The 60,072-nt window shown below is 43.4% G+C and overlaps 2 protein-coding genes across 18 annotated transcripts; one reads left to right on the top strand and one right to left on the bottom strand.

Moving 5' to 3' along the window:
• Positions 1 to 14,403: 14,403 nt before the first annotated feature.
• TMEM183A (transmembrane protein 183A) lies at positions 14,404 to 27,994 on the bottom strand. Of its 4 annotated transcripts, none has more exons than XM_042976379.1 (8): positions 27,785 to 27,994; positions 27,497 to 27,586; positions 26,470 to 26,637; positions 21,755 to 21,911; positions 20,629 to 20,809; positions 18,093 to 18,173; positions 16,351 to 16,506; positions 14,404 to 15,107 (listed from the first exon to the last, which is right to left on the bottom strand). In XM_042976379.1, the coding sequence occupies exons 1-8, from the start codon at positions 27,891 to 27,893 to the stop codon at positions 14,922 to 14,924; spliced, it is 1,128 nt and encodes a 375-aa protein (XP_042832313.1). In that variant the 5' UTR covers positions 27,894 to 27,994; the 3' UTR covers positions 14,404 to 14,921. The 4 variants fall into 4 exon arrangements, with proteins under 4 accessions (XP_042832313.1, XP_042832312.1, XP_042832314.1 ...); XM_042976378.1 differs by having other exon boundaries at positions 21,755 to 21,914; positions 27,785 to 27,993; XM_042976380.1 differs by lacking the exon at positions 26,470 to 26,637 and having other exon boundaries at positions 21,755 to 21,914; positions 27,785 to 27,992.
• Positions 27,995 to 28,085: 91 nt separating this feature from the next.
• LOC102952546 (alpha-1,3-mannosyl-glycoprotein 4-beta-N-acetylglucosaminyltransferase-like protein MGAT4E) lies at positions 28,086 to 59,358 on the top strand. 14 transcript variants are annotated; one of them, XM_042976584.1, is made up of 7 exons: positions 28,086 to 28,175; positions 28,612 to 28,680; positions 55,109 to 55,173; positions 55,519 to 55,571; positions 55,815 to 55,944; positions 56,911 to 57,070; positions 58,119 to 59,358. In XM_042976584.1, the coding sequence occupies exons 5-7, from the start codon at positions 55,837 to 55,839 to the stop codon at positions 59,321 to 59,323; spliced, it is 1,473 nt and encodes a 490-aa protein (XP_042832518.1). In that variant the 5' UTR covers positions 28,086 to 28,175; positions 28,612 to 28,680; positions 55,109 to 55,173; positions 55,519 to 55,571; positions 55,815 to 55,836; the 3' UTR covers positions 59,324 to 59,358. The 14 variants fall into 14 exon arrangements, with proteins under 14 accessions (XP_042832518.1, XP_042832517.1, XP_042832526.1 ...); XM_042976583.1 differs by having other exon boundaries at positions 28,086 to 28,237; XM_042976592.1 differs by having other exon boundaries at positions 28,086 to 28,302; positions 56,914 to 57,070.
• The last annotated feature ends 714 nt before the right edge of the window (positions 59,359 to 60,072 follow it).

The raw sequence follows: 60,072 nt of genomic DNA, 5'->3' as shown, positions 1-60,072 counted from the left end.
ACTGCCAACAGGCTGGTTTCCCTGCTGGGGAACGTGTGCCCAGCCTAGCCTCGAGAACACCTTGAGCCCGGTGCGGGGAAGCCCAGTGGTCAGAGCAAAGAATGGTGTGCCAAGGAAGGCAGGGTGCAGCTGGGGATTCCTCTGCCTGCCACTGCCTTCCAACCCCCCTGCCCACTGCCAGGAGGCCACTACTTTAATCCGTTTCGGAAGAGCTCTTGCTGCATGAGAAATAGGATGTGAGGCAGTCAGCACGGTAATGGGCACACACAGGAGATGCTCTCTAAACGATGCTTTCCTTCCTTTCCCTCCTCTTACCATCTGGGGGACACAGGGACTGCGTCTTGTCCACCCCTCGCCCCGGGTGGCAGACTGGGCAACAGGCAGACTGGGACGGTCAGGGGAAAGGCAGGAGGTATGAGGACCCGATGCGAGGAAAGAAGTTGGACGTTGGGCAGCCCCCAGCCTGTGGCAGGGCTGAACCCAGCAGGGAAACCAGAGAAGGACCAAGCCTCTTCTACCTGAACCCATCTATCATCCCCCGCTTGCCCCCCCCCCCCACAAAGTACTCATGATCCGGGCAGAAATGGGAGCAGCCAGAGGGAGGCTGGGGAGGAATGTGGGCCTAGATCAGACACAAGCTAGAGCACCAGCTTGAGAACTCCTGAGCTCACCCCCACAGTCCTTCCCAGGGGGCCCAGGGGTTCAGGCAGGCATGTGGGTACGCCCACACACACGCACGCGTGCACGCACACATGCATACAAGCAGACGCGGAACCATGGGGACCTAGGACGTACACGTGTGGCCACACACATGCTCCCAGACCCAAACTGGACACAGACTCTGATCCAGGGGATCCTTTCCCCAAGCTGGAAGCCACCGTGGAGGGCTGGGTCCCTAGCAGCTACAGAGGTCAAAAGTAGCACCCTGGTCTGCACCCTCCCAGCCCAACGTCCCTGCCCCACAGAGCAGATGGGAGTAGACAGGAGGGGCTGCTACCCCAGTCTTGCCAGAAGTGCCAACTCACTAATGCCAATAATAGCGATTCCTCCAATTCTCCCTCCCACTGTGCCCACGACCCTCACCCCGAATGCTCTAATCTGTGAGGCTGAAAGACCACAACCTCTCCAAACTCACCAGCTGCCAGGCCCTCGTCCCTTCCCACTCCCCCATCCCACTCCAAGAAGAAATGAGAGAGAAGTGAGGGTCCGGCTGGGGAAGAGGCTCCTTGTGACAGAACCTGTCCTCGGAAGAAGAGTGTAGTGCACTCAGGAGCTCAGGGTCCTGGGAACAGCCTCAGTCCAACAGATCCCCAGGCATCCTGCAGTGTAGTAAGAGAGGAAGGAGCCCAGAGCCGGGACTCTGGACACCTCGGGTGCAGTTCTGCCACAGACCAGCCGGATGACCTTGGGCTTGTCGCCACCTACTGAGAGCTCTGCTGTAAGATGGAACCCACGACCCTTGCTCTGCCCACCTTCGAGGGATGAGATCACAGATAACACAGAGCTGGGAAAAGCAGAAAGCACCCCATGATTGCAGGGGCGTGTGAATTACCTTAGTAGAGGGCAAAGGCAGGCCTGTGGGAGGGCTTGTCCCAGCTCCTACGGAAAAAGGGCTGGGAGGTTCTCAGGAAGGAAGAACAGACCTCAGGCTGCCCGCCGGGATGTGCTGGCTATTTGGTCCAGCTTGGCCTCCCCCAATCCTCCTGGTCTTTCTGGCAACTGAGAAGCTGGCTGCCCCCAGCCTTTCCCAGCCTCCCTCCCAACCAGGTGCCAGGTAACCACTCCACTTCCGCTAGTGAAATGGCATCACGTAGAGCAGGTTGAGGATGAGCCCAGAGGGCGATGCCAGGCAGATGCCCCGAGATGGCTGGCCAGGACCCCCCTACCCTGCCCCCACTTGTGCAGCACGGTGAACAACAGCCAGGAGCTCTAGGGCAACCGGGTCGGGACACCTGGCTCCTTCTGGCTCCAGGGCCGGCTTTAAATAGCGCAATTATCATCTCAGCCTAACAGAAGCCTCTTCAACTCCTGCACAATTTCTAAGTAACACTCACAGGTCCTGATTCAGAGGCGACAGCTACCAGCCCCCAAAGTGAGCATTTGAGGGGCTTTGCCAGTGAGGAGTACGGGCAGGCTGTGACACCGAGGAAGAGGGCTCCAGAGAGAGCAGGCATGAGTGTGAGTGCAAGTGTGTGAGTGTGTATGGAGGGGTCGGACCCACACCAGGTGTCTGGACTCATAAACACAGAAGAGGCAAATCTGAGGCCTCTCTGGCTTTCCAAGAGTCACCCCCCGCCCCCATCTCTTCCCAACAAACAGAAGGGCTGTGCACTTGACTTGGGTCTGATGCTCTGGCTGGACACACACACACACACACACACACACACACACACACACGGGCCGGCTCCCTACTGCCCTACCAGATGGCAGGCCCCACCATGGTGAGGGAGCTCATCGAGGGCAAAGCTGGTGGCCCTGTAGAGGCCAAAGGGTTAGGGCAAAGCTGGCTGGAGCTGTGCCCAAATGTGAGTGGGCCACGAGCTTGGCCAAGAGGGGGCCTCAGGGTGAAGCCCCTCAGAGCAAGGAGGCAAAAGAGGAGGGCCGTGCTCCCTTCCTTCCCATGCTCCCACTCAACTGGAGGAAGGGGAGGGAGGTGGTCCTCTAGGAAAATAACACTGATTATGATAGCAGCTCTGACGTGCTCGATACCAGGCACTGGGCTGTCGGTTAACATCTATTAACTTATTTCCATCCTCACAATTCCTCACGAGGAAGACCCAATTCTTCCAATGCTTCCCAGTGAGAACTGGGTCTCAGAGTCATGTAACGAAGTCTACGCAGCTGGTAAGAGGAAGAACTAGGATTCGATCCCGGTCTGTCTGACTCCAAGGAGGAGGGGAAGGCAGTTGAGAAAGGGAAGACAGGCCATGACTCCTTTGCCATTTCTCGCCCTTGTCCAGGGACAAGGCAGCCTAGGGACATATCGCCTTGGCTTCCCCCACCCCCGTGCCCCCTGGGGAAGGCCTCTGCACAGCAGCCACCATGGTCACTTGCCCATTGGAAGTGACTCATTTCCAAGGCCTCATCCACCACCCACCTGAAGCCCTCCCCCGACCCCAGATGCCCTAAGGACTCCAAACTGAGCTGTCAACAGTCCCCTGAGCCCCGCACCCCACACCACACTCCCGCAAGAACTTCAGAAACAGCCCTCAGCTCCCCTCACCCTGCGGGGTTTTCAGATACAATCCTCTGAATGAAGTCCAGCTGCCCACCTCTCCTTCCCTCTAACCCAGAAGCTTCTCCTCCCTCCCCCCCTCCCTGTTCAGCCCACCACCCCCAAAAGCCTCACCCTCACTCTTCCTCTCCCCCAAGAGCCCAGTGAGTCTCCTCCCCTGCTACTCCCTACCCTGGGGTCATGCTCCCAGACCCACCATGTTGCTCACCAGCTTCTAGCATCTCACCCAGCCTGCCTCAGTGGCCCCTTCCATGTCAGTCTAAGGCACTTCCGCTCACCCTTCCAAGCCCATCTCAAACACTATTTCCTCCACGGAGCCCTTTCTGATTCTCCTACAGGTAAGACTGGCCCTTCGACGGACCCGGCACGGCCCTTTCTTTATACCTGTCTCTGTGACACATCATCGCATCTGAATACTCTGGGGTGAGAACCATTTCCTACTTGTCTTTGGATGCTCCAGCCAGGGGCCTAACATACATGGAACTGAACAGATACGTGTGGCAGAGTCATTTCTGGGCAGACCATCGCTGACCAAGTTCAAAGAAGAGGAACTCCAAAAGAGTGAACACTGGCCCAAGGCCTGGGAGCAGGTTCCTTTCTCTTGCCCTCTGAAAAGTAAAGCTTCTTGAGAGCAAGACAGGCGCCCCTCCTCCCTTGCAAGGCTCTGGAGCAGGCTGATGGGCCTGATTGCCGGCTCCCCCACTGACCACACATGCGACTCTGGAAAGAGACTTCATCTGTCTGAGCCTCGGTTCCTCATCTGTGAAGTGGGGAGGATAGCCAGGCCCGCCTCGGACAGCCCAGCTGATATGTAGATCACTGGCGTTAATGCACCCAGAGCGCTGAGGTCATTGTCCAACACATAGTCAGTGTTAACTCTTAGCACCCCAGGCCGCTAAAGCACCTCAAGGCAGGGCTCACTCTAAGCACAGTAAGAAAACTAAAAATCCAGGAAGCCATTCCCAGAGAAAAACCCTTAGAAAAGCTCTCCTGACAGTTTCTCACTGCTGGGTGGCTACATGTCCCTTCAGAAGTATCCAGTTCTCCGGGCCCCCCGAAAAGACCGGCAGTGAGACTATCTCTCTGGGCTTCCAGTTTCCAAATCTGGAAAATGAAGGCCAGAACACAATACACTCTACTGATCTTATAGGTTGTCATGAGGGTCCAAGGAGATAAGAGACAGAAACTGTTACGAGGAATAAAAAACCCTACCCAAGTGTCAGTTATCACCCACTGCCAGACCCAGGCACTCTCCTTCCTAATGCTGGGTGCACTCAGATAGACACAGGGAGCAATGTCTCTATCCGGCAGGTTCCCCAAGCCTGTATCTGTGAAGCCCATCTCCCCAGCGGCTCCCCAGCAGTCAGGTATGGGCCACCTTCTTCCCAAGACACGGCCTATCGCTTAGGTGAACATACAACTTACCGTCCAAACCAGGACTTTCTTTCTTTTTTTATTATTTTTTTTAACATTTATTTATTTTTGAGAGAGAGAGAGAGAGAGAGAGAGAGAGAGAGAGAGAGAGGCAGAGAGACAGAGAATGAGTGAGAGGAGGGGCAGAGAGAGAAGGAGACAGAATCCGAAGCGGGCTCCAGGCTCTGAGCTGTCAGCACAGAGCCCAACGTGGGGCCCGAACCCACAAACTGCAAGATTGTGACCTGAGCTGAAGTCGGATGCTTAACCGACTGAGCCACCCAGGCGCCCCAAACCAGGACCTTCTTGAGAATGGATGGAGGCGCTGCTAACAATCACACCAGGACATGGGTGTGAACCAGGCTACCCTGGACATACCTGGCCGCATGGTCACCCTCACTGTCACCACCCCAGGAAGACTAACGTCAAAGGCTAGTGGGGAAAGAAAGACTGTGAGTCTCCTCTTCTAAATACTTCCTCTTCTAAAATACCCAAAAGTATAGCCATCACAACTACCTCTTTAAACGAAGGCAGGATTTAGAGACTATGAGAGAGTACCTTTAGGGGCAGCCCAGGAGGAAAAAGGGCACAGAGGTGGGGCACCCGGGTGGCTCAGTCATTTAAGCGTCCGACCTCAGTTCAGGTCATGATCTGGCAGTTTGTGAGTTCAAGCCCCACATTGGGCTCTGTGCTGACAGCTCAGAGCCTGGAGCCTGCTTCGGATTCTGTCTCCTTCTCTCTCTGTCCCTCCCCACTTGTGCTCTGTCTCTCTGTCTCTCAAAAATAAAATGAATGTAAAAAAATGTAAATGTAAAAAAAAAAATGTTTCTAAAAGCATGAGCAGGGAAGGGGCAGAGAGAGGGAGAAAAAGAATCCCAAGCAGGCTCCTCGCTGTTAGCGCAAAGCCCCACATAGGGCTCGATCTCGTGAACCCTGAGATCATGACCTGAGCTGAAATCAAGAGTGAGGTCTGATGGAGCCACTCAGGCGCCCCCGAGCTCCCTTTTCTTCATTTAATCTCGTCCGCTCCAAATCTGTCACTGTGGCCGACCACCTGATTAAGGTTTCGTGTGCATAAGAGGGTTCCAAGTCTAAAAAGAGGTTAGAAAAACCCCGGGCTAAGCACTGTCTACAGGAGACCCCTGCCAAAATAAACACATGTTCCCTCAGAGAGTCAGCACGTCAATGGCACACAGCAGTAAAGCTGAGAAGGCTACCCAGGTGGCACTGGGGGCCCACCAACTCTTTCCCACATTCTGAATGTCTCACAGATCATACGCTTGCATTAACCAAAACGTAAGGCTGGGCCACTGCACACAGCACATACGTGGCTTTGGCTGAACCTCCATCATCAGGTTCGGTAACCCGGGCCAAGTTCTGCTAAGCAGAGCCAGGGTCTAACACTCACAGATGTCCTTAAATAAGGTTTGCAGAAGAAGAAACAAAGTAGTAAGTGTGGCATATCTGGGGAATAAGAAATCTTTCAGAACTAGGGTCCCTGTAGGACAAATGGGGTTCTGCTGGTGTTGAAAAAAAACAAAAATGCTCAGAAGACTCTGTATTGGTAGATCAGCCCATCAGATTAGGGAGCTGTCACACCACAGAAAACAGAACTTCCCAGGCGGGGGGGGATCAGGGACACAAGATGGAAGTGCTGTCAGGCACCAGGGCACGAAAGGCCCAGAGCACTCAGAACTGCATCGTAAAGTGCGCGTGTGTGCGTGGACACAAAAGGGTGTGAGAGGTTATGAGACAGAGGACGTGTGTGGGGACCCGTGTATCTGTGCAATGCTGTGTAACAGTCATGAGAACGTGTGCTGTGTATGTATGGCCATGAGAGAGTGCCCACGTGTAAGAGCACGGTCGTGAGGACAGGGTCCTGCGAGCACGTGCGCGAGACAGTGCATAGGTATGTGTAATGGTGAGACAGATTGTGTGTGGTCATACGCCAAGGGCTCATGACACACAAGACTATGAGTCTGATCATCACAATGTGTTGTGAGCGTGTGTATAGTCATGGGAGTGAAGGTGTGTGGGGTTATATAAGCCCGGGCATCTGGGAGTCAAGAAATCACGTGTGCCCCTAAGAGCATGCGGGCGCCACGAGAGCCTGTGCATGGCTGTGTGTGTCTGATCATGAAAGCATACGTCGCTGGTCATGACAGACTGTAAGTGCATGAAGGGCATGCATGGCCTTGAACCCGTGTGAGAGGAAGAAGAGGGAGGGATGGGGATGACAGTGAAAGAATGAAAACTCCATTTGTTCCAGGCACTCTGCCCCAAACAAAAGCCAAACATTTTGGGGGTGCTCCACAGTTACTCTAGTGTGAGCGGAGTTCAAGGAACTGGGTCCGGCCCACCCTTCTATACTGCCACCCATCAGAGCTGCCCTGCAGGTCTCCCAGGCCCAGGGCTCCAGGTGCATCAGAGATGGCAGTGGACACCCCCTGGATCTCCCAGAACGTCGTTCCTCATAAAACAGCCCAGGCCGAGGTCCTAGCCTGGCCCCCACCCCCCAAGCCTTCCACTCTCAGCATCCTCCTCCAAGCTAAAGGAGAGTCCTCTTCTGTGGCATGTGCCAAGGACCCCTGCCATCCACTGCCCACCCTACCCTGTCCCTTACCTAGAACTGCACATTCCTACTTGGAAGGGTTCTCCGAGGTCACGTAGGCCAACCTCCCACACAAGGCGGGAGTTCCTTCTACACATCCCTGACAGCTCAGTCTTCATTTGATTATCCTTCGGGAATGGGTGCTCACCGCTAAATGAGGTAGGCCTCGTTGTCCTAAGGAAACTTTTTCTTGCACCGAATGCAAGCCTGTCTCCCCTCTGAAATGACAGTCATCCATCTGAAGACAGTGGCCATGAAGTCACATCAGCCACATATTTTACTTACGAGACTTCAACTCCATTGGCCAAGCAAAATATGCAATAAAAGCCTCTAATGCAAAGCAGCTACTTCATCTGACACTTAACCACTAAATTATACTGTACATACTCTCTTAAAAATCACTGCACATATTATACAATTAATATACCATAAATACTATTAATATAATGTATATGTTGATCTACAGTAACGCTACTGTTCAGCATTAGAGACATAAACCCATACACCATGCTTCATGGGAGATCTGGGGATTTTCACTTTACCTACTGCCTATAGAATCTAATTCTCCCACTGAGATGTAAGACCACACTGTGGTAAGCCCCAGGGGCTTCTCTGCTCTAGGTTAAATATTTCTAGTTGCAAGGCAGCCCTGCTTCTTTGAACCCAGGCAATCAGGAGACAGACCTCTTTGATTCAATCCAACAACTACATATTGAGCTGATTTCCATGAATCCAATACCGGATTCTAAGAGTTGTTATAGATTCAAAAGGCGTGTGAGATATGCCGTCAACCCTCAAGAAGTTCATAGTCTACTTGAGAGGACAGAGATAGAGTGGTTCCCCCCTGCCCCTTCGTCGATCCACAGTCTCATTTTCTGGGATCTCAGCTACCTGTGGTCAACCACAGAGGATCCTCCTTCTGATGTATCATCAGAAGGTCAACAGCAGCCTAAGGCGACATCACAGTGCCTACGTCATTCATCTCGCTTCATCTCATCTTGTGGCCCTTTGTCATTTCACGTCGTCACAAGAACAAAGGTGAGTTCAGTAAGATGTTTAGGGAGAGAGACCACATTCACACGTAACTTTCATTACAGTCTGTTGTTACAATTGTTCTATTTTATTACCAGTTATTGTTGCCGATCTCTCACTGTGCCTAACTTATAGATTAAACTATCATAGGTGTGTAGCATAAGAAAAAAAATACACCATACATAGGATTTGGTACTATCCACGGTTTCAGGCATCCACGGAGGGTGCTGGAATGCCGTGGGTCCCCCTGCAACAAGGGGGACTACCGTATACAAGAAATGGCTCGAAAGCAACAGAGAGTAGCACGTGACCAAACAACCCGTCTCTGACACAGCCTTGGGGTCAGCCCCGAGCACCACCTGGAGTATGTCCAGTTGAATTAACCAGTGGCAGTTTCTCCTCCCAGCTCTCTCAGAATGAAGCAGCCCTAGCCAAGCCCTCTCAGCCCGACAGGCAAGAAGCTGTTCCGTGCTGGAGCTGGCCTCGCCTGGCGGAACAGAAGACACCTGACGGGAGAGGGGTCTGTAGGACCCAAGGCTCTCTGAGACCAGAGCAATGCACTGGGCAGCAATGTTTCCTGTGGGATTGGAGGGCCATTGCCAAGGAGAAGAGGGCAGTCCTCAAGCCCCGCCCAGCCCTGGAGTTTCACACCATCCAAGCTCAGAGCTCCTTCTCCCCACGGCTACTTCCCCCCACCGGCCCTGCCCCATGGCATTCTCAGTTCCCACAGGCCCCTCCCTGCACAGCAAAGACTGAGGGTCCCCTAGAAGCTGCCCCTCTCAGATTTGGCCAAGCACCACGGTCCATCAGAGTACTTTTTACCCCACTAGCCATCCACAGTGCCACGCTCCTGTGAGCCAGCACCGTATGCCCTCCAGAGCTAATTATAGGTCAGTGAGCTAGCAGGCCAGAGGGGGGACAGATGGTGACTTCATGTGGCTGCAATACACACCACCCCTCCCTGTGACCTCCCCTCCATTCCTCCTGATTCCATACCTGGGACCTAGACTCTGAGGCAGCTTTTACTCTTGTGGTCCTCTCTGCTCCTTACCACCTCCTCTCCAGGACACACATGCCACGCACAACCCCATGCCAATCAGAAGCCACACCTTTGCTCCTACCGCAACCCATCCAAGGGCCTAAGGCCCCAGGGGAGAGTCCCCCGGCATAAAAAGGCCTGCTGAGATTATGTCTCCATATCCTAAAGCCCCCTTGGTCTCCGGCTCCCTGGCCCTACCGAGCCTTCAAATTTGACTCCTCCTCCCCTCCCCAGCTCTCACCCTGCTAGCCTCATAGGCTCTGAAAGATCCACTGAAATCCCTGACAACTCTTGGCAACTCTAGGATTCCAGCAGTCAACTCAGAGAAGAGACCTAGGAGCCTGGTTCCCTGCCCTGCCCTGCCCTGCCCCTCCAATCCCTCCTTATCACCCAACTGCCAGACCTCATATACTCCACGGTTCTGACATCATGACATGCTCATCGGCACACGCCCAGGTACCACTAAATGAGATTTCTCACACCCCCTTCCCCACACTCTTCTATCTTCCACAAGAGGGCATCTCCCACTGTGCCGAGTGTCTCGTGCATTCTTGGCCTCTGATAATCATTGTGCGATTCATCATCTCATTATTTGGAGATGCTATTTATCTCAGGCAGCCTCCTCGGGCCTCAGGACAAAGTCCTAGAAAATAGCTAAGAAAAATCGTTCAAACTGTCCCTTTTGCTAAGGCAGGTTCTCTTGGGACTACCTGTCCAGTTAATAGTGGTAGTGGGTGGATGGGTTGGAATCCAGTTCAGACAGCTGTTTGAAAACATGTAGACAGGGCTCTGCTTTTTCCTAATCCAACAGCAGTGCAACAAAATGGGAGCGGGGGAGTTGTTAACAGAGTGTGTACCTTTCAGCTGCTCCATAGCAGTAAATTGCCTTCAAAAGACCCAGCACATAGCATCGTGCTTGGCACACAGTAGGTACCAAATAAATGTTTGCTGGGTGTTGAACAAGACTACTAGGTATCAGTTCCAACAGCTCTGGAAAGACAGGGAAGTCCCTGAAACCTGGCTACTGGAGGGGCCTGTTCAGCTCCCACCAGGAGGGGATCTCCATGCTAACTAAGCAAAGCCTCTTCCTTAACCACTCGCTCACCACATAGAACAGCAGAAGAGCAGCCCCAACAAACATATCCCTCTAAATGGATACTGCCAGCAGACCCCTCTCCTCAAAGGTGACATCAGCTCCTAGTGGCACCTGGTCCTGGATCCCTCCTCCTTCTCAAAGAAAACCACCCACACCACATTTCCAAGTCCTCCAACCTGACCTCTCTCTTCTCACCCACCATCAAAACCTGCAGGATCTATACTGGAAAACACTCCTACTGCGTGGTTCAAAGTCAACTCCCCACTCCCATCCTCCCAGTTCAGGAATCTATTCCAGCCCTCTTTTCCGGTTGCGCCCACTCTCACCCCCACCCCCACCAGACCTCGGGTTGGCCGCTCCTTCCATCCCAGCCCCGGCACTGCGGAGATGGGGGCATTTCTGGCACAGCCTGAGACCGGCAGTTCAAGGAACGGAGAGCCAGCGATATTAAGAAGGGGTGTTAGTAGCAACGCGGGAAGGATTAAGACCCCCCGGCAGGCTCGAAGACCTCAGTACCTCCTGTGCCCAAAGCAGCGGAGCCGGCCCAAGAGCTAAGAGGTGCTTTTTCTCTGACTCTCCTGGATGGGAAATGGGGGCGCAGTCCATCTAGCTCCCACCGGGAGACTTGCCAACTCAGCCCCCCTCCTCCGAGGATGGTGGAGATGAGGGAGAACTCCACGCCCTCCCGCAAACCGGGCATCGCCCCCCATTCTCACCCCCAAGGGCACAGGGCATTGCAAAAGCCGGCGAGGGGCGGCGGAGAGAGCAATATCTATGCCAGCCGGGGACGACACATCCGGAGTAAAACGGGGCTGTTTTCCAAGGCGCGCTAGACAGAGACCCCTCCCCAAACTGGAGGGGAGCTGGAGGTGGGAAGAAGAGGCATCCTTTTCCCAGCCCGGGTTCTGGGCGCTCACCTGCCTGCAGTCGTCGAGAGCCAGGCAGCTCAGCTCCGAGGCGGAAGGGAGCCGCCCCCGACTCGGGGGAGCCAGACACGTCCTAGGGAGCGGAGCGAGCGCGGAGGTAGCTGCAGCCTCCGCCAGCGCCTAAGCGCCTCGCCTCTAGGCCCCGCCCCTCCCTCCCCTAAAGGCCCCTGGCCCCGCCCCGAAAGGCGGGGCCTAGCCGGCTCCCCCGAGGCCACGCCCCTGCCCCAGCACGTGACGAGAGCCGCTATGCTACTGCGCGCCATCTTGGCTTGGCCCGGAGAGCCCTTCTGAGGAGGTGGAGAATCAGGGTTTTACCCAACAGCACTGAAGTGTCGGGGTCCAGCAGTCCCCTGCCTCCTTCCCAGGAGCACACGTCCTGCCCCTCCATTTGTACTCTGCCCTTACTCCTAATCTAACCACCAGCTCCCTAAATTGGCCTGTCCTGGCCTTTGAATGGTTGCCAATGGTTTGTCACCTTTCACACCTGCTCTCATACCACTTTATTACTTTTCTTTTGGTTGCATCTATTTCCTAAGCGGGGAACCTTGAAATCCGAATACATTTCCGAATACACTTCCGATACTTCAATGAACTGTATGGCTAGCCTGAATTCAGGCACCCGTCCGTGCTAACACTGTTACTAGAATATGAAATGTCTGTTACATACACATAGTATGAAGACAGTCTCCATGCCAGATTCCTGACTGACAAGTTTTACTTAAATCTCTCCATTTTCCTGAATTGCTCCATACCGTGTCCCGTGTGGCTATTAATTGCATCTTTCCCATCTGGTTTGTGAAGTCTCATCACAGTGCCTACTCAATTCTTTAGGATACCCAGTGCGCACTGCTACAAGTGTGAAGAATTTTTATATACATGCAATGTGTACATATTTATAGATTTACACACAACATGTTCCGGATCTTCTGCAACTAATGCTGTATGTAGTTGAAATCAGAACGACACATAATACCGTTCTTTTTTTTTCTTTCTTTCTCCCAGTATATTCACCAATTGGCTTAGTTTCCTTAGATCTTCGGTGGAAGACAGGAAAATCTGAGTAATTCTGATTATGGGGGTGAGAAACACAGCTAAATTTGTGTAATTTTGTTTGTCTGACCCTGAGAGCAAAATCAAGAGATATACTTTTAAGAAGTGAAAATTACAAAGCAGTTTTTACAAAAGTAGTCCAGAAAGTTCCAACTCTTCTCCAGGTGGCTTGGGGTTCTTCAAAAGGAAATCCCTGGGACACTTCACACATCCTTTCACTAAAAGAGGAATCATCCTAGAAAAGGCAACTTGGCCAATGCAGAAGGAAGGCTGAAACCGTAACCAAGTGTTTGTCAATATCATGCTAAGAAAACAGCTGAGGAGGTATCTAATATTGTATCAATCATCACCACAAAGTTTAATACCAAAACTTAGAAGTTGAGTCAGAAGACAATTATTAAGCCAAATTAGTTTCACTCCCCTTTTAAAGGTACCTCCTAAATGGCGTATACACGATCCATCAGAATAATTCCCTGCTGCTTCATGGCATCGTTAGTCCAGGGAACCAGAGCTCTGTGCTTCTTCCCTTCTGCCTCAAAAAAGCAACTTTTGATTGTAGACCTTTGCAAGGTGTTATTGTCCTTGGAGGGGGGCGGGGGTTGTTTATTTTTATCATTCACATACTCAAATTCTGATTTTCACTGACCCAGGCTCACTTTCCATGTGAACAGCTTTTAGTACCACCCTCAGTGTGGGGTAAGGTTTAGCTATTAGCAGCAGTCTTAAACAGATGCTTCCTAAGAATATTCTTTAAATAGTAGGGGTTAGGGAGGATAGTTAAGGAAAAAAACCACACGCTAATTTAACAGTTTGGTTTGTGGTAATAATTACCCCCATAAGATTTACATGGCTTGAGACTGTTATCTGAATCTCATGGCACCATCCAGCTCACACCGGCTAATTTGGGGGTCTGGGGAGGGAGGACAAGTAGCAAGGTTATCTTGTTAGGAAAGACAAAATAAAACCAAAAATCCCACCCACGAACCTCTTCTCAGAGTACACCAGCTACACCAAGTCCTCTAACAGGACATTAGCATTTCTGCAGGGATGTAAGGCCAGTCTCCTGTAGGCACACAGAATGATAGGCAGCATAGGGCAGGCCAGGGCAGAGGCAGATCACGAAGTGCTTATAGTTCAGGAGGCTGGTTTCAACACAGAATGCATTTTTTTTTAAATGACCTTCAGCATAATAAATGCCTAACAATTCAATGAAAATATCATTATTCTTCTGCCTTTCTTGGTCTGTTTTGCAATTTACTTAGAAACACATATTCGAGGGGCGCCTGGGTGGCTCAGTCGGTTGAGCGTCCGACTTCGGCTCAGGTCACGATTTCACAGTCCGTGAGTTCGAGCCCCGCGTCAGGCTCTGTGCTGACAGCTCAGAGCCTGGAGCCTGCTTCGGATTCTGTGTCTCCCTCTCTCTCTGCCCCTTCCCCGCTCATGCTCTGTCTCTGTCTCTCAAAAATGAATAAACATTAAAAAAAGAAAAGAAAAGAAAAGAAAAGAAAAGAAAAGAAAAGAAAAGAAAAGAAAAGAAAAGAAAAGAAACACATATTCCAAAGACTCTTTCATATATACCTTTTAGGCTGATTACGGATAAGGTATACCACAATCAAATTTTTACTTATCCTCTTACTTTCTTATCTATGTACAATCTGCCTCCTCCCTTTTGCCACCATCTACCAGAGGGAATGAAACGAACTTTTTAACTGTGGGACAGCAAAAAGACCTGGGTCAGAATCCTCCACCATTTATTGGCTGCATGGCCTTGGGTAAGTCACGGATTCAGTTTTCTCAACCACAGAATGGGACCAGTATCACCTACCTTGCAGGATCATGAGAATTAGTGTTATCGTGTAAAGTTCCTAGTAGAGTACCAAGGGCACAAAGTCATCATCACCACCACTATCAAGCCTCGTGCAAAAATCCACATTGGCAAAAAAAATATTTATGCAAATATCCAAAAGTGATTTTTAAAGAAAGATACACAAGTCAGTCTTCTAAGATTCTGAAAACCCTGTCACCTGCTTTATTTCTGGAGGAGGGTAAAGGGAGAAGAGAAAATATTCACTTGAATTTGAGGGGGAGCTTAATGGGAAGCAATAGTAGCAACAATTTTAGGCCTCTAAGGCTCCTCTCTGATCACAAGGGAAGGCTGAAACTTCCTTGTTTGGAGATTCAAGAGTTTAATTTTTCCCTAGAGCAAGATCATCCATTTTTGCTGGGATAAAAGAATAAAGAACAACAAACTCAATAGCACCAAATGGGGTTTAACACAGAAAATGGGGCCAGGTTTCTCCTTTCAAATGCACATTTTTTACATTAAAATATGTTTATAAATCATAGTTGTTTTTCCTCTCGATTCAATCCTTCTCCTTCCCCTACCAGGAGCCCGGGGAACTGGAAGAGCACGTGCGTTACTGACCAGATATACAATCCGGACGCCCCTTCCAAACCGGAATCTGATTACTAATGGACTGGCCCAGCTCAGGGCTGCCCTCAGCGACGAGAAGCAGTAACTATGCTCTCAGGGAGAATGGGTACTGAGGATGCCACCAGTCAAAGAGTCGAACGCTGTGCACTGGGTCCAGGATGATTTGCACGCCCTGTTCGCTGCGCAGTTTCCGGCCGCCACGGACAGGAGAGTCCTGGAACACCAGTCTCACGCGATGATGCCGCATGTCCGTGCTCACATTGATAGTAAACTAGCAGAGAAAAAGCAAATTCAGTCCCCAAATCCAACAACCTTGTTTTCCTACGGCTTACTCTGAAATAAGACAGTCTAGACAAAATTTACACTGGCTGGGCCACAAAATGAAATTTCTTCATATTTAAACTCTGCTAAAGAAAGCCTCTCAAATAGCTGAGTAAACCAGGATACACACACACAGACTACCACTGAAGTCAATTTTTAAAAGCTGGGTGGGAGCTATACGAAATGACTTGAAGGCATCCTGATGAGATATTTTGAGCAAGTCAAACAAGATGCATGAAACATACATCTGATCACATGTTTGGTAAAATGAACCACACAATCTCTAAATATGTTTATGTATATGTTGGTCTGTACAGAACTGTAGGAGCATGAAGTACAGGGAATCTGAATATATAACTAGGTCATTAATGTGACTTAACCTTGAGGGAGGGGAGAGGTGCCTAACAACCAACACAGCATGTATGATAGAATCTCAATTATACAAAATTATTTAAGAGAGTGGACGTATGCATGTACATAATAATGGACACAATAAAGAACAACTCCCAAAAAGTTAATAGTTATAGGACAGTCAACGTCTAGGTCACCTTTCCTTTCTCGATGTATTTATGTATTATTTAAGTTCTTTCCATGAAGTATGCATTATTTATTTTACCATTAAAAAAAGAATAAAACTATTTTCAGTGTGGAGGTTGGAACCCCACGCAGCTCTGAACATAAGCCTAAAGGACGGCAAAGATAAATCACATGAACTCTCAAGTTCCCAATCCAGTCAAAATTTTTAAAAACTTGGAAAATAGGCCAGAGACATATTTGTTGTTTACTAATCTAATTCTTGGCTAAGGCTTGAATAGTCACCATCACACAGGGGACCGAGTGGTCACCCTACATTTTAGTATTCCATTTATGACACCACAAGCACGCCTCAAGGTCCTGACATACAGTGCTCATATATAAGCCTCCATATTATCCCTGAAAGGATGATGTTTCTCCAATATTAACGATAACTATACAAAGATGCAAAAAAGACATGAGATAAGATATTCTCAGATATGATTAACTCCTCCATAAATCTGTTCCTAATATATAAATCTGCTTTCAGAATTTAAAAAAAAAAAAAATTATTCTTCAAAGATTTCTTCCTCGATGATTAAATTTATAAATTTCTGTCCAGCCCTCCGTATAGTGAGAGTATGTAAAAGAGCTAAAAATGACACGCTGTCCCCACTTACCAGGGTAAATATCATTCCCATGACAATTGGAATAAAGATGAAGTTGAGGGTAGTGACCTGTAGTAGGCAGCAGTCCTGGTCTGGGTTGGTATGAACATCTTCGTACTGAATGGGAGGCTGCAACCCTCCCATACACTTGCTCTTTAATCTAGGGGACTGAAGAGAACTGAGAATTACTCTCATAGCTTAGAGGAAATGTTCATGGCTCTAAGACTCCACCCGTGAAAGTCCTATGGCTCAACAAAAGGATAAGATCCCTCTTCTGTCACCTCCTCTCTTTATAGACATATTGGTTTCTATACAGATCAAGGAAAACCTGCCTTTTGAAAGAAGAGGAAACACCTTAGGATAAGCAATGTGGCAATGGGTATATGCTTCATTTAGGCGGGATTTCCGGCCTTCTGGCAAGAAATAGAAACTTATAGCTCTATCAGAAGCTCTCCAATGTTTGAAAGATTGCAAACTCCTTGTGACTTGTTGGACTCCAAAGAACATCCGCTGCACAAATGGGACAGAAGCAGAAGTGGCCGTCTAATTCCAGTCACCATAAATAAAAGAGTCGTGAGTCTCAGAACTAAAGGAAATCTCAGCATTCATCTTTCTGCAGTTAATTCCGGTCTCAGCTGGAACACTGCTGAGACTGCCCTGCAGCTCCTTCCCAGAAAGATCCCATGGTGGACCTTCTATCAACATCTAATGGGTATCACAGATTGAGGACCTCTTATTAACATCAAATGATTAGAGCCAAAATTCTTCCCTAAAACCACGTTTAAAAAAAAAAAAAATCAAATGGAAAAATATGATTTACTTTCATTATAAACCTATCTGTAACTCACCTACCATCAAGTGCAGGATAACTAATCGCATTTATAATGCATCTCCTCATAAGATACTAAGTAGGGGAGACAGAAGGAAGAAATGAGCCTGCTGAGGACAAGAAGTAAAGACAAGCAAAGCAGACCCTCACAGAGGCCAAGATCTCAGGTACAGTCCAAGCAAAAGGCAGAGACAGAGTAGAATACTATCTCCTCTTCTTATACATAGCCTCTTGGCAGCCCCTTTCCTCAGGGCCTCCCCACACGGCCTCAGGTGTAAAACCATACAAATCACTGTTGTTTGCAAATACATTTGCTTTGAAAAACAAAAAGTGATAGGCAAACAACCCCAGTACATTGTTATAACAAGTTTTCCCCTTTTTCCCATGTTTAGAAAGTCATCAACTATACAGAAAAGGTAATAAAAGAGGGCAATAAACTCCTGTATACCCTCTATCATTAGATATTCCATTTTCTCTCCTCCCACCTCTCTCTCATGTTATATATACACACATATACAAATCACACGCACGTTGGGGGCAGAAGGGGCAAAGCCATCTGAAAGCAGCACTGATGCACCACCTTATTCAGCATGGATGAAGACACATATAACCAGAGTGTCACCGTCATACCTAAGAAATTAACAACAATTTCCTATCATCTCATATTCACAGCATCCTCAAATTTCTTGAATTGTCCCCATGTGTCTTTTATAGCTCTTTGTTCCCCGATTCAGTGCCCACTTTGCATTACACTATTGTACCACGGGGTCTCTTTCGTATGGGGTAATTCGTCCTTCCTTTTCTTCTCATGGCATTTCTGTAAGTTTTGATGTGTACTATTTGATTTTAATAAGGCAATTTTATGCCTAGTGAAATTTATTAGAACAGCATAGTGCCTGAAAAACAAGAAGATACGACTACATACCTGTTTTTTGAACTTAAAGTTGAATTCCCACATTGGTTCCTGTCTGTTCCCAACAATCTTTCTGCACCAGAAAAGTAAGCACTGTAAGAAAAAGAAAAATAAAGTAAACCAAAAATAAATAAATATAAGACAGAAAAGGAAAAAAATCAAAATAAGGTCACAAAAAATAACCAGCAAAAACCTGTTTGACAGCTCTAAAGCCAGCCACAGTCCCAATGCTGAGATTTTACTTTGGCACAGATAGAGACCCCTCCCCGCCAATTTGACACTGGTGCAACATGAAAAGACACAGTCCCAGGGTTATTCAGTAAAGAGAAGAGGGACCAATATAAGTCAACCTCAGATGCTGTTGAGGTCAACCCCCACTGTTCTCATCTTTAAAGACAGAAACATGGTCTCTAGAGACTGGGACATTCTCTGATTCAGCAAGCCACTCCTCTATATGAAAATATAAGGGCAGCCAGTAGCCACCAGGCAAGATGATAACAAAGCCATAAGGCAGGCAGAGATGGCCGGTCCTGTAACAGGAGCAAGCCACTCAGGACCTTCTGGGAGCAGACAGCCGATGTGAAAACTACAGAGCTGGGCTGAATTCAGTCTCAAGTAAGCCCCTCAGTGAAAGTCAGGCTACAGCTAGGGTTAACACAAGAAGTTAAGTACCTCCCAGGGGATAAGGGGTGGGTCGTCCGCCGTGCCAGCTGTCCTGCCCTTCAGACATGCCCTGTACGTCCTGCTGTTCCATCAAAAATAATGGGCTTGGCTTTAAGGGGCAGACACTTCTGCTGCCATCACAACGGCTCCAGTGTCCCATACAAGCTATGCTATTGAAAAGAGAGAGAGGGAGAATCAAATACGAAAAGCTGGAGTCCAGGAACGTGGGACAACTTCCTTTAGGCATGCTGCCAACTCCCTGAATGCCATGCGATTGTGGTTATACAAGTGGCAAGGCCATGCATGGGACACCTGCCACTGCAGGTCCCACATCCTCTTAAGAGATCTCTAACAACAAGGCACGAAAGAAGCAGCCAAGAGGCCTGGGCTTACTATCTGGAATAAGACCTTAGGTTTCACCACCTTGGCTTTTTATAATCTACTTTTAAAAAATTAACATAAGTGATAAGACTATGAAGCCAGAGGTATTTTCGATTTAGGCAGTAGCACTTGCATTGTGCACTGGAGCCGCTAGGATGTGTCAGGCATGAGGAGTTCGCCCAGTGCTGCTCTACTCCCAGCAAATGACTCACACCTGGCATGATGTGTAGCTTTGGGATGATCCCCACCTCCACATACTTGGGCTGATACTATCAAATGTTTCTGGGGGAGGCAAACTGCAAGTGTGAGATGATATACCGTCCACTCATATTACTAGCGGAAGCAGCTGCTGGGTGAAATTCTACTCGCCCCGCATTCTACACTTGCCCTAAAGCCACCAGCGAGTGTGGTATTAAATTGAGCTCAGCCCATAACCCTGATCATCTCAGTCTGCAATCCTGGAAGGAACCTCGATAATCCTGAAACCAACAGTACCCTTTCAACCAACATGTAGCAGGTAGAATAGTATCACACTGGAGCTAAACTAGGCGAGAAGAATCAGAACACCCAAAGCGCAGCAACAAAATAGAAGAGAACGGAAAGTGCTACAGAACACCAGAGCTGGGGTAGGAACAGAGTAATAAAATTTACCCACAACTCATAAGAGACAGAATGTAGACAACGGTATTAGTTGAAGGAGAAACAGGCTGAGGCATCAACTTGCCTAAGTGATCGTGTCTGTTGTACTGGTCTAGCTCGGCAAAAGTGGGTTCGCTGGATATTTCAATATGGCGAAAAGGAGAGAAAGGACCAAAGGCTAATAGACCTATTTACAAATCAGAAGAATGCCAGATACTTGAGTACAATGTATGAATAAAAACTACTGGGGAAATCCCAAGATATAAGAAATAGCCTAGGACACAGCAAGAATTTGAGAGAGCTAAAATCTACGAGCACGAGTACCTTATACTCTCTGAAATGACCTAGCCCAGAGCTTGGCAACAGTGGGCACTTAGCATAGGCTAAAGTCTGTACCAAAACCTTTTAACGAGGTCAACAAGAAACAAGAAGCCTAGACATCAAGGTCACATTCAGAAAAGAAAATTACTAAGGTGTTCGTGTTATATCTTTGCATCGTGATTTAAAGCACCTTGTAAGAATTACAGTTTACATCTACCGTTTGAGTTGTGCTCTTCCTAACCCAAACCATCAAAACCATCTCAAGTGATCCAATGTACAATGCATGAGAATAAAGTAAAGAGAATAAAGAATATGCTAGAAGCACAAGAAAGCTTTAAGGTAAAGGTAAGAAAAGCCAGCCCAGCAGAGCAGGAATGTCTTAGAGAAGTGAAACCCTTGAGTCCTGAAAGCTTCCATTAGTCCCCTAGCAGCCTGGAACCTACAGCCCTAGCCCTCCCCATCAGGAAAGCTGGAGATAAGCCATATTAATAGGCCCACCATACAAGAGTCCACTAGTTAGGCGCCAACAATAATTCTCACTTACTTTGGAATTCTTTAATGTGCTGGGAGTGCTTTCTGGAATGGCTGGATTCTTGGAGATTCGAGCAGCAAATGGCTCATACATATGGTACAGAGATCGGATCACACATGCCCGGAGACAGCGCAGCTTCTCCATGGACTCTGGTCGCAGGCGCAAAGGCAGAGAGGCATCCAGCGTGTAGTGCCTGAAACATGACACATTACTCCTACCAATATGTGACCTATCTCTCCTGCTCTGGGTCCCCTAGGATTCCTACTCTCCATATGAACCTAACTGTATGATTCTACTGGCCAGTAGTTAGCTTGTCCCCAGTGTTCTCCCATGCACACACGTGTACACACACACACACACCACCACCACCACCACCACTTCATTTCTTAGCTATTTTTACTTCTTTGCTATGCAAAAACCAATTCACACAATCTTGTAATCCCGCAGTCCACTCATGTGTTTCATGTCTCAACAAGTTCTCTACATACTTCCACCTCAACATCTCTCCCCATAACATCCTTACTGAGAGTCTATAATCTTCGTTACATTTCTGCATCTGGTAGCAAAAGCTAGCCGTCTTACTAATTATATCATTCACTTGCTCCTCACTCTCACCTCTACAACTATACACCGGGCAACATGAGTACAAAAACTCTACGATACTTCATGATAATTAGCAAACTAAGAAACAATGAACCCAGTTAGAAAGGTAAGCAGATAGACATCTGTAGCTTTTGAAAATTCTAGTTAAAATAAACTTATGAAGAAAAGTCAAAGACCACTCTTTGTGAGACCCGAAGCAAGACTTTTTGTCGAAAGTGGATACTGGATGGGGGAGGGGGCAACCATAGGGAAGACAATTACCTGGATGAATTAATAACACCAATTTTAAATTAAAGAGGGGCTCAATTTGGGATGAGCACTGGGTGTTGTATGCAAACCAATTTGACAATAAATTTCATATTAAAAAAAAAAAAAAAAAAAAAAAAAAGAGGGGTTCAAGGAGTCCAAAGCTAGGCTCATGCCCGGCATGGAGCAGAGAAAGTGAAAACAGTCACCAGCCAGGGAGTAGCTCCAAATCATAATCAGCAATGAAATCAGCTACAAAGACAATAGAGTGAGCTCCCTGTGGTCGCACCTTCGGTACAACCTGGTCCAAAAGGCAGCAGTGCAAGTGACAGTCCAGGCATTCTTACAAATCAGGGAAAAATTCACAATGTCCTCAGGACGGATATAGGAGGCCAGCAATAGCCAAATATCCATGGGATACTCTTCTCCTCCAGCCCCGTCCAGGTCTTCTGAAACAGAAAAGAGAATATAACCTTTGACCTTCTATTACACACATACCTAAAGATCCCCAATGATTTCAATTCTCCCAGGGCTTGCACTGTTAAAAAAACAGTTTTAAACAGGTCCAAGAAAGCCTGTCAGGCTCATCATTTCCTGCTTATTCTAGCTGCTAGAAACTTGCTTCCTGTTGCCCAAGTGACTAGGTCATATTCTTAAAAGGCTTTTATTTAACAACTATTCAAACACTATTTTGAAGTTTGCCAAAGTACTTCTGCATACATTATACCATTCCACTCCAATAATTCTTCAACAGAAATAAGGAAAATATTACTGTGCCCATTTTATTAGTAATAAGACACAACCTTGGCACTAGGTTAAGGTAAACAGAACCCAGGTTTTACTCCAAATTCTAGCTTTGCACCACGAACTCTGCCTCTGGGTGGCTCAGTCGGTTGAGAATCAGATTCTTGATCTCAGGGGTGCCTGAGTGGCTCAGTCGGTTGAGCATCCAACTTCGGCTCAGGTCATGATCTCACAGTTCCCAAGTTCAAGTCCCGCATCAGGCTCTGTGCTGACAGCCTAGAGCTTGTTTCGGATTCTGTCTCCCTCTCTCTCTGCCCCTCTCCTGCTCATGTCCTCTCTCTCTCTCTCTCGTTCTCTCTCTCTCTCTCAAAAATAAACTTTAAAAAAATGTTATTAAAAAAAAAAAGATTCTTGATCTCAGCTCGGGTCTTGATATCAGGGTAATGAGTTCAGGCCTCATGTTGGGCTCCACCACTAGGCATGAAGCCTACTTAAAAAAACAAAACAAAATATTCTGCCCTTGATTTCCCTCACAGTCCCCATCCACTAAACATTTTCTTCAATTCAGTCATTCTAAAAAAAAAAAAAAACTGATTTTAAAATGGTATGATGAAGCCTCAAAGTGCAAACTAAATAAAACAGCAGGTAAGTTACAGCATATCTTCATCACTCAATAAATGCCTGTAGACATGTTTCTTTCCTTCCAGTTCCTCGTTTCATTGCCAGTTTGACCTATGATCCTGGCCAGGAGCATTCAGTATTCAAAGATGCCCTGTGACAATGTATCCCCACCTCCTCCTCCTTCAGACCTCATCAGGGTTCATTCTCTTAACTCTGAGGTCCATCAGATGTCTCAAGTTCAAACAAAAACTCACACTCTATAAAGATATCTGCACCTGGACAAACCCTAACCCTAACCTGTAATTCAGACCTAGTCACACAACTATCCAAAGAGAACTTTTCTTCTTTCTCTTTCGTGGGCAAAAGGACCCTACACTACCTCCCCAAAGCTGCCTCTACTTTTTTAGCTAACAGCTTCCTGCAGCTATATGACTCAATCAGGTTGTTGCATTAGATTCTTCGTTACACGGACCAATGCCTCCAAAACAACATCCTCTTCTCTGGTTGCAATTCTTCCTTATAATTTCTGGTAACCATTTAAGGTTAAGTGTGCCATGTTTGGGCCTCACCTTCTCCCACATTAAATCTCTCCCTAAAGAAGAATGAAAAGGACTATCAGAATTTCTCCCACTGAGTCCCATAAGGAGCTTTACAAAGCAGAGTGCTGTTTAAAAATGTTCATCTTTAGGGACAAAACTTGGTAACTACTGAAGAACTGTCAGTGTTTGAAACATCATTATTAAGAAATTTCAAGATGCAGGAAATGGAATCAGTAAAAGAAAGCCTCTTGGAGATAAGCCATGAAGGACATAAAGAACTTTGATAGATATAGCTTAAGAGAAAAGTATTCCAAGTGAAATAAACAGTAAACATAAAGCCCAGAGACCTAGAAAAACAAAACACATGTGACAGCAATAAAGAGACAAGCCTAACAAGATTCTGATACTATTAAGAAATTACTATTAACCTTTTTAGACAGGATTAATTTTGTTGTTGTTGTTAAAGAGTATTTGTCTTTTGGAGGGAACTACCAAAATATTTACAGATAATAACAGGATGCCCGGAAATTGTTTCAGAATAATCCAGTGTGTGTGTTGAGGTGGGGGAGTAGTGGTTGAAACAAAAATGGCCATAAGTTGATAAGCGTTAATGCTGGGTAACAGCTATATGGGACTCATTATACTATTTTCTCTTCTTCCGTATTTGTTTCATTAAAAAGAAGCTAAAAAGAGAAGGTAAAAAAAAAAAAAAAAAAAGACCAGTCTGACTAGAATGAAGGAACCTAATGAAAGTAAAGCAGAGCAGAGAACTAAAAGATGAATTATAGTTAAACCTGAAAGCCACAAATTATGTATCTGGTAAGTGACTTGTATCCTGAATACACAAAGAATTCTCACAACTCAGTAATAAAAAGATAACCCAACTTAAAAATGGGCAAAGGATGGGGTGCCTGGGTGGCTGTTGGTTAAGCATCCACCTTCGGTTCAGGTCATGATCTCATGGTCTGTGAGTTCGAGCCCCACATCAGGCTCTGTGATGACAGCTCAGAGCCTGGAGCCTGCTTCGGATTCTGTGTCTCCCTTTCTCTCTGCCCCACCCCCACTTGCGTTCTGTCTCTGTCTCAAAAATGAATAAATGTTAAAAAAAATTTTTTTTAAATGGGCAAAGGATTTGAGTAGACATTTCTCTAAAGAAGACATACAAATGGGCAATAAGCACACATGAAAAGATGCTCAACATCATTAGCCATCAGAGAAACACAAATCTAAACCATGACATACACCTGACATCCACTATGATGGCTTTAATTTAAAAAGTCAGACAGTAACAAGTGTTGGTGAGAATGTAGAGAAACTGGAACTCTTTACATTACTGGTGGGAATGTAAAATGGAAACTACAAAAAACACACTGGCAATTACTCAAAAAGTTAAACCAGAGTTACCATGTGATTCAGCACTTTCACTCCTACCCAACAGAAATGAAAATATACGTCCATACAAAAACTTGTACAAGAGCATTCACAGCAGCATTATTCAAAATAGCCAATAGGGGCGCCTGGGTGGCTCAGTTGGTTAAGCATCCGCGACTTCAGCTCAGGTCACGATCTTGCATTCCATGGGTTCAAGCCCTGCGTCAGGCTCTGTGCTAACAGCTCAAAGCCTGGAGCCTGCCTCAGGTTCTGTGTTTCCCTCTCTCTCTACCCCTACCCTGCTCACACTCTGTGTGTCTCTCTCTCAAAAATAAACACTAAAAAAAAAAAAAAAAAACTTTTTTAATGTTTTTTTAAAAAATAGCCAAATAAACTGAAGTACTGTTATATCCCACAAAATGGATGAACTTGAAAACATGCTAAATGAAAACAGCTAGACACAAAAGACCACATATTGTATGATTCCATTTATATGAAATGTCCAGAACAGGCAAATCTATAGAGACAGAAGGTAAATCAGTGGTTGCGGGTAGGCTAGGGGGACCAGGAGGATTAGGAGGAAATGAGGAATAATGCTAAGAGGTTTGGGGTGATAGAAATGTTCTCAACTCAGATCATGTTCATGGCTGCACAACTCTGTAAACATACTAAAGCCATTGAATTGTACACATTAAAGGAGTGAATTTTATGTCATTAAAGAGATTTTAAAAGTCTGTAAGCTGTTCTCTGGAGTGTGCCCAGAAACAAAGCAAAGCAAGATAAACCTCTAAAAGCATGGTGATGATGAGTAGGGATTTCAAGCAAAAAATTAAGGAACAAAGAAATGTGAGGAATGTCAGTATTAACTTTGGCCTTCTGGAAAACAGTGGTATCACTGACAATAACTGGCATAATTGCAAAGCGATGTCAGTCCACTAATTATTGATTGTTCCAATATATTTTAATAAATACAAATATCTGTTATCTGACTCTCAAGTACAGATCAAAGTTCTGGCACATCTGACACCAAAAACACATATCATTTATACATTAGCTTCCCCTAACTCTAGCTGATCACTGGAACCACTTTAGCTTTAGGAATAGCTATTCTGGGTGCTACCCCAGAATGTCTGATTCATTAAGTCTAGAGCAAACCACCGCACGACAGTCTGGCACATTATATACTGTTAGTTTATTTTTCTTTGTTTCATTTGTGTGAGTTTTATTGGCACTAAAGTATAAAATCACATAATTTTCTATTTCCCACAGTATCTATTAGACATAAGCAGACATTAACAATTGCAGAGCACTTAAAAGTCCATAGTAATATCTAACCTCAGCTGAAATGAAACTGGTTATATACAATCCACATATTTAGGAAAACGTTTTTGGTCACATCTTTGCTTCCTCACCTGTTCAGAAATCCAGAAATGCAAAGGCTTTTTGTGTTCATGTCACCATACGGGTTTTTACCTACCAATGACATGTTCTCAATGAATGGCTAGTACAGTCGAATTTACAACTCCAGATTGTAAGATTGACTCTTACCAATCTCCTTTCCTCTCAAATTTAGACAAAAGTAGAAAGCGCTAGTATATTAAACCTGTCCCACTACTAAGATCCAAACCCTGGTTCTCCACTGGCTTCACCTCTTGTGCTACTGAGAAAGCGAACAGCTTCAAGTGATCATGACAGACAGGACTAAACCAAAAGGGAACAAGCCCTATACCTTTGTGCCTCTTGCTCTTTTTTTTTCTGGAGACGGTTCTCTCATGGATGCTCTCCTCCTGAGCATCCATCTCATCACTGCTGTCAATGATGTCACAGGGCTCACCAACCCCAGAAAGAGCTTCCACTGCAGGAACCTGGGAGGCTTCCAAGCCACAAAGAGATTTTACTAGAAGAAAATAAGGGGAGAATGAGATGGCAGAGTCCCATCCAGAAATACAAATGACACGACTTAGGCAGGATATCAGCATCCAAGAGGAAAAGAAAAAGGGGGGAGGGGGGAGCAATAGTGTGAGAGAGCCTGCTGAAGAAAGCTGAGAACCAACAAGAAAGAAATTTTAGCATTTAAATACAAAAAAACTGGAAAGCAAATGAGCAAACTGACTCCAAAGTTGCAGAGATTGACTCCTTAAAAGTGTCAACTTCAGACCTGAAGAAAAAGGGAGTGCATTATTATTCTTCCACTATAAACCCTGTAGGATAAAAACAAAAGGTTAATGCTATTCTCGTTTGCATAAATTCTAAGAAGCAATGAGAGAAAATGAATCCAATTTAACCCTGTTACTAAGCTAGAGTCAGTGGGTGCCAGAAAAGCACAAGTCGCAGGGACCTGTGAGTTAAAGGCTTGTAAGAGAAGCATGAGAAAAGGAAAAGCACACTTCAAGGTTATCACACAAAGAAGCCAACTGCAGAATAACTGAGAGTACATATGAACCACAGGAAAAAGACGAATAACCAAGAAGGAGGCAGTGAAAATTACAGAAAAGTACACAAAGATATATATTTTTTTTTTTTTTGGATGCAAAAACAGAAATAAAATATTTCTGCTACAGAAACTGCTACTGCTCTTGGCTAATCCTCCCTTTCCCCTCCTCCGAATACATAAATGACTACTCAGGACGGCAAACACGTTTATGGGAACATGCCCAAAGGATTGCAAGAAAAACACTGAGGCAGGATCCCAGGAAAATGAAACACCTAGTTTTGTCTTCACGGCCTGAGTCTGAAAAGACTTGTCGGCAGCCTACCTTCCTGCTGAACAGCATTGGCGACGGCTTTCTTGACCCGTCCAGACCTCACGACCGCCGGATCCGAGTTGGCATAATCCGCCACGGTCACTGAAATACAGCATCAACCCTCAAAGGAGGAGGCCTTCTCTCGTCAGCGTCCTCCCCGCCTAGACCTCCTGCTCACTGCAGGTCCCCGGCCCCAGCCGCTCTCCCATTACAGGCAAGCGAGCGCTCGCCCCGGCGCCGTCCAGCCCCCCTCCCTGCCGCCAGCAATGAGCCTTTCAACGCCCCCACCCCCTCGCCCACCTCGTCCAGAGCAGGCGTCGTGGGCCCGGAACTTGAGGCGCTTCCCTCTCTTGGGCATGGCGACCGTATCGGGGCGAGGCCGGCCTAGCGGGCCGGGACCCCGGGCCATGCCTCGGGCCGGAGAGCCGGCTCCGGGAGCCGCGAGCCAGCTCCGCCCGGCTCAGCGGCCATCCCGCACCGGAGTCCGCCGCTCTCGCGAGGACTTAGGCCAGGGCTCCGCGTCGCGTTGGCGGTCGACGCCCCATTCGGAAACCAATCACGGCCTGGTCTGCGGAGTACGTCATCATCCAGCGCCCACGGATCACCTGCGTCTGGGTTCCGTACCGAATCGACCTGAGTCTGGGTTGCCGTTGTTCTGGGCTGTGTGGGGTTTCGCCGCACCTCTTGAGAGGTAATTGGTGTCGCAGACCTGGAACCCACGCCGGCGTGGACTAGAACTGCGTTTACACCCTGGTATCCACGATTTTTCTGCTACCGCCTGTGTCCACACTCCAGGCTCACTTCAGACCCAAATATCCGTACGTGGTCAGCTTTGTGCTTGCTAGTCCAACCTGGGTCTTTAAGAGTCTTCACTCTGATTGCTTATCCAAAAGTTATAAAGTTCTGAACTCTCAAAATGGAGAAGGAGGTTCTTAAAAGTTTTTCAATGTACCACCGTCCCCCAAACAAAATACTAGAAGGATCGATGAGGAGAGAAAATTGTCTTTGTATTGATAGAGAAAAAAGTCACCGAGTGAAGGTTACAGCAGGACCCTGGACTAAGCGCTAGTACGAACAAGAAGTTAGTGTTCTGAGTTATGTTCTTTGTCCTTCTGGCTTCCTTGCAGCTCCCAAAAGATGCTGGTACTGGTCTTGACATCCAAACTGCAGGACCCACTAGCGAATGCCACCTTAAGGTATTTAGGAGACTCCGGTTTTTAATGTGATTACGTAATACATAAAAGTTCATTAGGAGCAAACCACTGGCCTTTTATTAACATTGTGCTAATAGGCTTGAATCAATTAGAAGTTATAATTGAAGCTGAATATACTTGATTATAATTGAGCTATTCAAATTTAATTTATCTAAAGTATAACATAAAACAAGGGTCTAATAGACTGTTACGTAAAAGAGGATTGTTCCAAATTTTTACATGTGTTCACAATTCATGTTTGTCGTCAAGTTCAAAATGCAGCCAGCAGAGTGTAATCATAAAAAAAATTAACAAGACCAACGTTCATGTTGATTTCTAATGATGTGACACTTTGTTGAAAACACTTGGGCATTGGGATTCTGGAGGAAATCAAAGGTGCAAAAAAATAAGGTTTTAACTGAGGTGTTCTCATTTTCAACAGTATGATTACTCCTCTAATGCTTCGGAATGAAAGAAGTCTAATCCCGAAACTGTTTATTTCATCTTTTGAAATTTCAAGAGTAGAAGTAAGGCCAGTCAGACTGTTAAGTCCTATGGCCACTTTAGTGGAACAAAACACCTATAGATCTTTTATTCCACTTTCTATTAAAAAGCAACAATTTTTAATTAATGGCACTCTTAGCTTCCAGATCCAAAGACACAGGTTCTTTCTAGAAAGACAAGTTGTAAAAGTTACTAAAAGAGTTGTTGTATCTAAATGCAAGCAGCATGTAGCTATTAACCTGGTATTAAGAAGGAAGGAGAATATTGTCCTAAAATCTTTGTTCTCACCAAAGTGGAAGTTCTAGGTTATATCTATCCTACTTTTTTGGTATTAAATCATCCTTTATTTTAAGCTAATAGTAAATGATAGTGGTAGTGGTTTGTTTTGTTTTGTTTTGAGGTCCTTTCTTGTCAAAACTTAAATGTGGCAAATGTATGCTGTTTATCAGAATCTTTAAAATTTTAATAGCATGTGAAACCCTAAAGCCTAGTAACCATTGCTTTGGAGACATTGGAAAATTATTCCTTCTAATTTGAAGAAATACATAACAGTAAAATTTTCTGTTGGAGACAGTATAAAGCAAAAGAGAAAAGTAATAAAGAGTATGGATTCTGAAGTCAGACTTACCTGGGTTCAAAAAAATATCTCTGCCACTTATTATCCACGTGACCTTGGAAAAGTTATTTAATCTCCCTGGACTTCAGTTTCCTGTCTATAAAGATAATGATAATACCTGCTTAATAGGGTTATTGAAATAATAAAATTAATTCATGGAAAGTATTTAATCACAATGGAATATTACTCAGCCATCAAAAAGAATGAAATCTTGCCATTTACAATGATGTGGATGGAACTAGAGTGTATTATGCTAAGTGAAATAAGTCAGAAAAAGATAAGATACCATATGATTTCACTCATATGTGGAATTTAAGAAAAAAAACCGATAAAGGAGAAGGGAAGGGAAAATAAAATAAGACAGAAACAGAGAGGGAGGCAAACCATAAGAGGCTCTTAACTAGAGAGAACGAACTGAGGGTTGCTGGATTGACTAGATGGGTGATGGGCATTAAGGAGGACACTTGTTATAATGAGCGCTGGGTGTTGTACGTAAGTGATGAATCACTGAATTCTACTCCTGAAGCTAATATTGCACTGTATATTAACTAACTTGAATTTAAAGAAAATTTTGGAAAAAATAATAAATAATACATAGTAATCACTCAGTAAAGGTCAGCTACTATTATGGTGATGATAGTTAAAATTGTGGTGGTGGTGGTGGTGGTGGTTATTTAAAGGGACCTAAGATGACTAAGGTCCTTTTTGCTTCTGCATGAGGAGAGAAAACATGGGGAAATTGAACCAAGGCATACATTCTAGTTGATTGAATAGACTAGCTGATGTTTACTGAGTACTTACCATGCAGTGACAAGTGCCAGAATTCAGACTGAGGACTGTCTTCAAAGCTCATATGTAAAACCGCTGCACTATACTACCTCTAAAATGAAGAAAATCATATGAAAACTTTGGCTTTGAATAATATTAATAGCCTAAACAGACGTGGAGTCAAACTGTGGCTAAAAGGGGGAAAATCTATAAGAGAGAAAACAAACCAAAATGTACTTCATGAATTTCTATCATGTGCCCAAGCTGTAGACAAGGTGTGTGAAGAACCTGATTCAAAGTAAGATTCAGTAGCACTCAAAAAAGTACATTAATTAAATCTGGAGAAAAGTGCCTATGACTAACTTTTTATATGCCTTATTTAAAATATAGTGTACGGTAGGGGCCCCTACCTGACTCAATATAAGCTCAAGTCATGATCTCACAGTTCCCGAGTTCAAACCCTAAGTTGGGCTCTGTGCTGACAGTGTGGAGCCTGCTTGTGATCCTCTCTCTCCCTCTCTTTCTGTCTCTCTCTCTCTCTCTCTCTCTCTCTCAAAATAAATAAACATTTAAAAATAAAATAAGTGTATGGTAAAAATAGTTATGTTAAGATGGAGTCTCAGTTAAAAATAATAATATAAAAAGTAGCTTAGTAAGGGGGAGCTCCGTTTCTAGAAGCAGATATCTGGGTTTAAATCCCTTTTCCTCCACTTAATAGCTACCTGACCTTGGAGGTGAAGAAAAACACTTTTCTTCTGCCATCTTATATTCTGTTGCTGGAGTCTTGCAAATTAAACTGACAAAAGACAAATGAACAGGAGGGGGAAAAACACTTTATTTACATGTGCCGCATGCACACACGTGGGAGACGTCAGTGATAACTCAAAGAAGATAGGATTTCCTATCTGTATACCACCTTACTAGGTAAAGGAGAGGAAGAGAAAGGCACTAACAGGAAAACAAATGACTTTTTGGAAAGAAATTATTTTCAGGAGAACAAACAGGAAATTAAAAGTTTGTGATAATGCTTCTCTATCTTGGTATGAGTGGTGTTTTCATGTTCTTCAGGGCCATAACATTTCCCTAAATAAGGGATTTGAGGTAGATTTTATTCTCATTCTTCCTTCTGGGAGTAGATCTGCCCTCGGGGAGAATTTATGGTAGTCTTATTTCCCAGAAGTTGTTACTTTTAGTCAGAAAATGAAAGCTCTAAGCTTTTTTTTTTTTTTTTTTTTTTTTTGCATCTGTTGAATCTCAGATGCTCTCAGCTTAATCTTTATGCCAAAGTGGCATATCTGGCGGTGCCATATTCTGATCCCCTCAACCTTGAGCAAATTACTTAAAGTTTTAGTGGAACATGGTCACACCTGTTGGTTTATGTATTATCTGTGGTTACTTTCCCTCAAAACTAAAATAGTTACTGTTTACAGCAAGTTTGTCAATTCCTAGTTTAGAATGAAGTTGCTGGGCAGCCTACACCACATGGGGGCAATAGAGCTTCATTACAGGATCACCATTTTACGGACAACAAAACTCGAAAACTAATTCTGCTAAACTAAACATATCAGCAATTATAGAAATGAATATATTTTTCCTATCTATAAGCTCCTTTCTCCAAGGTTCCAATCACGCACGAGTCTTTTCTGTCTTGAAAACATCTAAGCCAGGGTATCCAGCTGGCTTAGCCAGTACAACGTATGAGTCTTGATCTCCGGGTTTTGAGTTTGAGCCCTATGTTGGGTGTGGAGATTACTTAAAAATAGGATGTTTTTCAAAAACATATATGCCAAACACATATCCCCATATCCCTCCCAATAGAGCTTTTACCCGTGACCTTTGTTTCTTCAGCACCTGGTCATTTCTGGTGTCTTTGAACTCTGGCTTCAAAACTCATTTGTTTATTGAAAGGTTGCTCTCTAGGGTCACCAATGACCTCCTAACTGCATTTTCTGAATTCTCATTCTAGTATTTCTATTGAGATCCTATCCTCCTTGAAACCCTCTATTCCATGACACGTCACATACTTAGTTCTCTCGCTATCTGGCCGCTTTCAATGAAAAAGCTGTTTGTTCTTCTCCTTTAACCAGTATTCTCTTAATATGCTCTGTTTAGGATGGGTATCAGTCCAAGTAGGTGCACTGATTTGCTTTTGTAAATTGTTACTAGCCCTACAAAGTTTGGGAATCAGGTTGTTAACTGACAAGGGGAAGCCATGGTTTAGTTTGAAATGGGACCAGATAAGAAGGAATTGATATTAATTGAAGAGGTTTGATCAACCATCATGTCCAAAGGGCAGACCATAATAAGTTAGGGGGTAGAACTTCCTTAGCCTCATAAGCCCGTGCTTCGTGACTCAGTCAGCTTTGAGGGCTAGACTCAAGTCTAACCTTAGAGACCTTTATACTGTATCCTCTGTTAGGGGACACCTGTTCTGTTCCTTTCTTCTGGATAACATAGGAGCTCTGTGTTGTGCAAAAAAAGAAGAAGAGAAGAAGGAGAAGAAAAGGAGAAGAGAAGAAGAAGGAGAAAGAGAAGAAGAAAAGAAGAGCACCTGGGCACCTGGGTACGCGGTTGTTCTACCTCTCAGTGAATGCTAACATAAACTGAGCTACATGAAATGGCTTTGAGGACCAAGTCTTAGCCACATGGGACGAGTTGACAGCTCCCAACTGTGCATGTGGAAGAACTTTGAAATGCTGGCCACATTTCCCCCTAGACCCTCAGACTCTGGCTCCAACTGACAACCATATTATTACCTAAAATACCTAAACCTTCTACTTTACCTCACACATCAGCTTACATACTGTGTAAATCAAAAACAACCTCCCTATCCTACCTTGTTATCAGAAGCCTGGATAAATAAATCACATACCAGGAGATGTTTCTTCACCTGACGTAAAAGAAACTGATCCTGATGTCTTAAGTATGACCGGATATACCTGGTTCTAATGGACTGCTTCCTGGTCAAGTGGATAAGGTTTGTATAGGAAAGCATATCTGGCAAGAAAGACAGAAGCATACTCCCCAAGAAACACAGCACATGAGGTGAAGATGGTATTTCTCCTGACTTCTGACTCAAACTAGGTTTTCTGTGTCATTACAATTCCTCTTGAGATCCAGGTGCATTCCTTTCCTTGTTTTCATGAGACACCCCTGAGATCTTAAAAACAATTTCTTTAATGTTTATTTATTTTTGAGAGAGAGCGAGAAAGGCAGAGCATGAGAAGGGGAGGAGCAGAGAGGGAGACACAGAACAAGAAGCAGGCTCCAGGCTCCAAGCTGTCAGCACAGAGCCCGACGCAGGGCTCGAACTCACGGACCATGAGATCATGACCTGAGCCGAAGCCAGACACTCAACCGACTGAGCCACCCAGGCACCCCAAGACACCCCTGAGATCTTAAGCTACTTTGAGTTGGTTCTTTTTGTTTTTAACTAAAGAACCCTGATTGCTTTGTTCTCTAAGCCTGAAACCTACCTGTACCAACTTGCAGTGCAGATTCAGCAAGCCACTGGCTCCCCCTGGGGGAGGGAGGGCAGCACATTTTGTGAACAAGAAAAACATCCCATTTTTAAGGTGGCTGCAGCTTCAACAGGATGGCAAACAACTTAAACAGATGACCAACATTCTGGGCCATCTCCATAAACCTTAGATTTTAATGAATGTCCATCTTTTGGCATTAGCCCAAAGAGTATGTTGGGCTCTTATGACAGATGACCTTGTATTCTTCCTTGGAATAATGAATGGGTTTCTCATAGCCTCATAGAATAGTTGTCATCTGTTTATATGACATCTTGACTTATATGCCCATTTAACCTCTCATGATTCCCTGACCTGGGCCACAGCACCTCTGAGATAATCTTGAGAAATTCATAGTGGAAGTTCTAAAGGGAGAATTCTTGAACAACTTTCTGTCCTTCCAAGACGTCTATATGAAGCTGGACAAGTTATCAGTGGTCCTGGAGTAGCAAGCCTCTGGATAATCAAGGCTGTCCAATAATTTCCAGAGAATACTGGATAAGAACAGCAGTTCAGTACCTATTCTTTGCTTACGGAATCCAAAGACCAGTAGATAAGAAAGAAAAGGGGTGGGACGCCTGGGTGGCTCAGTTAGTTAAGCATCCAACTTTGGCTCAGGTCTATGAGTTAGAGCCCCGCATTGAGCTCTGTGCTGACAGCTCAGAGCCTGGATCCTACTTCAGATTCTTTGCCTCCCTCTCTTTGCCCCTCCTCCTCCCCCCCCTCAAAAATAAACATTAAAAAAATAATTAAAAAAAGAAAGAAAGAGAAGGGGTTTATCTGGTATTTATCTGTAGCAAAGACTATCTCACTCCTTTGCTCCAATCTTGATCTAGTTTGACCGAGCTCAGCCTAACAAGATACTTCCAACATAAGGTACAATCATAAAGTGGTCTCTGGGCCTGCTTCTCCAGTATCTTTGTGCTTGAGGCCAGAACCACAGAATTTATCTCAGAAGCTAGAACACCAAGAGCCATCAGAAGTAACTCCATTAAGAAATATCCCTGACTAAGGCTTCTTATTTTTGTATATTTCAGTAAATGTATTTTTAGTTTTAATTTATGATTAGTTCTTTTTAAAAATCTATTTGTTTATTTTTGAGAGAGAGAGCGCAAGCAGGGGAGGGGTCAGAGAGAGGGAGAGAGAATCCCCAGGAGGCTCCACACTGTCAGCGCAAAGCCCGACATGGGGCTCAATCCCACGAATGTGAGATCATGACCTGACCCAAGATCAAGAGTGGGACGCTTAACTTACTGAGCCATCCAGACACCCCTAGTTAGTTCTCTTTCATAGCTACACAATCCTAATTAATATCTGACTCTTTTGTTTTATAGCCTTTTGTTCTAGCTTTAAGGATAGTATTCTTTTATTTATCTCCTTGAGGGATCTTGATCATACTCATTTAAAGCCCTCCTTTAGCACCTGTTGGGATGAGCACTGGGTGTTGTATGGAAACCAATTTGACAATAAATTTCATATTAAAAAAATAAAATAAAGCCCTCCTTTAATCGATTGCTGAATTGTTCACCTTTTCTCAGGAGTCAATGCTTATATTCATTCAGTTTATTGGCTATCTTTGACTTTATGCTTTGAACTTTAAGTCTGCAAACTTATTTCTTTTAAACATTAGTGTTTCATTAAATGCCTGGGTACCACAGCCTAGCCAAGTTGATACAGAAAATTAACCATTACCCCCTAATGATAAGATTTGCTATAGAATTACAGTAATCAAGATAGTGTGATACTGGCAAAGGTATAGACACATCGATTAATGAACCAGAAGAGAACGTCCTGAAATAATCTCACACAAATGTGGCCCATTGATTTTTTACAGAGGTGCAAAAGCAATTTCAATGGGAAAAAGGTAGTCTTGTTGACAAAGGTGTTAAAACAACATCAGTAGGCAAAAAATAAGCATCGATCAAATATTTTTTAATGCTTATTTATTTTTGAGAGAGAGACAGAGTGCAGGCAGGAGAGGGGCAGAGAGAGAGGGAGACACAGAATTGGAAGTAGGCTCTAGGCTCCGAGCTGTCAGCACAGAGCCTGACATGGGGCTCGAATTCATGAGGTTAGAGATCATGACCTAAGCTGAAGTCAGCCACCCAGGTGCCCCAAAATAAGCATTGATCTAAACCTCATACTTTATATAAAAGTTGACTCAAAAACTATCATATATGAATGTAAAATGTAGGACTAGAAACTACTTAGAAGAGAACATGGGAGAAAGCCTTTAAGACCTGGGGATAGGCCAAGAGTTCTTAAATATGACACCAAAACCACAAGCCACAAAACAAAAATTGATAAATTGGTCTTCAACTTGGTTTTCAAAATGAGAATTTTTGCTCTGCAAAAGGCACCGTTAAAAGAATGAGAAGACAAGCTTTAGATTGGGAGAAAATATTTGTAAATCACATATCTGACCAAGGACTTGAATGAAGTCCTTTAAAGAACTCTCAAGACTTAACAGGAATAATACAAACAACCCAGTTTTTTAAATGGACTAAGACACTTTAACAAAAAGGATATGCAGACAGCAGGTAAGCACATGAAAAGATTTTCAAAAGATGCCATTAGAGAAATTTAAATTAAAATCATAACGAGATACAATTATACAACTGTTAGAATGGCCAAAACTAAAAATACTGGCAATACCAAGTGCCGACAAGGATGCAGAACAGCTGGAACTTTCATACATTGCTAGTAGGGATGCAAAATGGTACAATTTAGCCTCAATTCAGCATTTTCTTGTAAACTTACACATACACTTACCATATTATTCAGAAATCATATTCCTGGATATTTACCCAGGAGAAATTAAAATCTGTGTTCATACAAACCCCTGTATACAAATGAATCTCAAAGATATGCTGAATGAAAGAAGTCTCAAAAAGCTAATATGATTCCTATTCTATGGAAATCTCAAAAAAAAAATACAGTGATGGAGAACAGTTAAGGAGAGCTTGCCAGGGATTAGGAATGGGGGGGGGGGTGATAATAAAAGGATACCACAAAAGAATTTTAGTAGAAGGCTGGGAGTGTTCTGTATGTTGATTATGGTGGTTGTCATACAGCTATGCATGTGTTAACATTTATAAAATTGTACACCAAAAAGGTTTCACAAGGGTGAGAGTGGATCTCTTCACTCACTCTACTGAATCAAATTCAAATCTTTTGTTCTCTGTCTTTAAGAGTCTCTTAGGGCTTGCTTCCCTCTCTGTTTTTCTCTTATTTTTCCTTCCTCTCCCCTATGTTCATCTGTTTTGTTTCTTAAATACCACATGTGTGTGAAATCATATGATATTTCTCTTTCTCTGACTGACTTATTTCTCTTAGCATAATACACTTTAGTTCCATCCACGTTGTTGCAAATGGCAAGATTTCATTCTTTCTGATCGTTAAGTCGTATTCCAATGTATATATATACCACATCTTCTTTACCCATTCATCAGTCGATGGATATTTGGGCTCTTTCCATAATTTGGCTACTGTTGATAGTGCTGCTATAACAGTGGTATGCATGTGCCCCTTTGAATCCGCATTTTTGCATCCTTTGGATAAGTACCTAGTCGTGCAGTTGCTGGGTTGTAGGGCAATTCTATTTTTAATATTTTGAGGAACCTCCATACTGTTTTCCAGAGTGGCTGCACCAGTTTGCATTCCCACCAACAGCGCAAAAGAGTTTCCCGTTCTCTGTATCCTCGTCCACATCTGTTGTTTCCTGAGTTGTTAATTTTAGTCATTCTGGCTGGTATGAGATGGTATCTCATTATGGTTTGATTTGTATTTCTCTGATGATGAGTGATGTTGAGCATGTCCTCATGTGTCTGTTAGCCATCTGGATGTCTTCTTTGGAAAAGTGTCTATTCTTGTCTTCCACCCATTTGTTAACTGGATTGTTTTTTGGGTGTTGAGTTTGGTTAAGTTCCTATAGGTTTTGGTACTAACCCTTTATCTGATATGTCATTTGCAAAGATCTTCTCCCATTGTGTCGGTTGCCTTCTAGTTTTGTTGATTGTTTCCTTCACTGTGCAGAAGCTTTTTATTTTGATGAAGTCCCAATAGTTCATTTTTATTATTATTTCCATTGCCTCTGGAGGCATGTCTAGTAAGAAGTTGCTGTGGCTGAGGTCAAAGAGGTTGCTATCTGTGTTCTCCTCTAGGATTTTGATGGTCTCCTGTCTCACATTTAGGTCATTCATCCATTTATATTTATTTTTGTGTGTGATGTAAGAAAGTGGTTCAGTTTCATTCTTCTGCATGTTGCTCTTTTCCCAGCACCATTTGCTGAAAAGACTGTCTTTTTTTTCCATTGGATACTCTTAACTTTGTCAAAGATTAGTTGGCCATATAGTTGTGGGTCCCTTTCTGGGTTCTCTATTCTGCTCCATTGATCTATGTGTCTGTTTTTGTGCCAGTACCATACTGTCTTGATGATTACAGCTTTGTAATACAGCTTGAAGTCTGGAATTGTGATGCCTCCAGCTTTGGTTTTCTTTTTCAGGATTGCTTTTGGCTATTCAGGGTCTTTGGTGGTTCCATACAGATTTTAGGATTGTTTGTTCTAGTTCTGTGAAGAATGCTGGTGTTATTTTGATAGGGATACCATTGAATGTGTAGATTGTTTTGGGTAGTATAGACATTTTAACAATATTTGTTATCCATGAGCATAGAATGTTTTTCCTTTTCTTTGTGTTGTCTTCAATCTCTTTCATAGGCTTTCTGTAGTTTTCAGAGTACAGATCTTTTACCTCTTTGGTTAGATTTATTCCTAGGTATCTTACGGTTTTTGGTGCTGTTGTAAATGGGATCAATTCCTTGATTTTCTGCTGTTTCATTATTGATGTATAGAAATGCAACCAATTTCTGCACATTCACCTTATATCCTGTGACTTTGCTGAATTCACGTATTAGTTCTAACAGCTTTTTGGTGGAGTCTTTCAGGTTTTACAGGTAGACTATCATGTCATCTGTGAAGAATGAAAATTTGACTTTTTGCTAGTTTGTATGCCTTTTATTTCTTTTTGTTGTATGATTGCTGAGGCTAGAACTTCCAGTACTATGTTGAACAACAGTAATGAGAGTGGACATCCCTGTCATGTTCCGGATCTTAGGGGGAAAGCTCTCAGTTTTTCCCCATTGAGGATATTAACTGTGGGTTTTTCATATATGGCCTTTATGATGTTGAGGAACGTTCCTTCTATCCCTACTTTCTTAAGGGCTTTTATCAAGAAAGGATGCTGGATTTTGTCAAATGATTTTTCTACATCTGTTGAGAGGATCATATGGTTCTTATCCTTTCTTTTATTAATGTGATATATCACATTTATTGATTTGTGAATAGTGAACCAGTCCTGCAGCCCAGGAATAAATCCCATCTGATCATGGTGAATAATTGTTTGAATATAGTGTTGAATTAAATTTGCTAGTATTTTGTTGAGAATTTTTGCATAGGATTGATATTTTCTGATGCTATTATAAATAATATCATTTGGAATCTTTATTTTCTGATTATTTGTGTTTAGTATATAGAAAATACAGTTGGTATTTATATATAGACCTTGTATTCAGTGACCTTGCTAAATTCACATATTAATTCTAATAGTTTGTAAATTCTTTGTTATTTTTTTTATATAATCACATTAAAATTTTATCTCTTTCTTTCCAAGCCATATGCCTTTTCTTACTTTTTCCCCTTATTGATCTGGCTGGACCTTCATTACAATGTTGAATAGAAGTTATGACAGAGGGCATCCTTGTTTATTCTCATTCTCAGAGGTGGGAAAGCTTTCAATAATTTACCATCACATACACACACACACACACACACACACACACACACACACACACACACATACACAAACACACACACACACACAAGATATTATTCAGCCTGAAAAATGAAGGAAATCCTGCCATTTGCAATAAAATTCAAGCTTACATTACCCTAAGTGAAATAAGCCAGACTGAGAAAGACAAATAATTACTTACATGCGAAATCTTTTTTTTTTTTTTAATGGCAAATTCATAGAAATAGAGTAGAATGGTGGTTGCCAGGGTCTTAAGGGGTGGGGGAAAAGGGTGGGGCTGATAAAAAAAAAAAGAGTACAAACTTCCAATTATAAGATGAATAAGGTCTTGGGGCACCTGGGTAGCTGAGTCAGCTAGGCATCCTACTCTTGATTTTGGTTCAGGTCATGATCCCAGGGTCATGGGATTGAGCCCCATGAGGCTCCACTGAGTGTGGAGCCTGCTTAAAATGTTCTCTCTCTTCCTCTGCCCCTCTCCCCTGCTTGTGCTCTCTTTCTCTCTCTAAAGAAAAGGGGGAAAAAAGTTGAATGAGGTGCCTGAGTGGCTCAGTCAATTAAATATCCAGCTTCAGCTCAGGTCATGATCTCGAAGTTCATGGGTTCAAGCCCCAGGTAGGGCTCTGTGGTGGCAGCAGGGGAGCCTGCTTCAGATCCTGTCTCCCTCTCTCTCTGCCCCTCCTCCATTCTCTCTCTCTCTCTCTCTGTCTCTCAAAAATAAAATAAATATAAAGATGAATAAGGTCTGAAGCTATAATGTATAACATGGTAACTACAGTTGATAATACTGTATTGTGTAACTGAAGTTTGCTAAAAGAGTAGAACTTAAGTGTTCTCACACACACAAAAAAAGGTAAATGTGTGAGGTGATTAATGTGTTAATTAACTTGATGATGGGAATCTTTTCACAATGCATATGTGTATCAAATCAAAATGTTGTACACTTTAAAAATAAATAAATATAAGTAAATAATAATTCGCCATTAAGAATTTTGGGGAAGAGGAGTAAATAGTCCAATTAGATTAAGGTAATCTCCCCACTATTCCTACTTGCTAAGAGTTTTTACCGTGAGTGAATGTTGAATTTTACCCAGTGGTTTTTCTTCATCTATCAAGATGATAACTCCTGGAAAATTTATCATCTAGTTATGATGTATTATACTCTTTATATATTGCTGGATTCAGTTTGCTAATATTTGCTTAGGATTTTTACATCTACGTTCTCATGAGATTGGTTGTAATTTTCCCTTTTATGATATCTTTGTTAGATTTTGGTATTAAAATATGCTGGCCTCATAAAAACCAGTTGGGAAGTAGTACCTCCTCTAGTTTTTGAGAGAATTTATTTAAGGAGAATTCACCTTAATATTTAGGAGAATTCACCCATGAAGGTATCTGGGCCTGTACTTTTTTGTGTGGGGGAAATTAATCATGAATTCAATTTCATTAGTAGATCAAGAACCAGTAGGGCTTTCTTTCTTCCTGTGTTAATTTTTATAAGTTGTTTTTCGAGAATTTTGTCCATTTCATCTAAAATATTGTCAAATTTATGGTTTATTATCTTGCTAGTAGTTTAATATCTGTGGAGATTTGTTTATACTTTTTTCCTGATCAGTCTTGCCTAGAGGTTTATCAATGTTACTGCTTTTTAAAAGTACCAACCTTTAACTTTGTTCATTTTCTCTATTGTACTTTCTCCCCCCTGTTTCATTTATTTTGGATCTTCTCTTCATTACAGCACGTGTAAAGACACTGTGTGTGTGTGTGTGTGTGTGTGTGTGTGTGTGTGTGTGTGTGTGTAAATACAGTGGTATGGGAACAAAAGTGCTAGCCATAGTATGGTGGGAGATGAGGCCTAGAGAGTGTGCAGTGAGAAATACAGAGGCCTAACAATGACCGTCCCTGAGGAAACTGTTATGTAAAGAGCAGATGGAAGGAAGGAGAGGGAACCAAAAAGGAAAGTGAAGATATGAGAACCAGAAGAGTGCCATCTCACCAAAGCAAAGGGAGTCTAAGCATTCTAGGAAAGAAGGGGCAGCCGACAGTGCCAAGCATCAGAGTATGCACACTAGTTAAAACTCCTTGAGGGGCGCCTGGGTGGCTCAGTCGGTTAAGCGGCCGACTTCGGCTCAGGTCATGATCTCGCGGTCCATGAGTTCGAGACCCGCATCGGGCTCTGTGCTGACAGCTCAGAGCCTGCAGCCTGTTTCAGATTCTGTGTCTCGCTCTCTCTGACCCTCCCCTGTTGATGCTCTGTCTCTCCCTGTCTCAAAAATAAATAAAACGTTAAAAAAAATTAAAAAAAAAACTCCTTGAAAATAACATTAGTCAACTCAACTAGCACCAAACTAAACAGGACATTTGTTTATAATAAGTAGTACAGCACAGTGGTTAAAAGGACAGACTCTGGCATCCCCTGGGTTCATATATCTGCTCTCCTACTATCCCAGCTGTGTGATTGGGGGCAGATCATTTAACCTCATCTGATTACCCTTTCATCTGTTCAATGGGAAAAGCAATGGTACCACTGCTAGCTTTGAGTAGGACCTAGAGCAATAAACAGTTTTGTAACCAGTAAGCTTGTAGAGCCAACTACCCTGCCACTTGGGCCTTATGATCCAGCAGACCCAATGGTATTGCTAGTATGTCTGGCAGACCGAGATGCTGTCAGTGATGCCCCAGAGATTCTGATTCATTTCCTTTGGACTCGACTTGGGCATGCCACATCACCCTCTCGTACCCACATTCAATCCATCAGTACTGCTGGTCAAATCAATTTCCAAAATATCACAAACCCAACTATATTTCTGTTTCCATTATAAAACTACCATCTTCTCTTACCTGAACACCTGTAATATGTAAGTCTTTTCTTCCTTCTGCTGTTTGCCCACTCTCAAATTCTCTCTCTATACTGAAGCCTGAGCAGTTTTTAAAAATATAAATAAAATCATATGATTTCCTTGCGTAAAGCCCTTCCGTATTTTCCGATTACATTAAATTTAAGCCCAAATTTCTTACCATGGTTATAAGGTCTTAAATTAGTGGTTCCTAACCTTGGCTACATTTTAGAATCACTTGGAGATCTTTTAAAATATTAATATATTCATAGCTAACATACATACATACATATGTATGTATAACATACATATACTGCTTAGCATGAGCCAGACACTCTATTATACTCTATATATAAAATATAGTATACAATTATACAATGGCTATATATATAATTTTATATATGTAGTATATATAAATATATATGCTATATTCTCTATGTATAATATGCCATATAGTTTATACATATACATATATGTTTATCCATATAGCTATAGGACATCAAACCCAATGAAGTAGGTATTATTATCATCCTCATTTTATAAATGTGACTTTTTTTCACCTCAGTGAGATCTCATACATGTCCATCTAAATACAGAAATCTAAATCTAAATCTAAATCTAAATCATATTGGAACATTACCTACTAAGGAATCTGAGAAATGTAGGTTTTAGCTTGCCAGCCTCTGCAGAACAAGGAAGCATATTTAGAAAAACATTGAACTGGCTGCTGAGCAAACAAACCCACCATATTCACCAAAGTGTGTACATGCTGGGTATCAGAGCTTCCTTCCTTCAAGTAACCCCCACCCTTGGAATAAAGGTGAAGGTTCTACTCATCCCCCACCCCCATTCAGAGCAATGACTGTCAGAAGGGTGTTCCCTGGCAGGGGCAACCAACTTTGACTTTCAAGCCCTATTGGATTTTATTCCGTTTCATCTTGCTTTCATTTGTCTGGATGAAGCCTCAGTGGAAGCCCCAAATTCTGTCTCCTCTAGGACTGGCACAGGAGAGAAAATCACACGGGGAGAGGGATAGCTCAACTTTGTAGCTCAACTCTGCCTCCCCAAGAGTCACCATCACCTGGAGGGGAAACTCTGTCATTAACTCCTACTCTACCCATAGCAGAAAGGCACTCTTCTCCAGTTACTGCTCCAACACTGGACAACTGCATAAATTCTTCTTGGTTCAGTAATGCGAGTCGGGGTGTGGGATGGGAAATGAACATGGAGAGCCTGAGAATGGACAGCTGGATTACTAGGTCTTGTTCATCATCCATGTCCTATGACCTCCAACTATAACTCCTTGAGTATGGGATTCTTTCTTCTGCTCATTCCCCACCCAATTCCATAACAAGTGCTCTCAAAAGGATGTTTTACATTAAAGGATGTGTTTTTCCTTCCTTTTTACCCTTAACCTTCCCCCTATCATTCAAGCAGTCCAAGGGCTCTCTATGTATACATTCTGGTATTTTCAAAGGTAAAGTCAGGATAGTTCAAAAACACCATGCCTGTGAGAATGAGCAAAGCAAGTAGGAACTAAATTCTGGAACTTGCTTCTCTATACCTTCTTCTAAATCCCTGGGGATTAATGAATTACAATTGGAGGAATGTCTCCCCCTAATGCTGTTTGTCCTGGGGTGAGATGGGTGGCAGACTAGGTAGTATGACTAAAGCAGTTGTTTTGTGAGGTGGGTGCAATTGCCTGTGGTTTTCTGGTGCCAGCAGCTCTCCACCCCTGGGTTCATCCACCTCCCGTGACCTGAGCTCACTGGGATTGCCTGGTCTAGCCTCAAAGGTTTGACATATATATTTCTGGTAACATTATACCAAACATTTTACTAAACCAAAGCCAAATAGGCAGCTAGAAAAGCTGTTTGCTACCTCCTCTTACTCATGCCAAGCAAGACTGGAGAATAGCATGATGGGAGGACAGATTTTGACGGAAGAAGGATTTAGGTGGAATTTCGTAGCTTACGGAGTCAGTTGCCTTTTTACCAAACTTGCTCCTACACCAACAGAAAACCTAATGAACTTATTTATACAGAAAGGATTTTAAGCAAACCTGTACAAACACACCTAACATGCCGTAAGAAAAAGATGCCTGTTTAGTTTGCTTCCAGCACGCGGCATCCATTTATGGGTGCCCAGGAAACTAGGAACTCCAATACATATACTATCCTTTTCTTCACAGTACTAACAACTAGAGAGCACACGATATGTAATATTTTGTCCTTAAGTAAGTGATCATTTAAAATTCCAAGAATAAACCCACTAAGTTAACGTGAATATTTATCAAAAATACTTTTCAAAAATAATGCTTTTTTAAGAAAGAGGTTTCTCATACAAACAGTGGAACTACATCAGGATCAGCAGAAGATATGGTCCTTTTAGGAAAAAGGACTGCACACATAAGCCTAGGAGTTGAGTTTTACATCTATCTTTTAGGCAAAGAACATCTCTTTCAAATGATTCCTACAGCCAAAACCAGCTGTGACTTTCTTAGAATGGTGGGCAGAAAATAGGATCTTCACAAAACTTAAGAAGGGGCAGCTAGTTTGAGTAACACCTTAGAGAAACACTCCCAAACCCTCAAAATCACCGCATAGCTGAGCCTCTGGGGCTGAAAAACTGAAATGCTTGCCCAAGTGAAAGAGCTGTGAACACACAAAAGATTTGTGCAAATCCTGTCTCTGGTATTTGGAAGAGAGGGTTCAGTATGTGTGCTGAGGGAAGGGGGTCCCAGGTGGAATGTTCAACATCAACTTACTCTGGAGCAGCTTGACTCAGAAACACCTGGGACAGGTATTTACTCTGGGAGGAATACTAGAGTTACTGAATATAAGAATATATTTTAGAAGAAACAGCAGTCCCTGAAGAGTCAGGTAATTTTGTTTTCAGGCCCTTAGGGTTTTGTTTTTTTTTAATTTAGATACAATTCATTCACCATAAAAATCACCCTTTTAAAGTGTACAATTCAGTAAGTATTTTTTAGCATATTCGCAAAGTTGTGCAACCATCACCAGTATCTAATTCCAGAACATTTTAATCACCCCCAAAAGAAACTGTTTTGTGAGAAGGGAGATGATTCGTTTTCAGAAATACCAAATAAAAGCTGCGCTGTCTAGTTAACAGTAGGTTTACAATCTGTTGGAAATATATATGAACCACCCCCCATAATGGAGTCCCAAACTCTTAGACACTTCACTTCCTGGTCTTCCTCCCCTCTCCATTTCACGGGCTTATTTTCATGGGCTTTGCAATGAGCATGCACCAAAGAACAAAGGAGGGACTGAAAGTTTCCACCTCACCTCAGAAAATGTACATTTGTACCAATCAAACTTCTTTTGCCTTACATGGGCATAGGCGATGTCTGGGTAAGGCTGTAACCTCTGTATTACTCAGCCAATGAGGAATCAGAGGAGGGACTTGCACACTAGGAGATAAATTGTCTGCTGTAACTGCCCTGAGTGTGTCTGTCCATCAGACACCCATTCTTGCAAAGAAGTTGATCAAAGCCTTGCTTCACTGTGCACCGAATCTCCACGTCCCTCCTTTGGTTGGGTCAGTGGGCTTATGCCATTTTCTTCCCGGTGTTTGGGAGAAGAATGAGGTATAAAGAAGTCAGCTGCAAGAGAAAGGGAGCAGGGGACGACAGTTTGGAAAGACGGTCGCCCGGAGCAACTCCTCATTCTCATATTAATTGAGAAAACCACATCAATCATCAGTAGGCATCACAATTTATTATACTGTTTAAAGAGTATTCTTAGGAGGAAAACAGAACTTGTTTAAGCATGTAGCGGGAGTAATCTATGGTTGAGCAAGCACAAAGAATCTGATTAGACCCATAGCAGGTGGTCATGGTCTCTGAGAAAGCGGAGAAGTACCAGCAAAAGAAGCAGGTGGCTGTCCACCCTGAGCGGGCCAGGCGTTCCCAGCTGCTTGGCTTCAGCAACATAAATCAACCGCCTCCCCAGAGAGACATTTCAATAGAGGTTTTTCTTAGAGGTGTATTGTTTATTGTACAGTTCTAGTTAATGTTTTCCTCCAATATTATGTTTGAAGCATCATATCGATCCCAGGGACCACTACAGGCTTATTTCTCCCAGTTTTCATTATCAATTTTCCCTATTCCCCCCTCTCCCAAATTGCTAGCAACCTGTAATCTACTTTCTGTCTCCATAGATCTGCTATTCTGGATGTTTCATATAAATGAAATCATACAATATGTGGCCTTTTATGTCTGCCTTCTTTCACTTAGCATGATGTTTTCAAGGTTCATACATGCTATAGCATGTGTAAGCACTCCATTCCTTTTAATGTCTGACTAACATTCCATCGTATGGAATATCATGTTTTATTTATCTGTTTATCAGTTGATGGACATTTGGATTGGTTCCACTTTTAGGCTATTTCGAATAATGCTTATGTGAATATTCATGTACAAATTTTTGTGTGGACATATATTTCCATTTCTCTTAGGTACACACCTAGGAGTGGAATTGCCATGTCATACAATAACTTAATGTTTAACTTTTTGAGGAACTGTAACACTGTTTTCCAAAGCAGTCGTACCAGTTTACATTCCCACCAACAATGTATGAGGGTTCCAACTTCTCCACATCCTCACCAACACTTGTCATTGTCTGTCTTTTTTATTATGGCCATTCTAGTAGGTATGACATAGTATGTCATTGTGGTTTTGATTTTCATTTCCCTATTGACTAATGATATTGAGCATATTTTCATGTGCTTATTAGCCATTTGTATATCTACTTTGGTAAAATGTCTATTCAAATACTTTGCCCGTTCATAAATGGGTTGTTTGTCATTTTATTGTAACAATTTTTTATATACGCTGGATACTAGTCCTTTATCAGATATATGATTTGCAGATATTCTCTCATTCTGTGGCTTGTCTTTTTCACTTTCTCCTTAGTATCCATTGAAGCACAAAGGTTTTTAATTTTGAAGAAGTCCAATTCATTACTTTCCTCTGATTGCTTATATTTTTGTTGTCATGTCTCAGACACGATTGCTTAATACAAGATTATGAAGATTTATATCTATGTTTTCTTCCAAGAGTCTTATAAATTTAGTTCTTTATCTATTTTGAGTCAGTATTTGTGGAGTAGTAGTCTAACTTCATCCTTTTGCATGTGGATATTCAGTTTCAACACGCTTTGTTGAAAAAAAACTATTCTTTCTCCCATTTTATTATCTTGGCAATTTCTGAACTTTCTTCTATTCCATTGATCTGTGTGTCATTAATGCCACGATCACACTGTCTTAATTACTGTAGCTTTGTAGTTAAATTTTAAAATCAGGAAATGTGAGTCCCCTAACTTTGTCTGATGGTGTTTTATGGGTCTTTTCCAGATTGTTTTGGCTATTCTGGGTCCTTTACATTTCCATGTAAATTTTAGGATCAGCTCATCAATTTCTTGAAGAAGAAAAAAAACAGTTGGAATTGTGAAATCACATAGATATAGATATGGGTATATAGTAATAGATATGATAGATATAGATATAGATATAGATATAGATATAGATATAGATATAGATATAGATATAGATAGATATGCCCCCAATTCCTGACACAGAGCTCCCAAAACATTTATAATCTCCTGAGTGATAGGAGTATCTTTTGTTCTAATGAGCCAACTCTTGATGGGCTCCTGGATGGGGGCTAGTCACCAGAAAGACCAAGCCATGATTAGAAGCTTGGAACTTTCAGTCTTACACCCTCTCCATCCTCCAGGGAGGGAGGTGGGGCTAGAGATGGAGTTAATAATTGATCATGCCTACATGATGAAGCCTCCATAAAAATCACTAAAGTAAGGGGTTTGGAGAGCTTCCACGTTGGTGAATACATCCACATGCCAGGAGAGTGGCACACTCCAATTTTATAAGAACTGAAGCTCCTACCTTTGAGACCCTTCCAGATCATGCCTTATGTACCTCTTCATCTGGGTATTCATTTGTATCCTTTATGATATAAGAAACTGGCAAATGTGTTTCCCTGAATTCTGTGAGCCACTCTAGCAAATTGCCAAATCCGAAGATGGAATTGTGAGAATCCCCAATTTATAGCCTATTGGTCAGAAATACCAGAGGCCCAAACTTGCAGTTGGCATCTGAAGTGGGAAGCAGTCTTGTGGGACTGAGCCCTTAACCTGTAGGATCTGATATTAACTCCAAGTAGATAGTATCAGAATTGAGTTAAATTGCTTGTTGTGGAAAAACCCATATATCTGGTGTCAGAAGTGAAATGTTGTGAGTAGCCTAGAGGGAGAAACAGAGTTGTTTTATCTTGGAATTTTGATGGGGACTGTATTAAATCTGCCTATCAATTTGGGGAGTATTGTCTTAATAACATGAAATCTTCTGGATTTGTTTTATTATTCATTGATACTTAACATTAATGAGCAGGCACAAACAAATTCAGGTTTCCTAAGACCTATTCTTCTGTCATTGTTAGCCTAATCTTCTCCCAACCTATTGGGCTGTAGTGTCCAAAGCAATCCCATTGGCTGGAGATGAAAGCTAGTGTTGCAGTGCTCTGGATGACAGAAAGATAATGTTCACCATGAAGTAGCCACTAACCCACTGGTTGTTTCGTGTACCTCCCTTTTCTGCTTTGTAGTTCAGAAACATTTCTTTGAAAGACAGAGAATCCATAAACGGGAGCAGCCTGTCAAATACGTTACCAATCATTTCATCTTTGTGGGCTGTAATGTGAAAGTCACCAAGTTAAATCCAGGAAAGCTCCAGCAGCTGTTCTTTCGTATGCTTTTCTACTAAGTAAATATGTTTTGTTAAAATATAAGCAGCATAAGCAATTTTATAATTCCTGTATTCAAATTCCTGATAGTATTTGTCCATGGAATTTCCCTGTGACTCCTAGAACTCTTTGTCGATGATAATGTCCTCTAAATATCCAACCACAGCATCAGTCCTGCAACAGAGCAGATAGATGTGTTTTGCTTCTTCTAAGGAAGACAGTGGTACCCACCAGTCTCCTACCTTGCCCTTGGCCTGAGCCCTTGCTAGGCCCCATAAAGCCCCACCAGCATTGAGGGCATGTTGAAGAGGCTTCCAGGGGTGCCACCCATGAGCCTGCATTGTGGGCCCAGGCCACAGCCATGCCCAGTCTGTACCTACACAGCAGGCCTTGGCCACAGCCTCCTCCTGCTGAGATTACACTCTGCCTGTGGCTCTTTATGCCCATTATTCTTAACATAATCTTTTATTTCTTTTTTTTTTCTTTAAGTAGTCTATATACCCAGCATGTGGCTCAAGCACATGACCCTGAGATCAAGAGTTGCATGCTGTATAGACTGAGCCAGCCAGGTGCCCCTCAACATCATTCTTTTAAAATGGTCTTTGGCTACAGGGAGAAGAAACAAAAGAATATAAAGGGGATAACATAGATTAAGAAGCCAAGAGAATGGGGATGCTGAATCAAAAAGAAGAAGAGGGGAAGGAAAGAGGGAATCCCATTTTTAAGCAAATGGCTTTATCAAAGCAACATCATCACAAAATAAAAGCTGGTTCTTAATGCAGACCTAGTTCTTTTGGAGAGATATTCTTAAAAGAGGACACTGTAATCCTGGACTTATAAAAGTGATAGTATTCTATTGCCATTAATTTTTCTTAGGTAGTGACTAAGTGTATGTTTTATTCAGAGCAGTCCAAAAATGGGGGGGGGGCGGGGGGGAGGGAGCTGGAGGTTGGAAAGACAGACTTAGGACATTAATTATTAATGATGACAAGGAAGATGACAAGATAAAGTGGAAGGAGATTTTCAGGGAAAGAGACAGCATGTCTGGAATAAGTGGGAATTGAAAATCACCCAAGGAAACTGAAATTGGTAAATTTGTGGAGATAGATTTACTTCTTCCCTAAACTCTCTACGAGATTGCCACACTTGGTAAGTCATGTTGCCCAACGGACTTTCTTGGGGAGCTTCCGAGTGACTTGACCTCTGTTGCCATAAAGCCAGATTCCAATCTGCTCTTCTCATTTTGATTCCAGATGTTCACCAGGTGCTAGCCAAAGATTATCTCCTGCCATTGGGATTTTGAGTAATTTTTATTCTTTTTTTTTGTAATTGATCCAGTGTTTTACATTAAACATATATTGATTTGAATTTGGAGACAATATCAATAAAACAATTCCTATTTGGAGAAAAATGTGGCCCAGTCCACAGTCCTGGATCTAGGTCAGAATCCCAGGACACTGATGTCAAAACTTCCTCACCATTTCCCTGCAACCCTTACCAAGGAGCTGGTGTTTCATGTGAAGTTGGAGAGGTAAACAGGTCCCATTCAGAGAGGACAATAGTTGTAGGTGGAGTGTCACCTGAAAGCAGTGACCAACTTTGCCTTGCCTTAGAGGATGCACATTCTGGCCTCATCTAGCTCCCACAAATATTGTATTTTCTTCTTGACTTTGGAGAAAACCTTGAAGTCTCAGGAGTTATGAAGCTGAGTTCTTCTGCACCACCCCCCCCCCAAAAAAGCCTCAGAACTACACCTCCAGTAAAGGTGAGGACTTTCACGTGTTGTGGTTGAAACTTTTATATATATGAAAATGTGTGTATGTGTTGTCAAAAGCCTTGAAGGAATGGAAGTCTCAAGTCAGAAAGGGAGTTTATCTCCTGGATCTGACTTGATTACATTAATAACCTTAGATCCATAATAAGTGCCTGTGTTAGTCTGGGTTCTCCAGAGAAACAAAGTCAATAGGAGATGATAGAGAGAGGGGGAGAGAGAGAGAAGAGAGAGAGAGAGAAAGAGATTATTATGAGAGATTAGCTCACACAGTTATGGAGTGGAGGTTGAGAATTCAACAACTTGCTGTCTACAAACTGGAGGGTCAGGAAAGCTAGTGGTGTGGTTCCAGTCCAAACTCGAAGGCCCAGGAGCCAGAGTAGTTGATGATGTAATCACAGTCTGAGTCCAAAGGCCTGAGAACCAGGCATGTCGATGTCTGAGGGCAGAAAATGGATATCTCAGCTCAGAAAGCAGACCAACATAAGCACTGTGGGAGACTCAGAAGGAGAAGAGACAGAAAAGAGCAGAGAGGATATTTGAAGAAATAATAGCTGAAATCATCTCAAGTTTGATGGCTATAAACATCCAAGAAGTTCGAAACTCCAAGTAAGATGAACTCAAAAAGACTCACACCAAAACATTATAATCAAACTTTCAAAAGTCAAAACCAGAGAGAGAATCTTGAAAGCAGCAAGAGAGAAGCAAATCATCACATACATGCAATCCTCCATAAAATTATTAACACCTTTCTAATCAGAATCTTTTGGGGGCAAGAAGACAGTGGGCCAACATGTTCAAAGTACTAAAAGGAAAACAATTGTCAATGAAGAATCCATTATCCAGCAAAACTGTCCAAAAAGGAGGGAGGAATTAAGATATTACTAGATAAAAGCCAAAGGAATCTGTAACTAGTGGACCCGCTCCACAGGAAATGCTCAAGGAAGCATTGAGCCTGAAATGAAAGAACATGAGACAGTAACTCAAAGCCATATGGAGAAATAAAGATCTCAATAAAGGTAAATATACAGGCAATGATGAAAGCTAGTATTATTGTAACAATGGTTTTTGATTATACTTTTTGTCTTCTACATGACTTAAGAGACTAATATATTTAAAGAAAAACTATTAGTGTAAAAGCTAGTATGACTTTAACTTTGGTTTGTAGCTCTAAATCTTATCTTCTACTAGATAACTAGTAGGTAACTAGAAGTAGCTAACTTCTATTAGAGAGTAGCGCATTTAAAAAGAAGCATTAGGGGCGCCTGGGTGGCTCAGTCGGTTAAGCGTCTGACTTCGGCTCATGTCATGATCTCACGGTTCGTGAGTTCGAGCCCCGCGTCAGGCTCTGTGCTGACAGCTCAGAGCCTGGAGCCTGCTTCACATTCTGTGTCTCCCTCGCTCTCTCTGCCCCTTCCCTGCTCATGCTGTGTCTCTCTCTGTCTCAAAAATAAATAAACATTAAAAAAAAATTTTTTAAAAAGAAGTCTTAGTTCACGGCACACAATGTATAAAGATGTAATTTTGTGACAAAAACAACCAAAAGCGGGGAGAGTGGAACTGTAAAGGAGCAGTTTCTGTGTTACTGAAGTTAAACGAGTATAAATTCAAATTAAAGAGTTATAAGTTTAGGGTGTTAAGTATAATCCCCCATGGCAACCACAATATTTGATATTTGTGTATCAAATATACACAAAAGGAAATGAGAAGATAATTAAAACATTTTGCTTTTAAAAAAATCCAACTAGATACAAAAGTAGATGGTAATACAGGAAATAAGGGACAAAAATACTATAAAAAACACACAGCAAAATGTCAGAAGTAAGAGTCTCCTTAGGAGTAATTACTTTAAATGCAAACTGATTAAACTCTCCAATCCAGAGATTGGCAGAATTGACTTATAAATCGGATCCAACTATGTGCTATCTATGAGAGGTTCACTTTAAATCCAAAGAAACTAACAGATTGCAAGTGAAAAGATGGGGAAAAAATTCCGTGCGTATAGTAAGCAAAAGAGAAGGGGTAGCTGAACTAATAACGAACAAAATAGACATTAAATCAAAAAAGTTTACAAGGGACAAAGAAGGACATTATAAGTGTTCGTTAATAAGTGTTCAACACAGCAAAGAGATACAACAGTTATGAACATTTACATACCTAATAGCAAGTCTTCAAAATATAAGCAGCAAAAACTGATGGAATTAAAGGGAGAAATACAATAATATTTAAACAATTCAGTACCCTACTGACAATGATGAACAGGACAACCAAACATAAAATAAATAAGGAAATAGAGGACTTAAACTACACAATAAACCAACTAGATTTAGCAGGCATTTCAGAGCACTTTACCCAACAAGAGAATACACATTCTTCTCAAGTGCATGGGGCATTTTCCAGGATATACCATATGTCAGGCCACAGGTTAAGCTTCAATGCATTTTGTAAAAAAAAATAGATATCATTCAAAGTATGTTCTTTTACCAAAATAGGATAAAGTTAGCAATCAATAATAAAAGGAAAACTGGACATTTCACAAAATTGGGGGAATTAAATAACACACTTAAAAAAACTTTTTTTTTTTTTTTTGAGAGAGAGCACATGTGAGGAGGGAGAAGGGCAAAGAGAGGAGAGAGAGGGGTGCCTGGGTGGCTCAATCAGTTAAGTGTCCGACCTCGGCTTAGGTCATGATCTTATGGTTCATGAGTTCAAGCCCCGCATCTGTCTCTGTGCTGACAGCTCAGAGCCTGGGTCCTGCTTCGGATTCTGTGTCTCATTCTCTCTCTGCCCCTCCCCCGCTCACACTCTGTCTCTGTCTCTCAAAAATAAACAAACATTGAAAAAAATTTTTTAAAAAAAAGAGAGAGAGAAGGAGAGAGAGAATCCCAAGCAGGCTCTGCGCTGTCAGCACAAGGCCAACAAGGGGGTTGATCCCAAGAACCACGAGACCATGACCTGAGCTGAAATCAAGAGTCACATGCTTAACCGACTGAGCCATCCAGGGTCCCCTAAATAACACACTTTTAATCAATGGATCAAAAAAGAAATCACAAAGGAAATTAGAAAATATTTAAATGAATGAAAATTTAAAAAAACAATATACCAAAATTTATGGGACACATTGAAAGTGACTCTAAGGGGAAAGTTTATAGCTAAAAATGCTTACACCTCATCACTTCTACTCAACGTACTATTAGAAGTTCTAGCAAGAGCACTTAGGCAAGAGAAAGAAATAAAAGACATCCAAAATTGGAAAGGGAGAAGTAAAATTTTCTGTTTGCAGGTGATATTTCTTACAGGTAGAAAATACTAAAGATTCCTCACAAATAAACAAAATCTGTCGGAACTAATAAACTATTTCAGTTAAAAAGCAGGATACAAAGTTAACACACAAAAATCAGTTGCATTTTGGGGCACCTGGGTGGCTGTCGGCTAAGTGTCTGACTTTGGCTCAGTTCATGATCTCATGGTTCATGAGTTCAAGCCCCGCGTTGGGCCCTGGGCTGAGAGCTCGGAGCCTGGAGCCTGCTTCTGATTCTGTGTCTCCCTCTCTCGCTCTGCCCCTCCCCTGCTCATGCTGTCTCTCTCTCTGTCTCTGAAATGAATAAATGTTAAAAAAAATTTTTTTTAACTTCAGCCTCACCTTATCCAGAAACAGGTGCTCGATGTGAGGCTGGAGTGGTAACTAGCCCCCCCATTCAGGGTGGACAATGGTTGTCAAGCAGGGTTTCCTGGGAGGGGTGACTAGTTTCTGCTACCTCAGAAGAGCCACTCTGGGACCCTATCCTGCATGCATAAAAATATTAAAGTTTTTTCTCTTTGATTTCAGAGAAATTCCAGCCCTCATCTTCTGTTAAACAAAAAGACTCCGAAGGACATAGCACTCCAAACATGGTAAAGACTTTCACGTGATTAGAAATTTCTGGTCACTTTTAGTTTCCAACCTACTTACCAGTCCAGGATAGGGGGGGAAGATATACCAACAAGAGTTTCTCTTGGTCCCTCTGAGTTGATTCAAGACATCATAATCTGCCTAACGTAATCCTGGAAATGATCAGGCACAAAAGTAAACAGGGAGCTAACAGACAAGACAATAATAAACAGTTATTTATTGATCAATAACATCCAAGTAGAGTCTTTGACTTGAATTCAGAGTTTAGGGAAAAACATGATTAATGCCTAACCCTTGATTTCCTCTTCTTGGCAACACGTCCGCTGTGGTTGGGTCTCTGCTCCAAGAGTGGATAAACAAAAGAAGCTACTCCAATTTTACCTGGAAACCCAGACAGGAGGTGAAGATGGTAGAAGTGGAAGAGAATCAAACTCCTTGACCTTTGTCTCTCCATAGATGGCTGCAAGTAGGAGGGAGGGTTGAAGTGCGTGGAGAAAAGACTATGGAAATAATTCGGCAGTGGTGTCCAGGCGGAGGGAAGGGGGAAAGGATGTGGGAGGCTTCCTGGTAGGAGGAGGACATCCTTATGCTTCTGTAAGCTGGAAGCACTTAAGAGTCATATCCCGCTCACGTTTCTTTGCAGAGCTCCTCCAGGCCCCAGCACCATGCGTCATTGCCTATGGAAATATATCATAGTTGTTGTGTCCTTAATCTTCCTGAGCTTCTTCCTCCAAGAGAATAATGAAGAGCATCTTACATATAACTTATCATTGGTAAGAACCAGAGGCTGAGACTGGACTGTTTGTCAATCCTTCGGTAGGAGGGGATGGGTTTCCAGTTATCCAAATACTCTAGTTATCATCATAGAAGTTCTAGGAAGAGGGCACTTGAAGAATCAGGAGAGTGTCAGAGAAAAGATAAATATTGAGCCAGCCTTGAAAGATGGAGAAGACTTGAATAAAGGCAAGGAGGAAGACAGGGCAGTTTAAGTGCAGAGAGAGCAATGCACAGATACTTCTAGAAAACCAGGCTGACTGGCAGGACCTGCATGTGATGAGGACTGCCTGGGTGCTGGGCACTTTCCTCACCAGAGTCTCGACTGAGAGATGTTATTCGTCCCATTTCTCTTACGAAGCAATTGAGACACAAAGCCCTAAAATAACTTCTCCCACGTGTACAACAGCTGCAAGCAGAGAAAACCAAATGCTCAGGTTTTGGAAGTCTACATTTTTCCTTAATGCCTCAAACCATCTAGAGGAAAACATAAGTGATGTGGGGAAATGGTTCAGAAATGTGTGCATGGTCAGAGTGGAGTAAAAGAAAGAGTTTTAGAATTGAGGCACTGTGGATAACTTCGTGAAGGACAGGACCAGGCATTGGTCTTCAGCACCTGCCACAGTCTAAGCCGAGTTAGAGGACTTTTTGCCAGCCTGATAACGGTAGGAGAAGTTAGATGTGGGGCAGGGTAGGGCAGGCAAGTCCTTACTCTGCATAAGCCTATGATCTTCCTATAAGCATTCTTACTTCCTATCTGACTCCAGGGCCCACCACTCCTTCTGGAAAGTCCTGTGTGTTCTCATGGCGAGGTGGGGATAACAGTCAGCTGAGTCCTAACACTTGGGCTCCCGGTGACCAGATCCTGGGGCTTGCCCCGCCTGTCCTAAAAGGGGGATCTGCCCCTTATTTGTCTCCAGGAGTCTAAGGATGAATATCAGGGCTGATGCTCATCTTATCCTCAGCAGGAGGAAAAGAAGAAAATACTGTGGCAGCTCAGGCAGGACCAAATGATCTCTGAGAGCAGAAACCATCTAGAGAACTTCAAGGACATGCAGAAAGCCTCCCCTTTACTCCAACAGGCCAAGTACAAATTGCTGGCTGGATCCCCTCCCCAGGAGAAGAGTGAGTATAGGGGAGGGAGTGGTCAGACTAGGAGAAAGTCAGACAAGGTATTCCAATAAGAAAAAGGAAGATTGCGGGGGGGGCGGGGGGGGGCAGGGGAGAGGAGGGGCGCCTGGGTGGCTTAGTCAGTTGCGCTTCCAACTCTTGATTTCGGCTCAGGTCATGATCTCACGGTTCATGGGATTGAGTCCTGCATCAGGCTCTGCACTGACAGTGCAGAGCCTGCTTGGGATGCTCTCTGTCTCTCTGTCTCTCTCTGCCTCTCTCTCTCCCTCTCTCCCTATCTGTCTGTCTGTCTCTCAAAATAAATAAACTTAAAAAAAAAAGAGAAAAGAAAAGAAAAAGGAAGGTGGGTAAAAAGGGAACGTGAGCTCGTGTCTGATGGAAAAGCAGGTTGCTCTGAGGGAGGACCAAGCTCTGAAATGTGCTGTAGATCATAATTCTGAGTGTACTTTCTTCCCACTGGCCACCCCCTTGAATGACTAACAAGTTGAGAAGTCCATAGTGACCCGTTAAGGAGCCACCCCATAGCGAAGCTCATTCATAGCTCCCCAGGGAGGGGAAGACATGATGAGAGAGGACCCGGAGGGAGCTATGGTCAAAAGCACTGAGCAGAGGGAAAAAGGGGAGGGTGAATGTTGACTAGCTGCGCACTAGGGTGCCAGAACCCTTGGGTTTACATGAGTCCCTGGAGATCCTCCAATCGGGGTCTGGTTGATTCAAGGTAGCTGTGATAACTCTGAGGTCAAGGCCTGGCCAACTGGCCAAGCCAGCAAGTTTACCTTTGGTACATGGCAGCCTCCCCCATCAGAGAGAAGCTTGTTTTTCATAAAGTTTCCACCAATAGCCTTTTAAAGTTGTGATCAAATAAAACCACTTGGCAACTTCTAACCAGAGATTATCCTCACCTCTGGACCACACTCTCCCAAGGAAGGGAAATGTGAATTTGTCACAGGTGTGGCATTAAGGGGAGACCTGAGAGGACGTCCTAGGAACCTTTCCCCCATCTTGAAGAGCTAAAGTCTCCCTTGTCTCCCTCCACCCCTAGAACTGCTGACCATAGGGATTTCCTCAGAGCAACACCCTAACGGGAGCTACCTCTTGGACACTCTGCGGTCCCTGTTCCAAGCTTCCTCAGAACACGAGCTGAATTGTATTGTGGTGCTGGTCCACCTGTCAGATCCCGACCCCGAATGGCTCAGACGAACAGTTGCCAATATTTCAGACCTCTTCAAACCACATATTGAGGCCCAGAAGCTGCTCGTGATCCACGGTCGTCTCGGTGACTCTCCTCTCCCAGGAGATCGGAATAATGTTAGTCGTACCTCACGCTGTGAAGCGCATTATTCCAGGCAGAAAGTCCATTATGCCCTCCTCATGAACTTTGCTATCAACCTCTCTGAATACTTTCTGACGATGGAAGATTATGTTTACTGCACTTCCAAATTTATTTCTACCATCTATTGGGCATTATCAGCCTGGAAAGAACTACCTTGGGCGATCCTGGAGTTCTCCAGCCTAAGCCTCTCTGGGAAAGTTTTCCACACCAGTGACCTCTCCCGCCTGGCCTCTCTCTTTCTCCTTTTCCATAAGGATATTCCCATTTACTTGTTTCTCTCTGAATTCCGCCTTCTCTTGGCCCAGAATGTTCCAATTCGTTTCAGTCCCTCAGTCTTCTTCCACATAGGCAAGTATCCTGCGTTTGAGGACACATGCTTTCCTGTGGAGAAGGAGAAGGTGTTTGGTGAACCAGACAACCCCGTTGCCAGCGTCCTCACTGACATGATGGCAGAAATGAATGGTATTCCACAATATGCTTATACTCTGAACAAAGAGTGCTACTCTACTCTCAATCCTGTAAGAGGCAACTACCTGACAGTGATTTTGGAGAAGCCACAAAAAGTCATCCGGATAGAGGTCCTGACAGGTTCTGACAAAAAAGGGCTGTATTGGCTACAGCAGGGGCAAGTGGAGCTGGGCTATGATCCCTTGGAGAATTCCAGAGGCTGCACCCGCTATACCCTTCTAGGTCCACTGGTGGAAGGAAATTTAGACCAGAGGGTATTTTATGAAGAAGATTCTGTGGAGGAGTTGAGTTGTATACGACTGCTTGTGCTAGCCTCTCAAGAGTCTTGGCTCCTGATCAGGCAGATCAAAGTCTGGACTCAGCATGAGGAAGAGGAGAGTTATTACAGTGGGAATTCTGGAAAGGTGGGGTTTGGGAATGGAATCAACATGGCCAACCAGAAATAAAGCCGAAATTGATCAAGGCCTGCTCCTTCAGAGTAGGATGAGCATGTAATTTATTATCCAAACTGGGACACTTTTGAGAATGAAAGGAAATACTATTAAAAATTACACTAGAAGGGCGGCGGGGCGGGGGGCAGGGGGGTTGGTGCCTGAGTGGCTCAGTTGGTTAAGTGTCAAACTTCGGTTCAGGTCATGATCTCACGGTTCAGTTCATGAGTTTGACCCTGTGCCAGGCTCTCTGCTGTCGGCACGGTGCCCACTTCGGATCCTCTGTCCTCCTCTCTCTCTCTCTCTGCCCTGCACCCTCCCTCTCTCTCAAAAATAAAAATAGACATTAAAAAAATTACACTAGAGGGTGCCTGGGTGGCTCAGTCAGTTGAGCATCTAACTTTTTTTTTTTTTTTAGTTTTTTTTTCCCCATCTTTTCACTTGCAATCTGTCTCTACCCTCACTGTATATGTACCTTCTTCCCAGCCTCCCTGAATTCCATTGTTCTCTGACCCTCTCTACAACAGTGGTCCTCCACCTGGAGGGATTTGGCCTCACCACCCCCCCCCAAGGGGGGACATTTGGCAATGTCTGGAGATATTTCTGGTTGTCACAACGGGGGACGCGACTGACATCTCCTACAAAGAGGCCGAGGATGCTGCTAAACAAACCGCAACAGACAGAACAGCCCCGACCACGCAGACATACCCCACCCAAAATGTCAATAGTGCCGATGTTGAGAAACCAGCTTTTCAATGAATCAG

Source organism: Panthera tigris, chromosome F3 (genome assembly GCF_018350195.1).
Source record: "Panthera tigris isolate Pti1 chromosome F3, P.tigris_Pti1_mat1.1, whole genome shotgun sequence".
Taxonomy (NCBI): Eukaryota; Metazoa; Chordata; class Mammalia; order Carnivora; family Felidae; genus Panthera; species Panthera tigris.
The sequence above is the reverse complement of the archived record's forward strand: the minus strand, read 5'-3'. Positions and strand labels throughout refer to the sequence as shown.

Excerpts from the sequence above, each read along its gene's own strand:
- TMEM183A (XM_042976378.1), bottom strand. The coding sequence starts at position 27,893 with ATGGCCCGGGGTCCCGGCCCGCTAGGCCGGCCTCGCCCCGATACGGTC. Across the intron at positions 27,587-27,784 it reads CGACGCCTGCTCTGGACGAG|TGACCGTGGCGGATTATGCC; the intron begins GTGGGCGAGGGG and ends GCTGTATTTCAG. Across the intron at positions 18,174-20,628 it reads GCACATTAAAGAATTCCAAA|TGCTTACTTTTCTGGTGCAG; the intron begins GTAAGTGAGAAT and ends TTTTTCTTACAG.
- LOC102952546 (XM_042976584.1), top strand. The coding sequence starts at position 55,837 with ATGCGTCATTGCCTATGGAAATATATCATAGTTGTTGTGTCCTTAATC. Across the intron at positions 55,945-56,910 it reads TTACATATAACTTATCATTG|CAGGAGGAAAAGAAGAAAAT; the intron begins GTAAGAACCAGA and ends TCTTATCCTCAG. Across the intron at positions 57,071-58,118 it reads ATCCCCTCCCCAGGAGAAGA|AACTGCTGACCATAGGGATT; the intron begins GTGAGTATAGGG and ends CTCCACCCCTAG.